The 70,723-nt window shown below is 48.0% G+C and overlaps 1 long non-coding RNA gene and 9 other non-coding genes across 15 annotated transcripts in view; 7 read left to right on the top strand and 3 right to left on the bottom strand.

Annotated features, from left to right (window-relative positions):
- LOC115644038 overlaps positions 1-982 on the top strand; it is a 7,826-nt gene extending 6,844 nt beyond the window's left edge. For all 6 annotated transcript variants that reach the window (XR_003998423.1, XR_003998427.1, XR_003998422.1 and 3 more), the window contains 2 exons: positions 180-268; positions 942-982. This is a non-coding gene — a long non-coding RNA (uncharacterized LOC115644038). The remainder of the gene's footprint in view (positions 1-179; positions 269-941) is intronic.
- Positions 983-23,339: 22,357 nt separating this feature from the next.
- On the bottom strand, positions 23,340-23,421 carry TRNAS-GCU. The gene has a single exon. It is a non-coding gene; the product is annotated as a tRNA-Ser (tRNA).
- Positions 23,422-29,929: 6,508 nt separating this feature from the next.
- On the top strand, positions 29,930-30,012 carry TRNAP-AGG. Its single transcript has one exon. It is a non-coding gene; the product is annotated as a tRNA-Pro (tRNA).
- Positions 30,013-32,687: 2,675 nt separating this feature from the next.
- On the top strand, positions 32,688-32,760 carry TRNAV-AAC. Its single transcript has one exon. It is a non-coding gene; the product is annotated as a tRNA-Val (tRNA).
- A 2,685-nt stretch (positions 32,761-35,445) lies between these two features.
- On the bottom strand, positions 35,446-35,519 carry TRNAT-UGU. Its single transcript has one exon. It is a non-coding gene; the product is annotated as a tRNA-Thr (tRNA).
- Positions 35,520-43,903: 8,384 nt separating this feature from the next.
- TRNAK-UUU lies at positions 43,904-43,976 on the top strand. The gene has a single exon. It is a non-coding gene; the product is annotated as a tRNA-Lys (tRNA).
- A 2,472-nt stretch (positions 43,977-46,448) lies between these two features.
- Positions 46,449-46,521, top strand: TRNAV-AAC. The gene has a single exon. It is a non-coding gene; the product is annotated as a tRNA-Val (tRNA).
- A 12,168-nt stretch (positions 46,522-58,689) lies between these two features.
- TRNAT-AGU lies at positions 58,690-58,763 on the top strand. Its single transcript has one exon. It is a non-coding gene; the product is annotated as a tRNA-Thr (tRNA).
- Positions 58,764-61,814: 3,051 nt separating this feature from the next.
- On the bottom strand, positions 61,815-61,887 carry TRNAV-CAC. Its single transcript has one exon. It is a non-coding gene; the product is annotated as a tRNA-Val (tRNA).
- Positions 61,888-66,944: 5,057 nt separating this feature from the next.
- TRNAC-GCA lies at positions 66,945-67,016 on the top strand. Its single transcript has one exon. It is a non-coding gene; the product is annotated as a tRNA-Cys (tRNA).
- The last annotated feature ends 3,707 nt before the right edge of the window (positions 67,017-70,723 follow it).

The following is a 70,723-nucleotide window of genomic DNA, read 5'->3' as shown; positions in this document are numbered from 1 at the left end:
TCTGTGGGCTTAGCCTGTCAGGAGGGGCCAGGTCTACACTGTACACAGAGATCAAGCCTTTCTCAGCATGGCAGACTCTAGGGTGTCTGTCTGCAGGGAAAGGGCCTGGGGGAATCATGCTGTGAAATGAACTAAAGCCTGTTCTGAAACCTTCACAACTGCCCTTCTCACCCTGCCAGGCTGCGGAATAATGTCCATGTTTCGCTCCAGTTCATCCCGTCCTCTCGTTGGACAGGGGAGAGAAATGGCTGCAGAGGAGCCAGTTCAGGTAGGTATTATCAGGGGGTTGCTGGTGGGTTCCTCCAGGAGGGAGAGGGACAGCAAATACACTGGAGATGGGAAGGTTTGCACAGTCTGGTTTGCAGGAAATGCACAGGGTGGAGAAAGGGAGGAGGACAGGGGTGTGCTAAACCTGCTGGGAGTTATTTAATAAGTGGCCTAGATTCTTGGAACAGACCCATGAGGTTCGGCGGTGGAAATGCTCTAGTTTGTGGAGCAGAAAATAACCCAGCTCCATGGAGCTGGGAAAACTGACCAGACTCCCAGTGCTGGAGCCCGACCTGAGTAACCAGCGGCTGCTGAGAGATATGAAGGGGGCATCCACCAGTGAGGCTTAGGGGAGATTCCCCTCCCTTCACATCCAGCTCTTCAGAATGGGGAGGGTGTTGGGCTTCCTACCAGGGAGCTGTCCCTGGACCCTGCTAGGGGCTCCATCTCCTGAATCAGTTGATGGCTAGTAGGTGTGTGATGGCTCTGCTGGGAGAGAGGAGGGGCTCTCTCTTCGTCCCCTCCCCCTGGTGTTTCCTGGATGCGCTGAGCAGGGTGGGAGTGGGACTCTGACTGCAATCCACCCAGAGTTTCTGTTTGGCTCCTGTCCCACATGTACAGGGGGGCTGTGAGTGGGGCAGCAGGTACTGAGTGTTGGACTCTCGCTCTTTCAGGGGCCGGTGACCTTCGAGGAGGTGGCTGTGTATTTCACCAGGGAAGAGGGGGCTCTGCTGGACCCCACTCAGAGATCCCTCTACAGGGATGTTATGCAGGAGAACTATGAGAATGTGACCTCGCTGGGTAAGGGTTAGTGTCCCCTCAGTTCTTGGAAGGGGAAAAGAAGAGAGATGGTTCATGCCAGCCCCCAATGCCACCTCTACTCTGCCCTGTTTCAGCATCACCCCAATATTCCAGTGACACACACGCTGTCAGAGACCATCCCCTGCTGCAGGACACTTTGGGAACAGAGCACAGGAGCCGTATCGCACAGCGTTAAATATCTCCTGTTTGCTCAAGTAAAACTGAGGGTTAGGTGCAGCATACTCAGCAGAAGCTTCCTACCCCTGACCTCTCAAACCCTGAGCCTTCTCCACCCAGACCTGAATGTGCTTGGAGTGCAATGAGCAGGCTGCTGGAGTCAGAGCTGCTGGTCCAGGTTACTTATCACACAGACTGTCCGTGTGTCCTTGAATGCTGGCTGGGGGGATCCAGAGAAGGAAGCTCAGTGGTGGATTTAGCGTTAGTGGGGTCCTGTGCTCAGCTCCATTTTAGGGGTCCCTCCTTGGGACACAGGCAAGAAAACATTCTTATTTCCCTCCAACCTCCATTTTTCATTCTTTTTTTTTCTTCCTCCTCCTCCTATAAGCAATAGGAAGTAAGCGAAAATAAAGTGAGGTGTATGGATTGTTTTTGTCGTCTAACCGATTTTTCCACAGACCACTTGAAAATCGCTGAGAGTCTTGGTGCATCACTTAATGATCTTTCCATATATTGTTTGTACCATTAGCTAACTATTTTAAAGCGCTGTGGATAAGAGCCCTTTATTAAAAATTAAAAACGTTGGAGTGCAGGGTCTGGCCAGGAGTTAGGGTATGGGAGGGGGTGCAGGGCTGGGGCAGGGGGTTGGGTGTGGAGCATTTACCTGGAGCAGCTCCTGTTTCATGCGAGCAATGTAGGTGGGGATGTGGGGGGCAGGAGTCAGTGTGGGCAGGAGGCTTCTGGGGGGGTGTAGGAGTCAGGGCTGGGGGTGTGAGAGGGGCATGGGGATGGGAGAGGGAAGCGGTTATGGGTGGGTGCAGGAATCAGAGAGGGTAGGGAACTGGGGTGTGTTTGTGAGGGGTGAAGGAATAAGGGCTGGGGGTGTGAGGGGGGTGCAGGAGTTAGTGAGGGCAGGGTGTTCAAGGTGCAGGAGTCTGGGAGGGAGTTAGGGAGCAGGAGCAGGCTGGAGATTGGGATGCAGAGTCTGGCCAGATTTTAGGATGCAGGAGGGGGCTTCGGTTTGGGGCAGGAGGTTGAGGTGTGGAGTGGTTACCTGGGGCAGCTCCCATTTGGTGTGAGGGGTGCAGGTGGCAATGTGGGGGTGCATGTGCAGGAGCTCCCATTTGGTGCTCAGGGTAGAGGGGGTGCAAGAGTCAGAGCATGGGGTGTGAGGGCTCGGTATGTGGGAGGGGGTGCAGGAGTCAGGGCTGGGGGCTGGGAGAGTGGGCTGGGGTACCGGGGGTTGCTCCCAGCCCCCTACCCTGAGTGGCTCAAGCAGGGGTTGGAGGCAGGGGGGTATGTGATAGGGGAGTGCTTTGTAAAGCAGTGAGCAAGTGACCAGGGAGCTTTTCAAACAGGGCTGCTAACAGGGAGTTTCGTGAGGGAGTTTGGAAGGGGAGTGGGAAGGGGGCGAGGTTCTCTTGCCAGTCTTTAAAACATATAAGCTAGAATACAAATTTCTTGATTGAAACAAAAACCCTGTTGTTAACCTAGGTAGCTGTAGGAGATGATGCAGGCAGAAGCCCAGCAGCAGAGTGGGGGCTATCCTGTTTATTGCACTCAATGTAGCATGTATGATTACCTGCCCTGTGGGCGGGTGGCTTACGGGTGCATTCGGTGCAAGGAGCTCCTGGCCCTCAGACACCGCGTGGAGGCTTTGGAAGCCAGGGTGGTGGAACTGGAGATTCTACTGGAGGCAGAGAAGTATGTTGATGACGCTTTCCGGGACACTTGTAGATTTCTCCCACCTCTGGTCAGACAGCCACTGCACTGTTGAGGAGGATGAAAGGCCTAGGGAAGGAGAGCAGTCAATGGGAGCAGAGGGAAACCTTCCCATAATTGGGACCCTCCTTCCAGATGGTGTTAGGGTCACCTCTTGCACTGAGGTTACCTCTCCAGGGAGGGAACTCCAGTCATTAAGCAAAGGCAGCTGTTAGTAATGGGAGATGTGATCATTAGAAATAGGGATAGCTGGATTTGTGATGACCGGGAGAACCGTATGGTGACTTGCCTGCCTGGTGCGAAGGTTGCAGATTTCTCAAGGCATCTAGATAGATTTATGTGTAGTGCTGGGGAGGAGCCAGTGGTCATGGTACATGTAGATATCAATGACATAAGGAAGGGTAGGTGAGACGTCCTGGAGGCCAAATTTAGTCTGCTAGGAAAGAGACTGAAATCCAGGACCTCTATGGTGGCATTCTCAGAAATGCTTCCAGTTCCACGCACAGGGCCAGGTATGCAGGCAGAGCTTCAGAGTCTCAGTGCGTGGATGAGATGATGGTGTAGAGAGGAGGCGTTTAGATTTAATAGGAACTGGGGAAACTTTGGGGATGGGGGAGCCTATACAGGAAGGATGGGCTCCACCTAAACCAAAGTGGAACCGGACTGCTGGCACTTAACATTAAAAAGGTTGCAAAGCAGTTTTTAAACTAAGAGGTGGAGGGAAAGCCAATGGCTGCAGAGGAGCTCATGGATGGGACAGAGACTTGTCTTAGAGAAGAATCTAGTGATAGAGATTTTTCTAGTTTTAGTCAGGAAGAGAGGCTGGAAGAGGATAAAGTAGGGGCCAGATCAGCCGAGAAGCATTTACACACACAAGCATCAGACACATCAGAAAAGGGCAGACAAATAAACAGAGACAAGTTTTTGAAGTGCTTGTACACAAGTGCTAGAAGTCTAAATAAGATGGGTGAATTAGAGTGCCTCGTGTTAAAGGAGCATATTGACATAATAGGCATCAGAGAAACCTGGTGGACTGAGGACAGTCAATGGGACACAATCATTCCAGGGTACAAAATATATTGGAAGGACAGAGCAGGTCATACTTGGGGGGTGGGGAGGGGAGTGGTATTGTATGTTAAAGAAAATGTAAACTCAAATGAAGTAAAAATCTTAAATGAAACTGCATGTTCCATAAAATCTCTATGGATAGTAATTCCATGCTCTGATAAGAATATAACAATAGGGATCTATTATCGACCACCTGTCAAAGACAGTGATAGTGAGGATGAAATGCGAAGGGAGATTAAAGAGGCTATCAAAATAAAGAACTCCATAATAGTGTGGGATTTCAATTATCCCCATATTGACTGCATACATGTAACGTCAGGACAAAATGCAGAGACAGAATTTCTCGATACTTTAAATGACTGCTTCATGGAGCAGCTGGTACAAGAACCTCCAAGGGGAGAAGCAACTCTCGATTTAGTCCTGAGTGGACTGCAGGATCTAGTCCAGAGGTAACTGTAACAGGACTGCTTGGAAATAGTGACCATAATGTAACAGCATTTTAACTTTCCTGTGGTTTTAAGAACAGCTCAACACTGTGGCATTTAATTTCAGGAAGGGGAACTATGCAAAAATGAGGGGGTTAGTTAAACAGAAATTAAAAAGGTACAATGACTAAAGTGAAATCCCTGCAAGCTGCAAGGACGCTTTTCAAAGACACAGTATTAGAGTCTCAACTTAAATGTATCCCCCAAATTAAAAAACACAGCAAATAACTAAAAGAGAGTCACTGTGGCTGAACAACCATGTAAAAAAAACCAGTGAGAGATAAAAAGGCATCTTTTTAAAAGTGGAAGTCAAATCCTAGTGAGGTATATAGGAGAGAGCATAAGCACTGCCAAATTAAGTGTAAAAATGTAATAAGAAAAGCCAAAGAGGAGTTTGAAGAAGGAGCTAGCCGAAAACTCAGAAGGTAATAAAATGTTTTTTAAGTACATTAAAAGCAGGAAGTCTGCTAAACAACCAGTGGGGCCCCTGGACGATTGAAATACAAAAGGAGCCCTTAAAGACTCTAAAGTCATTGTGAATAAACTAAATGCATTCTTTGCTTCAGTCTTCCTGGCTGAGGATGTTGGTGAGATTCCAAAACCTTTTGTGGGTGACAAATCTGAGGAACTGCCACAGATTGAAGTGTCAGTAGAGGAGGTTTTGGAACTAATTGATAAACTTAACTGAAACAAGTCACCAGAACCAGATGGTATTTACCCAAGAGAGCTGAAGGATCTCAAATGTGAAATTTGGGAATTATTAGCTATGATTTGTAACCTGTCCTTTAAATCAGCTTCTGTACCCAATGACTGGAAGATTGCTTATGTAACACCAATATTTAAAAAGGGCTTTAGAGGCGATCCTGGCGGTTAGACCAGTAAGTCTAATATCTGTACCAGGCAAATTAATTGAAACAATAGTAAAGAATAAAATGGTCAGGCACATAGAAGAACAAAAATTGTTCAGCAAAAGTCAACATGGTTTCTGTAAAGGGAAATCATGTCTTACTAATCTGTTACAGTTCTTTGAAAGTGTCAACAAACATGTGGACAAGGGGATCCAGTGGACGTAGTGTACTTAGATTTCCAGAAAGCCTTTGACAAGGTCCCTCACCAAAGGCTCTTACATAAATTATTTTATCATGGGATAAGAGGGAAGATCTTTTCATGGATTGAGAACTAGTTAAAAGAGAGGAAACAAAGGGTAGGAATAAATGGTAAACTTTCGGAATGGAGAGGAGTAACTAGTGGTGTTCCCCAAGGGTCACTCCTTGGACCAATCCTATTCAACTTATTCATAAATGATCTGGAGAAAGGAGTAAAGAGTCAGGTGAGGTGGAGATGCGGTTCTGGTGGGACCCAACTGAGAGTGCCAATTCAGGACAAATCGCTTAAAACAGGGCAGTTACAGCCCAGGGCTGGGATTTTTCCATCTCTAAGGCAAACCAAACCAGCCAGACAAAGAGGACATTGGTTTCACCCCACTGGTTAACCACAAGTCACACAAGCAATTCCCTTAGACACTCCAGTCTTCCAGTATCCCCACCAGTGCACTAGTCCTGGGGATGAATGGTTATGAAAACCAAACAACCCAATTAAAAAAAAAGGTTCTGTCGATCCCAAAGAATCAAGCCCCAGACCCAGGTCAATATACACATCAGGTCTTACCCACAAATGACGCTGTTGCCAATCCTTTAGAATCTAAAATCTAAAGGTTTATTCATAAAAGGAAAAAGATAGAGAGGAGAGCTAGAATTGGTTAAATGGAATCAATTATATGCAGTAATGGCAAAGTTCTTAGTTCAGGCTTGTAGCAGTGATGGAATAAACTGCAGGTTCAAATCAAGTCTCTGGAGTACATCCCCCTCTGGGATGGGTCAGTAAGTCCTTTGTTCAGAGCTTCAATTTGTAGCAAAGTTCCTCCAGAGGTAAGAAGCCGGATTGAAAACAAGATGGAGATGAGGCATCAGACTTCTATAGGCTTTTCCAGGTGTAAGAACGGTTCTTTGTTCTTACTGTGGAAAATTACAGCAAAATGGAGTCTGGAGTCACATGGGGCAAGTCCCTGCATACTTTTCTGAGTTACAAGGCATATCTGCCTTCTCTCAATGGGTCAGTTGAATAGCTGATGGCCGTTAATGGGCCATCAAGCATGCTAGGCAGAGCTAACACCAACTTGTCTGGGATGTCTCCCAGAAGCACAGCATAAGTTTGAAATACATACAGTATAGAGCCAATACTCATAACTTCAACTACAAAATGATACATACATATAGACACCACAATTATAACCAGCAACCCATAACCTGGTCTTGGACACCTTATATGACCCCCTTTACATAAGATTTGGTGCCACTACAGGACCTTGGTTGCAACCATGTTCTATATGGTCCCAAAGTATATCAATAACATCACAATACTAAACTGCTCAAGATAGTTAAGACCAAAGCAAACTGTGAAGAACTTCAAAAAGAGCTCTCAAAACTAAGTGACTGGGCAACAAAATGGCAAATGTGTATAAATGTAAAGTAATGCACATTGGAAAAAATAACCCCAACTATACATACAATATGATGGGGGCAAAATTAGGCTAATCAGGAAAAAGATCTTTTTGTCATTGTGTATAGTTCTCTGAAGACATCCAGCAGTGTGCAACGGAAGTCAAAAAAGCAAACAGGATGTTAGGAATTATTTAAAAAGGGATAGACAGTAATACAGAGAATATCTTATTGCCCTTATATAAATCAGTGGAAATAACTAATTTAGACCCCATCATTCTGTATGTATAGTTGGGATTGTGTTTTCCAATGGGCTGCACTATGTGTTATCCTGACGTCTAGTACTGCTGAGATCCTGCATTCAGTAATATCCCTGCCCTTCCTGTTCCCTTTCTCCACTGAACCCTATGCTTATGTTTCCAGCTTCCCCAGGACTCTCTCTTTGTCTCTGGACCTCTCTGTCAGAAAGAAGCAGTGCCAGGGAGACTGATTTCTGGGACATGCATTTACTTTGTGTGTTTTAGGAGACTTTTTGAAATTGAGTGTCTGTGACATAAAGCACAGTACGATCTGGACTGTTGAACAGCTCTGTCCCCTCAGTTCCCCAAGCTGGGGTGCCTTTTACACTGCTCTACTGTGAGAGCAGCCACTCCTGGGAAGTTCACAGACAGTCTCCAGCATATAACTCACTCCCAGCTACACAGTTTTGAGTGCTGCTAATCAGTGACTCACAAATTACAGTACCTCACAGGAGAACCCCAGAAAATTCTCTGCTCCTAGACTTCCCTCAGAAATGTGCATCTTGCACTGTCCAGCACACTCCTGAACAATGGGAGCTCATATGAAATCTGTCGTTTCATCAGTGGAAAGTGACATGCACCAGCCTTGTTATTCCAAATGGAGTTTCCAACACACTTTAATCCAAACACACTGGTTTGATTAAAAAAAGGAAACAAAATTATTAACTACTGACAAAAAGATTTTAAGTGACTACAAGTAATGAGGCCTAAAAGTCAGAATTGTTTATGAAAGAAAAACAAGATAAAACACAAACTAATGTTTAACTTAACAAACCAAAAGGGGTTTAAAACAAATGTTTCTCTCACCGTCTGCTGAGACAGGCTGGTTTTCCTTTCAGCCAGGACTCCCCCTAACCTGCCCCTGCCGCCCACATTCAGTTCTTCAGGAGTTATCATGAGCAGAGGAAAAGGGGAGAGAGAGAGAGTCCCATGCATTTTCCTCACCTCTTTTTATAATTCAGTCCTTTGTACTAGAAACCACTTCAGTTCCCAGCTGAGTCATGGTGACAGGCTTTCATAGATACGAGCTTGAAGTGTCCCTGTGATGGAAAGTAAATGTCATCTTCACACCTTCCCCCTCCTGGAGAATGGCTGTTTGACCAGCTGTTTGCCTTGCTGTCTCTGAGGAATATAGGATTAGGGATGCAGCTTTTTCAGTAACATCATACTGTAAAATCTCATAACTTTATATACAATGTTGCTACACATTTTAACAGGAGGATATTCAGTAGATTATGTCTTTTCAAATGGTACCTCACAAGCCATACAGTGATAAATGAAGGGGAGGGGAGGTATCTCCCTTTTATAAACAGCCAGCCAGCCAGTTGGCTGTAAAATCCCTGTTGTTGCGAGTTCTCTGCTTGCTTTACCTTTAAAGGATTAACAAGCCAACAGAGTTGTTTTTGTTTTTTAAAAAGTATTGGGCGCCTGACCAAAAGAGCCAATGGAAAAGCTAGAACTTTGTTAAATGGGAAAGTAACTTTCCTTTTGTCTGTTCTCCAGAGGAGACATTGAGTAGTAATGCTGTGTAAGGCTTGAAGCAGGTATGAAAATTCATTTTTCATACCTAGAAGAAATGATTTGGATAGGGAATGTTTGGACAGACACAATCAGTTTTTTTTTTATTTTGGCTTTCGGATCTCCTCTGTGCTGTCTCAGATGCTTTTGTTTGCTTGTAAGCTTTAAGCTGAACCCCCAAGAAAGCTATAAGCAAAAAGCCCAAGTTCCCGATGTATTGTTTTCCTTTTCAATTTTAATAAAAATTTACCTCTTTTAAGAACAGGATTGGATTTTTGGTGTCCTAAGAAGTTTGTGTGTGTTGTTTGATTAGCTGGTAGCCACAGCTAATTTCCTTTGTTTTCTTTCTCAGCTTTTTCCCGGAGGGGAGGTGAAAGGGCTTGAGGGTGCCCCAGAGGGAAGAATTCTCAAGTGCTCCTTCCTGGGTCCAAGGGTTTGGGTTTTTTTTGCATTTGGGTGGTGGCAGCATTTACCAAGCCAATGTCAGAGAAAAGCTGTAACTTTGGGGGTTTAATTCAAGCCTAGAGTGGCACAAATTAATTTGTAGAGTCCTGTCGGGCCCCCCCTTTCTGCACTCGGAGTGATAGAGTGGGGATTCAGCCCTGACACATACTATAAACAAAATTGATCATAATTTTCTAAAAGGGTGAACATAGGGGAACAGACTTGCACAGTGTGTGTTTGTGTGTTCCCAACATATATGTGGGTATTACAGTCCCTCACAAGCAGAGTGTTCGGCATCTTCAAACACCTGAGGAATTCGTCCTGGGAATTCACTAGTTTATTAAGTGACACTATATGGAATTGAGAGACACTTTATATTATTATTATTATTTTATTATAAATACTGTGGCAAATTGCGGGTACTGTTATGCTGGGTCTCACTCTTTCTCTTCTTTGGGGAAGGTTCAGGGTGCCACTGCTTGCCTCTGAATTGGTATTTTAATTACCCCACTAGTGTCCTTGAGGAGGGGAGTGGAGAGGGAGGGACCTGGGCCCACCCTCTTCTCCAGGTCCCAGCCCAGGGACCCTGAGGTTAGTGGTGAACCACTTGAACTAGCGGTTCCTTCCCCTGGGCTACTTCCTGCTCCTGCCCTTCAGCTTGTGGGGGTTTCCTGCCCTCCCTCTGTACAAGCCAAGTTCCCCTTATCTAGGGTCTTGGACTTCTTAGCCCACTGCAGCACTTCTCCAAACTTTCCTCTGCTTCCCTTCAAACTGTTCTCTGCTCCAGTACCAATCCTTTCTGCTCCAACTCCTTCCCTGTCTGATTGGAGCAGGGGTCTTTATCAGGTGGCTGACTGCAGGTGCTCCAATTGGCTTCAGGAGCTCTAGTTAATCTATAGCAAACTTTCTTCCCTCTGCAGGGAATAAGGCTCCCTTCTAACCCTGTCTGCTGCCCTCTGGCCATGCTGTATTACACTGTGTACTGAGAACTCCAAGGCTTTTCCATGCCATGTGCTGTGAAGCTTGTGTTTGGGACACAGGAAGTAGAAGCCACTTGGCAAAGGGAATATAAAGGGCATCTGCATCATCTCCATTTTGTCTTCAATCTCCCTTCCTACCTCTAGAGCAACTTCTCTACAAACTGAAGGCTTGAACAAAGGACTGAATAATGTGGATGTGTACCAGAGAGCCTTTCAAGCCAGAAACTCACCAATACTGCTAAGAACCAGATGTATAGATTTCTGAATGTGTCTGACTGCTTTCCCATTTAACAACTCCCTTTTTCTTTCTTTCTTTTATAATAAACCTTTAGTTTAGATGCTTTCTTGCTTATAAACCTTTAGTTTAGGTGCTAAGGATTGGCTGGCATCGTAGTATTTCGGGTAAGATCCAAACCCATAATGACCTGGTAATGTGGCTGACTCTGGGGTCAGAAGAACACTTTGTTTATGTGAGCAGAGTTTTTAAATAACCTCTCACTGTGCTGGACCTAGGTGCTGATTGGGAATCAGAGAACTAGATTGCAATAAAGGGGGCCATGTGATTTCTTTTTTTAATTTCTCGATAACCAGTGTGGGGGATCAGAAGCACAGTTCGTGACTGATTGGTGAGTTTAACTTCCGTGTTAACCACCAGTTTGGGGAGCCTCTTCTCTCCCTTTTTCAGCTTGCCCTGGTCTTGGCATTTTCAGTGAGGACTAGCCCAGGCACACCAGGTCTCACTAAGTATTAAAGTTAAATTAATAGAATGTTTTTTATGACAAAGTTTGATGAAATCAACAGAACTCCTTTGTCTTTTTTCATCTGAGCAGGTTTTCCAGTTTCCAAACCTGATGTGATCTCCCAGCTGGAACAAGGGGAAGAGCCATGGGTCTCAGACCTGCAGGGTTCAGAGGGAAAACAGACCCTGAAATCTCCCTGCAGAGGTGAGGAAACATTAAACCCACTCTGATGTGAAAGTGCCTGGAGAAAACATCTGGGATGCCCTACAAAGCCCTTGAGAGGTCTCTCAGTTCATTATTGTTGCCAGCAGGGTTCATATCCTCAGGGTAACTATAGCTCATGGCTTCCTGTAGATTCTAGCAGACACAAGGCAGTAGCTTCCTCTCTTCCCCCTGAGAATTTGGATGGGATTTAAAAGCCAAATTGATCTCCTCCTCTCTCCTGTTTTGGGGAAGAGTATGAGGGAGTTCAGTTTGTGATTTTTATTTGACCTCCCTCCAGCACTTAGTTTGTTTTGGCTTTTCACTTTTCATCCCTGTTTGAGGGTTTTGTCTTTTTTACAAGTATCAGAGGGTAGCCGTGTTAGTCTGGATCTGTAAAAGCAGCAAAGAATCCTGTGGCACCTTATAGACTAACAGACGTTTTGGAGCATGAGCTTTCGTGAGTGAATACCCACTTCCTCAGATGCATGTAATGGAAATATCCAGGGGCAGGTATATATATGTGTGCTAGCAAGCAAGCTAGAGATAACGAGGTCAGTTCAATCAGGGAGGATGAGGCCCTGTTCTAGCAGTTGAGGTGTGAAAACCAAGAGAGGAGAAGCTGGTTCTGTAATTGGCAAATCATTCACAGTCTTTGTTCAATCCTGAGCTGATGGTGTCAAATTTGCAGATGAACTGAAGCTCAGCAGTTTCTCTTTGAAGTCTGGTCCTGAAGTTTTTTTGCTTCAGGATGGCCACCTTAAGGTCTGCTATAGTGTGGCCAGGGAGGTTGAAGTGTTCTCCTACAGGTTTTTGTATATTGCCATTCCTAATGTCTGATTTGTGTCCATTTATCCTTTTCCTTAGAGACTGTCCAGTTTGGCCGATGTACATAGCAGAGGGGCATTGCTGGCATATGATGGCGTATATTACATTGGTGGATGTGCAGGTGAATGAACCAGTGATGGTGTGGCTGATCTGGTTAGGTCCTGTGATGGTGTTGCTGGTGTAGATATGTGGGCAGAGTTGGCATCGAGGTTTGTTGCATGGATTGGTTCCTGAGCAAGAGTTATTATGATGTGGTGTGCAGTTACTGGTGAGAATATGTTTCAGGTTGGCAGGCTGTCTGTGGGCAAGGATTGGCCTGCCACCCAAGGCCTGTGAAAGTGTGGGATCATTGTCCAGGATGGGTTGTAGATCCTTGATGATGCGTTGGAGGGGTTTTAGCTGGGGGCTGTATGTGATGGCCAGTGGAGTCCTGTTGGTTTCTCTCTTGAGTTTGTCTTGCAGTAGGAGGCTTCTGGGTACACATCTGGCTCTGTTGATCTGTTTCCTTATTTCCTCGTGCGGGTATTGTAGTTTTGAGAATGCTTGGTGGAGATTTTGTAGGTGTTGGTCTCTGTCTGAGGGGTTAGAGCAGATGCGGTTGTACCTCAGTGCTTGGCTGTAGACAATGGATCATGTGATGTGCCCGGGATGGAAGCTGGAGGCATGAAGGTAGGCATAGCGGTCGGTGGGTTTTCGATATAGGGTGGTGTTAATGTGACCATCACTTATTTGCACCGTGGTGTCAAGAAAGTGAACCTCCCGTGTAGATTGGTCCAGGCTGAGGTTGATGGTGGGGTGGAAGCTGTTGAAATCATGGTGGAATTTTTCCAGAGTCTCCTTCCCATGGGTCCAGATGATGAAGATGTCATCAATGTAGCGTAGATAGAGAAGGGGTGTGAGTGGACGAGAGCTGAGGAAGCGTTGTTCCAGGTCAGCCATGAAGATATTGGCATATTGTGGGGCCATGCGGGTGCCCATAGCAGTGCCACTGATCTGGAGATATATATTGTCATCAAATTTGAAATAGTTGTGTGTAAGTATAAAGGCACAGAGCTCAGCAGCCAGTTGTGCTGTGGCATCATCAGGGATAGTGTTCCTGACAGCTTGTATTCCATCTGTGTGTGGGATGTTTGTGTAGAGAGCCTCTACATCCATGGTGGCTAGGATGGTGTTTTCTGGGAGGTCACCAATGCATTGTAGTTTCCTCATGAAAACAGTGGTGTCACGGAGATAGCTGGGAGTGCTGGTGGCATAGGGTCTGAGTAGAGAGTCCATATATCCAGATAGTCTTTCAGTGAGAGAACTGAAAAAAACAAAAACCCTATTCAACTGCTAAAAGAGGAAAAAAGTGCAATTCATGTTTCTGGTTCACCCAAGGAGCCCACTCCCTTGTCTAGCGAGTGCCACTCAATTGATGGTGAGAATCCCTGTCTCAAAGCAGTTTCACAGTTCCTCATCCACACAATCAGGATGACAACACTGCACATCTCACGCCCCAGCAACAAATAAACTGGGGATACCACAGCTGCCAAAGCAACCATCCCAGACTGCTGTGGCCGTGTGAGGTAGGGTGGGTGTGCCTATGCAAACACAATCAGCCCCTGAAATTCTTTTGCACACTCGACATAATTCACCACCAGATGTCAGGGTAGAATTCATCCTGCTTCTGCTTACATAGGTATCTGTGCCCCCCACTACCCCCTAATCCCACCGGGACCCATCTAGCCTGGATAAAGGTATGTGTGCTCCCCACAAACCTCTAAGCCCCCAAGGGAACCCACAAGCCCAGATGTAGGCATCTGTATGCCCCACAAACCCCCTAAGACCCACAGGAGCCTTCCAGCCTGTAGGTAGGTATCTGTGACCCCCGGAGCCCTACAAAGACCCTCGGGACCCCTAAAGCATGGATGTTTGTATCTGTGACCCCTACAAACCACCTAAGCTACCCAGAGCCCCCTACAATCAGGACGTAGGTATCTGTTCCCCCCCAACACACCGAATCACCTTGGAACCCCTCCAGCCTAGATGTAGGTATCTCTAACCATGAATCCCCTAAGCCACGACGGGACCCCTCTAGCATGGACATAGGTATCTGTGCCCCCACAATCCTCCTAAGACCCCCCAAACCCCTCCAGCCTAGACACAGGTATCTGTGCCCCCCACAACCCCAGTAGACCACGATGGGACCTCTCCAGCCTCAACATAGTTATCTGTGCCCTCACAACTCCTCTAAGCCCCCCGGAATGCCTCCAGCCTAGACACAGGTATTAGTGCCCAACACGAACCCCTTAAGGCCCCCAGGACCCCTCTTGCCTGGATCAAGGTATCTGTACCCCCCACAAACTCCTAAGCCCCTCCAGGATCCCTATAGCCTGGACATAGGTATCTGCACACCCTCACAAAACCACGGATGCTCCCAGCGACCTCTACAGCATGAACGTAGGTATTTGTACCCCAAAATGCCCCAAAGCAATCCCGGGACCCCTACTGCCTCGAAATAGGTATCTGTGCCCCTCCACAACTCCCTAATACCCCCAGAACCTGTCCATCCTGGATGCAGATATTTGTGACCTCCAGGAACCCCCTACGCCCTCCCCAGGACTTATCCAGCATGGACATAGGTATCTCTGCCCCCCACAAGCATTCTAACACACATAGGGCCCCCATCAACCTGGTTGTAGGTGTGTGTATGCCACACAAACCCCCTAAGCTCCCCAGGGCCCCCTCCAACCAGGACGTAGGTATCTGTGCAATCACAACCCCTTAAGTCCCCCAGGGACCCCTTTAGACCATACGTAGGTTTCTGTGCCCCTCAGAAACTCCCTAAACCCCCAGGGACCACTACAGCCTGGATGTATGTATTTGTGCTCACCACAACCCCCTAAGCCATCCCGGGAATTCTCCAGCCCGGATGTAGATATTTGTGTCCCCCATGAAGCCCCTAATCCCCACCAGAATGCCTACAGCCTGGAAGTAGCTATCTGTGCCCCCCACGACCCCTAAGCCCCGCAGGGATCTCTACAGCCTCTACATAGATGTGATGCTCTGTGCATTACTCTGCGTGGCCACGTGGTGTCACTGTTGCTCCAGGCGGGAAATGCTCTGTGCATTACCCTGCGTGGCCACATGGTGTCACTGTTGCACCATGAGAGAAATGCTCTGTGCATTACCCTGCGTGGCCACACGGTGACACTGTTGCTCCATGTGGGAAATGCTCTGTGCATTACCCTGCGTGGCCACACGGTGTCACTGTTGCTCCATGCGGGAAATGCTCTGGGCATTACTGTGATGGAGTAGGGACTGTCTGTGTGGGGGATGGGAGAGCAGGGGGTGACTTTAGGATCGAACACATGCTCAGCCTGTAACCTGAGCTAGGCATGGGGGAGGGGTCAGCACCTTTGCCCAGGAAGCTGGACACAGGAAGGGGCCGGCTGGAGGGAGTTGGGTTAGTTCAGTTTAGGTTTTGGTCTAGGTGGTTGGAATTCAGGGAATCCCCAAATGGGAACTAAGCTTCCTGAACCCCTAGAAGGACTCGATTTGGGGAGTCCTGCTTGTGCCTCCAAGCTCTGCTGTATCCTTCACTCCTGTTGTCCAATAAACCTTCTGTTTTACTGGCTGGCTGAGAGTCACTGTGTGTCCCAGGAAAAAGGGTGCAGGACCGGACTCCCCCACACTCCGTGACAGACGCTAAGCCCCTCTGGGACCCCTGCAGCCTGGACGTAGGTATCTGTGCCCCCGCACAAACCCCCTAAGCCCCCCAGGACATTGGTATCTGTGCCCTATAGGGACTCCATAAGCCTCCCGGGACACTCCAGTGTGCACGTAGGTATAAGTGCCCCTCAGAAACCCCCTAACCCCCCAGGAACCCCTACAGCCTGGATGTAGGTATATGTGTCCCCCCCAACTCCCCCGGGACATCTACAATCTGGACATAGATATCTGTGCCCCTCACGAAACCTCTAACCCCTCCTGGGACTGATACAGCCTGGTCATACGTATCTGTGCCCACCCGAACCCCCAAGACTCCCTGCAACCACTACAGCCTGGATATAGGTATCTTGGGCCACCAAAAATCCCCTAAGACTCCCAGGATGCCTCCAGCCTGGACGTAGGTATCTATGCCCCCCACTAACCCCGTAAGCCCCCCTGGTACCACTACAGCTTGGATGTACGAATATGTGCCCCCACGAACCCCCTAAGCCCCCTGGGACCCCTAGAGCCTGGAGATTGGTATCTGTGTCCCTCCCAAAACTCTCTAAGCCCCCCAGGGACCCCTACAGCCTGGACATAGGTATCTGTGCACCCCAAGGCCCCTAAGATCCCCCAGACCGCTACAGCCTGGATGTAGGTGTGACGGTGCTGCCCGTGGGAGCCATCTGAGATCACTCAATCAGGGTGAACTGCAAACAAAACAGGGCAGACAAATCCCAAACGCTGCTGGTTATTCCAATACTCAGATTTACCAAGCCAGCACAAAACAGCTTCTGTAGTACCTCACTGGTTACTTAGAAGTTTCAACCACGCAGTTCCCTTAAAGTACCCAGCCTCAGGCCTCCGTCCAGACACACCTGTCAGATATGATGATGATTCCTGAAAATCTTACTTCATCATATAAAAGAAAAGATTCTTCCAGTCCCAAAGAATCAGCTACATACCCAGATTCAATTATAACTTAGATCTTACCTAAAATACATGCTATAGCCAATTCTTATTAACTAAGCTAAAATGTATGAGAAAAGAAAAGAGAGAGAGTGTTGATTAAAAGATTAATAGGCATATCGACCTGAATTCAATTCTTGAGGTTCAGATTCATAGTAGAGGTGAGCTTGTAGCTGCCAAAAGTCTTTTAAGAAATAGTCCATAGGTTATAGTCCAATGTCCATATTCAGGGTGGCTCCAGTCAATGACTGGGGATCTCAGTCCTTGTGGCTTAAGGTTTCCCCCTCTTGAAACCCAAAGCAGATTTGAGATGAAGAAGGATCGTGTTACAGGATTTTTATACATTTCCAGGTAGCCTTTCGGTCCTGAGAAAACAATAGGCTTAACTCTTCTTCCAAACATCCTGGCAATTAGTACAGGGTAATTTATTCATTAAACAGTTCAAATATAGGTTACTACAACCTTCAAAGAGACACAGAGACAATAATACTATTTCACTCAAGTATCATCATAAATGTTAATATTCCTTTTTTGCTCTTTGAATTAAAACTGTAGCAATAGACAAGACTTGTTTGCTTACATCACAAGACCTGAGCAAACATCTCCCCTTCTACCTCTAACACTGCAGACTCGCATTTCAAAGCTCTGTTCATTTACATATCTTGCTAACCAGTCCTTAAGGTTCACCCACGGGTCAGGTCAGTCGGTGAGGGGAGTTAATTAACTCTTTCTGGCCCTGTCACCTTTCAATGAGATATTAGATTATACTCACAATGTCACAGTTATGGTGAGTCGACTGCTGCAGTGCCCCGTAGACTCTGCCTGCGTCTCTCACCGAGCTGGAGTACAGCAGTCGAGGGTAGAGCACTCGATGTGTTGCATCTACACTAGACGCGATATATCGACCCCCGCTGGATCGATCGCTGCCCACCGATTCGGCAGGTGGTATAGACATACCCTGAGTATCTGGTGATCGGAGCTGGACCCCGAAGGGGGACACATTGAAGGAACTCAGGGGTTAAGGTGCCTCTATTGTCAACTGTCAGGGCTGCTGTGGCTCAGAGGAGGGTGCTTGACTGCCTGGCAGGCTTAGGCGCCGCGAGCCTGGCAGGCGGGAGAAGTGAAGCGGCCACGGTGTGCTCGGGGTGCTCGTGCTCAGAGCAGGGGTGAGCTGGGGCGAGGGGAACTGCCGCAGGGCAGAGTGGGGGAGTTGCCACAAGAGGGGAGCTCAGGGTGGAGGGGGGGAGCTGCCACAGATGGGGCACCTCAGGGTGGGTGCACAGGGGAGGAGGGCGCAAGGTGGAAGTTTTGCCTAGGGCATGAAACATCCTTGCACCGGCCCTGCCCCATGCCCAGCCTGCAGCCAGCCTCTGTCTCCAGCTAGTCCTGCACCTTCTGCCCTGCCTGCACCAGCCGCATCCTCCCTGCCCTGCCTGCCACCAGCCCCACAGCCAGCCCCTGACACACCCCCTGCCCTGCCTTCAGCCAACTCCTGCCGCACCCCCCTGTGGCCCTTCCCAAAGCCAGCCAGCCCTCACACACCCCCAGCTTGCATCAGCCCTGCACCCCCTGTCTGTAACCAGCCCCTCACCCCCTTCCCTGTCTCCAGCCAACCCCTGATGCACCCCCCTGCCTGAAGCCAGCCATCCCCGCATCCCTTGCCCTGCCTGCAGCCAGACCCTACCTCCAGCTAACCCCATGTCCACTGGTGCCCTGCAGTTCCCAGGGCAGTAACCCTGCACATCTGCTTCAATGAGGGGGGCAGGGAGCAGATGGCACCCACACCTGTGCACACCCTAGGGTGAACAGACAACAAGTGTGAAAAACCGAGACAGGGGGTGGGTTATAGGATCCTAGATAAGAAAAAGACCAAAAATTCGGATGTCCCTATAAAATCGGGACATCTGGTCACCCTAGCACACTCCCAGGACTCCTGAGTTCCATTGCTGGGTTTCCTATTGGTTCCACTGCTGGTTGTTTTCCTTTTCCTGGGGGACTTTGGGCAAGTTGCTCCTCCCTCTAGGGCTCTGTCCCCAGCAGTCAAATGGGGATTTCATACTTTCCCACTATTGGAAAGTGCTGGGAGAATCCCCCAGCAAAAGCTGCTCTGACAGTGCTAAGCAGCATCTGACCATTCAAGGGAGGAGCTCACTGCCCAGGATGAGTGTTTGGCTCTGGGGTTTCACTTCAGCCCAGTCTAGAGAGAGGGGCCCAACCATGGAGTTTGGCTCAAGACGACCAACTCTCCAATTTGTTAAGGGTGTTTTGAATTCCAATCCTGTGCTCCTAAGTGCTTGGTGTCAGTTGCAAATTTTAGAAGCATGCTCTCCACTGCATTTTCCAAATCATTCATGAAAACATTGAATAGTAGCAGACTCTGGACTGATCCCTGCCGGACCCATTAGGTACACCCTCTCTGTTGGACAGCCAAACATGGAGAAGGGCTCCTGGAGTCTAGGCTTTCAATCAGCTCTATACCCACATTACGCTGATTGCAGCTGGACTGCATTTCCCTCATTTGCTTGTGAGAATGTCCTACGGGACTGTATCAAAAGCCTTAGTAACTCCAAGGTAGATCCCATCTACTGTTTACCCACCTCCACCAGGCCTGGAACCTTGCCAAAGAAGGAAAGAGGATCGGTTTGGAATGATTAGTTCTTGACAAATCCATGTTCACTCGTCGTAAGAACCAAAGTATCCTGTAGGTGCTGCTGACAAACTGATTGTTTAAGAATGTATTCCAGTATGTCTCCACCTATGGCAGTCAGGCTAGAAAGTCTGTAAACCCCAGGGGTCTCTTTGTTCCCCTTTTAGAGAAAGGTCCTGTCTTGTTTATGGATAAGAAGATATTCTTTTTCAGGGATCTCAGACAAGAACTGAGGCACAACACTTGATTTGTTAAGGCCACAAAAAGGGAGGCAGGAACCTCTTCTCTCCTGCTGGCAAAGAACCCCAGGTACCTAAAAGAAAGTGACTCACATCCCTGATTGGGCTTTAAAAAAGGCACTGGTTAAAGATTGGCCCCGACTATTTTTGTTTCCACATACTAGACATTTTAGGAAATTTTAGAATTCCTTGGTGCTGAACACTGTGAAACTCCCCTTTCTCCTTCACAGAGGTCTTTAACGCCCCTTCTCTCACTCAGGCTCACAACTGCCCAGAGTTTGAGAACTATCCCTGTTCCCATGGGACGGATGGGGAGGAGCCTGAGGTCCAGAGAAGGGAAGTGACCTCCCCAAGCGCCTACACAGCAAGGCGCTGGCAGAACCAGAAAGAGAAACCACCAGTCCTGACTCCTGTTCTAACAGACAACAAACCACCCCCACCCCCACCCCCAGAGGCAGGGATAGAGCCCAGGAATGGAGATGGTGGAGAAATTTCATTGAAACTTTTTCTGTCAGAAAATCCCATTCAGGCTAATCCAGTTTGTTTCTCGAAATCATAACAAGTGGGATGAAAGTTCTTTGAAAAATATTTTGTTGCAAAACAAAAGCATCTCCTGTTCATCACAGTGTGTTAAATTGTCTCCTTGCGCACAAAGAGGAGACACTTGGATCTCAAACATTAGATAAGATGCTTCAGTCTGAGCTAAGTCGTAGCTGCTCTTAACAATTTCAAAATAAAAACATACAAATCAAATAGACTATTTCAGCTATTCTATTATGTGTTAATCTGCTCTGAGTAAACGTGATAGGACACCTCATATTATGCCCTACTCCTAGTGACACTCTCCAATGGATCCCCATCCTCCACCCACCGTGAGATAGGTAGGAGCGGATCATTATTATTTCTACTTGAAAGAGGGAGAAATAAGGCTGAGAAAGGAAAATTGACTTGTCTGAGGTCACACAGCCAGTCACTGGCAGAGTTGGGAATAGGACCCAAGAGCCCTGATTTTCAAACTAACCATCGGATCTTGAATTTCAGACATTGAATGACCCGATTAAAGTGCTCTCAGATGAGCTCCAGACCAACAACAGTGACAGTAATTATTCAGCAAGTATTTGAAGAGAACTGCAATGTTAAGGAGAATCATGAACAGCTCAGAGACAATTAATGCAGAGAAGCAGCAAAATTCATCAAACATAGAACTGGTTCTGGCTTATATACTTGATCTTTAAAGAGAACAACAAGGACCTGAGTCTCCTCTCTGTCAATAACCCCCTGCTCAGCCAATCATGGTAGAGACTGAGGCTGAGGGTTCTCATCAGAGAGCCCAGAGGATGGCCCATGTCACTGGTGGGGATCACTGCCCGAGCACTAGTTCAGTCCCACATTTTTGGGTAGACCTCCAACAGTGGGAGCTGCAGAGCACTTCCCTGCAACACACACACACACCCCTCCTGGTGTTGGGAGGGGAACAGGTAAAAGGACAAAGGAAGCAAGAGAAGAAGGGGAGGGAGGGATGGAGGAGGAGGTGAAACAAAAAGGAGACTTGCTGAAGCAAAGCCACAGAGGCCTCTGAGGTTTCCCTGGCCCCTCGCCCCTGTCCTGCCTGGCTGATGTCAGCATCTCTGTGTGAGGTCACCACCTCCCCCACCACCTTTGACCAATAGTCTGAGGTCCTGCAAAAGGCCTTTGTGATGTCACTGCCACACCCCTCCCTTGCTGTGCCAATGTCCTGCCCCTGGCCAGGCACTTTGGAGGTTTGAGCTACTCCCTGTGGATCACCCCACTCAAGGAGTGTTCATTCAAGGAAGCAAGCCAGCTAGACAGGAAAACATCAGACGCTGATCCCAATGCTACACTCAGTTTTTCAGAAATTAGTCGACTTTATGGCCAGAAGAGACCATTAGAGAATCTAATCTGATCCCCTGCATATCACAAGCCTCCTATTTGACACAATAGCTACTTATGCGGCAAACCCATTCCAGAAAGGCATCTAGTCTTCATTACATGACATCAATTGATGGAGAATCCACCACTTTCCTTGGTAGCTTGTTCCTGTGGTGAATCATCCTCACTGTTGAATATTTGTGCCTTACTTGTAGTATGAATTTGTCTGTTTTCACCGTCCAGCCATTGGGTCTTGTTATGCCTTTCTCTGCTCGTTTAAAGAGCCCTTTAATACCCAATCTTTTCTCTCCATTAAGGCACTTCAACACTTCAATGAAGTCACATTTCAATCTTCTTTTAATAAGCAAAGCAGGTTGAGCTCTTTCAACAGCTCACTAGAAGGCATTTTTTTCCAGCCCTCAGAACATTTGGTGGCTCTTTGCTGCCCCAGCTCCAATTTCACAACATCTTTTTCAAATGAAGACATCAAATGGAGGCTATTCCAATATCAGTCTCACTGATCCCGTGTCACCTCCTGTGATGTTATTGACATAATCTGTAACTGTATAGAACACCATTGTGACCACTGTTGGTGTCAGTTCTGCTTAATCTGCTTGATGGCCCATTAAGGACCATCAGTTATACAATCGACCCATTGAGAGAAGGCACATATGTCGTATGGGCTTGAGCCCAACCTCTGAGACCCCACGAGGGGTGAGGTTTCCAAACCCAGCCTTCAGTATGAACACAAATATGTTCACCACAGTTTTTATCCCCTCAGCTTTAGCTCAATTGGGCCAAGTCAGATGACCCAGGCCAACCATGCTGCCATCTTTATTCCAGGAGAGATGGACTCTAAGGGTACATCTCCATTACAATGTAAGCCCAGGTGTGGCACGCTGTGCTCAAAGCCGCACCCTGGAGGACCCATATTCACCACTCTCATATAATGATGACATGGTTTGTACAAAGTCTTCCTAGTGAGGTATCATTTCAAAAGTCTTGATCTATTGAACATTAATATCGTGTTGGATTGTGTGTGCTCTCATTGGTTGGGAAGTTATGAAGTTTGCTCTGTGTGTGTTACTGAGATATGTTATGAGATTGGGAAATGCCCACCACAAGCCTTTCAGATGTGACAGTGGAGGAGCCAGACTCACTGCTGGCCCATTAAAGGGATCCACACTCCCAAGGACTATCCCAGGAACCATGTACAATGCAGATTTCTCCGAGATAACGCAGCAACAATGGACACTGCTTGACTCACATCATAGCAAAGGTACTTCCTAGCAAGTTGGAAGAAACTATGAAAGAAGGGTAGAGACATCATGACTTGGCCTCTCTCCCCCACAATTCAACACCTGGAAACACATCTGGAGGAGAAACACTGAACTGAGATAAATCAGAAGAGAATAATAATAATGCATTCAAATCAAAGTCCCCAAACAAACTAGTATTGTTTTTTCAGTAGAAAATTTTCAGTTTGGGGGATTTTCTTTTCTCAGTCAGACTTTGCCAAGGGAAGCAGAGAGAAAATATCTGAGTTGCCTCCTTCAGAACAGCTTGGTCTAGACACTAGCTCTGCTTCACTGTTGTAGCCTTGCTCAGGATGGAGGTATTTTAATTATTTGGGGAGGTCCCAGAGTGTTTGGGGGAGATTATGAGTCTGTTACCTTTTGAGAGAAAAGCTAAGAAATACAGGACTAGAGAATTTTTTTAGAAATGTGGGATTTAGGCATTTTATTTAAAGCAACAGGAGGGAGGTCTAAGTTTCTGAAAAGGCTTTTGTCTGTAAGAAACAACATTGTTTGATCTCTCGTTGTATCAAAGGGGGAGATGGTTGTCTTTTAAAGAAGGTGTAAAGACCAAATACATCTGCTAAGGATGGGATTCAAACCCACATGTACAAGGCACAATGGATTAGCAGTCCATTACCTTAACCACTTGGCCACCTCAGCTGAGCTGCTAAGAAATGGACAGGAGGAGAAATCTAAGGCCGGTGGGGATAGGGACACTAAGGAGTTTTTAAATACTAAGCATAAGCAGGGTCTGAATGAGGTCCCCCCTCACATCTAGTGACGAGCTGGGGAAAGACTTCAGGAACAGACCATGTTTGCATAGACACACCTACTCTGCCTAGCTATGCAGCATGGTGGCGCCGCTTCTCCAAAATGACCAGTTTGAGATGGTGGTGGGTTACAAATCACTTTAAGATTGAGTGGAGTGAAATGTTGTTCTCCTTCCTGTATGAGTGAAGGGCAGCAGAACATACCTAGTCCATCCTGATGGAGGGGTAGGTAGGTGAGGTATAGCTTTTATTGGACTGCAGAGAAGTGATTGAGAACATGTCCCTAAACCAGTGGTCCCCAAACATCTCACACTGTGCCCTCTTATCCATGGCTGTGGCCCCTCGGAAGCCACAGTCCAGAACCGGGGCTGGGAGTGGGGCCGTTGCTTGCTGGGGAGAGGGGTGCGGACAGGAGTGAAGGGGTCGACGCCGGGCTGGGAGCCAGAGTCTCAGGTTGAGGACTGGGGACTGGGGAAGACCTGGGGCTGAGTGTTGCTCCCTCCCTGCCTTTTATAGGGGCTGGCTCGGGCCCTGAGGTGCTGCCATGAATCTTCCTCTGTGTCCCTCTAGAAGTCATGCCCCACATTATGGGGACCTATTAACACTACTCGCTAAGCAGGGGCGAGTGATGCAAAAGCCCAGGGAAAGGGAGAACAAGTGCGGGGACCCCAGCACTGGAACCATGCCCCCCCGTTCTATCTGTGGCTCTGCCTCCTTCCACCTCTTCCACCCATGGCCCCATCCACTGTCACCTCTGTTCCATCCCTTCCCCCACTGGCCCCACCCTGTCACTCCTTTACCCCTGCCCCGCTGCGGCACCGAAACCAGAGAAGCTCTGTGCCCCTGCTGCAGCCCCTGGGCCATAGCAGGGAGTGGGAGCTCCTCCAGCCCTGGGGCCACCATGGGGGAGAATTTTCCAGGGGGACCCAATTTGGCTAGGGACCCTGGTCATGGGCCCCACTGTCCCCTTGGCAACGCAAGGTTTGGGGATGCTGAGCCCCCACGAGCCTCCATTAGGAGCTCAGTGGATCTCGGATGATGTTCCTTCTCACCCCCCCCCCCGCCCCTGCTAGGGAAGGCTGCTGTGTGTTGTCTTTATGGCTGTACTTTTAGGGATGCAGGTTTCTCTGTCCCATTGTTCCAGGGGCCTCCTACTAGATTGCCAGCTGCTTTTCAACTGCAGTGTGGAGACTGTTTGTGTGTGGGGAGAGACAGTGTGTGTGTTGGGGAAGAGTGAGTGTGTTGAGCTAGGTAGGAGCAGATCATTATTATCCCTACTTGAAAGAGGGAGAAACTAAGGCTGAGAAAGGAGAATTGACTTGTCTTAGGTCACACAGCCAGTTAGAGGCAGAGTTGGGAATAGGACCCAAGAGCCCTGATTTTCAAATTAACCATCGGATCTTGAATTTCATACATTGAATGACCTGAATAATGTGCTCTCAGATGAGCTACAGACCAACAACAGTGCACAGTAATTATTCAGCAAGTATTTGAGGAGAACTGCAATGTTAGAGAGAATCATGAACTGCTCAGAGACCATTAATGCAGAGAAGCAGCAAAATTTGTCAAACATAGAACTGGTTCTGACTTATTTCCTTGTTCTTAAAAGAGAACAACATGGACCTGAGTCTCCTCCCTGTCAATAACCCCCTGCTCAGCCAATCAGGGTAGAGACTGAGGAGGGGAGGCTGAGGATTCTTACCAGAGAGCCCAAAAGATGGCCCAGGTGACTGCTGGGGATCACTGCCCAAGCACTATTTCAGTCCCACATTTTTGGGTGGATCTCTCACAGTGGGAGCTGCAGAGCACTCCCCCACAACACACACACACAAACACAAGCACACCTGCTGGTGTTGGGAGGGGAATAGGAAAAAGGAGAAACGAAGCAAGAGAAGAAGAGAAAGGAGGGAAGGATGGATGGAGGAAAAGCTGAAACAAAAAGGACAAACCCTTATGTCCCCACTGATTCTAAGGGACAAAATCCCAGGTGTGCAATAAAATTCTGCCTCCTAAAGCTCGTGTTTTCCATGTCTAGAATTCAACTCTCACCAGATGGATCAGACTGAACAGGTTTCAAACCTCCAGGAGACTCTTACCTTCTAAACAGGGACGGCTGTTTTCTAGTAAAATCACTACAAGGGAAGGAGAAAACTCGAAAGAGGTTCCTCCTGGCGCTCACATCCGTGAACCTGAATGCTCTATCAGTCCTCAAGGAGAGACCTGGAGAAGGAGACTTGCTGAAGCAAAGCCACAGGGGTCTCTGAGGTTTCCCTGGCCCCTCGCCCCTCTCCTGCCTGGATGATGTCAGCATCTCTCTGTGAGGTCACCACCTCCCCACCACCTTTGACCAATAGTGTGAGGTCCTGCAAAAGGCCTTTGTGATGTCACTACCACACCCCTCCCTTGCTGTGCCAATGTCCTGCCCCAGGCCAGGCACTTTGGATGTTTGAGCTACGCCCTGTGGATCACCCCACTCAAGGAGTGTTCATTCTAGGAAGCAAGTCGGCTAGACAAGAAACCATCAGATGCTGCTCCCAATGCTACACTCAGTTTTTTCAGAAATTAATCAACTTTATGGCCAGAAGAGACCATCAGAGCATCTAATCATATAATCATAGAATATGAGGGTTGGAAGGGACCTCAGGAGGTATCTAATCCAATCCACTGCTCAAAGCAGGACCAATCCCCAACTAAATCATCCCAGCCAGGGCTTTGTCAAGCCTGACCTTAAAAACCTCTAAGGAAGGAGATTCCACCACCTCCCTAGGTAACCCATTCCAGTGCTTCACCACCCTCCTAGTGAAAATGTTTTTTCATAATATCCAACCTCAACCTCCCCCACTGCAACTTGAGACCATTACTCCTTGTTCTGTCATCAGGTACCACAGAGAACAGTCTAGATCCATCCTGTTTGGAACCCACTTTCAGGTACTTGAAAGCAGCTATCAAATCCCCCCTCAGTCTTCTCTTCTGCAGACTAAACAAGCCCAGTTCCCTTAGCCTTTCCTCATTAGTCATGCGCTTCAGACCCCTGATCATTTTTGTTGCCCTCTGCTGGACTGTTTCCAATTTTTCCACATCCTTCTTGTAGTGTCGGGCCCCAAACTGGACACAGTACACCAGATGAGGCTTCACCAATGCCGAATAGAGAGGAATGATCACATCCCTCGATCTGCTGGCAATGCCCCTACTTATACAGCCCAGAATGCCGTTAGCCTTCTTGGCAACAAGGGCACACTGTTGACTCATAGCCAGCTTCTCGTCTACTGTAACCCCTAGGTCCTTTTCTGCAGAACTGCTTCCTAGCCATTCAGCCCCTAGTCTGTAACAGTGAATGGGATTCTTCCGTCCTAAGTGCAGGATTCTGCACTTGTCCTTGTTGAACCTCATCAGGTTTCTTTTGGCTCAGTCTTCCAATTTGTCTAGGTCCCTCTGTATCCTATCCCTACCTTCCAGCATATCTACCACTCCTCCCATTTTAGTGTCTTCTGCAAACTTGCTGAAGGGGGAATCCACATCATCCTCCAGATCATTAATGAAGCTATTGAACAAAACCGGCCTCAGGACCGACCCTTGGGGCACTGCGCTTGAAACTGGCTGCCAACTAGACATGGATCCATTGATCACTACCCATTGACCCAGACAATCTAGCCAGCTTTCTATCCACCTTATAGTCCAATCGTCCAGCCCATACTTCTTTAACTTGCTGGCAAGAATACTGTGGGAGACCATATCAAAAGCTTTGCTAAAGTCAAGGAATAACACATCCCCTGCTTTCCCCTCATCCACAGAGCCAGTTATCTCCTCATAGAAAGCAATTAGGTTAGTCAGGCATGACTTGCCCTTGGTGAATCCATGCTGACTGTTCCTGATCACTTTCCTCTCCTCTAAGTGCTTCAGAAGTGATTCCTTGAGGACCTGCTCCATGATTTTTCCAGGTACAGAGGTGAGCTGACTGGTCTGTAGTTCCCTGGATCCTCCTTCTTCCCTTTTTATAGATGGGCACTACAGTAGCCTTTTTCCAGTCATCCTGGACCTCCCCCGATCACCATGAGTTTTCAAAGATAATGGCCAATGGCTCTGCAATCACATCCGCCAACTCCTTTAGCACCCTCGGATGCAGCACATCCAGCCCCATGGACATGTGCTCATCTCCAGTTTTCTAAATAGTCCCGAACCACTTCTTTCTCCACAGGGGCTGGTCACCTTCTCCCCACACTGTGCTGCCCAGTGCAGCAGTCTGGGAGCTGACCTTGTTTGTGAAGACAGAGGCAAAAAAAGCTTTGAGTACATTAGCTTTTTCCGCATCCTCTGTCCACTAAGTTACCTCCCTCATTCAGTAAGGGGCCCACACTTTCCTTGACTTTCTTCATGTTACTAACATACCTGAAGAAACCCTTCTTCTTACTTTTAACATCTCTTGCTAGCTGCAACTCCAAATGTGATTTGGCCTTCCTGATTTCACTCCTGGATGCCTGAGCAATATTTTTATACCCCTCCCTGGTCATTTGTCCAATCTTCCATTTCTTGTAAGCTTCTATTTTGTGTTTAAGATCAGCAAGGATTTCACTGTTAAGCCAAGCTGGTCGCCTGCCATATTTACTATTCTTTCTGCACATCGGGATGGTTTTTTCCTGCAACCTCAATAAGGATTCTTTAATCCTTCAGAGGATTGGAACTGATTTCAGTGAAGGAACATGTTTGCTAGATTTTCATGCATTTGCACAGGAAAACATTGAGTGTTTCCATTCATTTCAGGGATCCCTATTCAGTGGAACTCCTCAACATAACGGAAATGCAATTATTTTTGTTGAAAGGAGAGGTTTATAAGGGGGCACTGGGATTAGAGCCACGGACTACTTGATCTGCAGTCAAACACTCTACCACTGAGCTACACTCCCATGATTGCTGTGGAAGTAAGTCAGTGATCTTAAAGAGTTTGAAGGACAGGCCCTGCCTCAGAGATCTCCTGTTCTCTTCCCAGACCACAGTGCTTTTAAAAATGGGGTTTGATTAAACTTATAGATACATGGAGACACCACAGCTTGCACACCCACCCACATAGCTTCCCCCAGTGATGTAGCTACCACCTCTCGGGGAGATGGATTAACTACATGGATGGGACAGCTCTATCCCCTCTGCTCAGAGCATCTTCATTCTTTATGAATAGGTAGGAAAGAACTTCCTGAATGGACAGTAACCAATTGATCAAATATTGCTGGGTCTGCATTCAATATGGGTAACTGGTCATGCTGGGCTGGATTAGTAGGAGCATTGCCAGCAGATCGAGGGAAGTGATTATTCCCCTCTATTCGGGACTGGTGAGGCCACATCTGGAGCATTGCGTCCAGTTTTTGCCCTCCCACTACAGAAACAAATTGGAAAGAGTCTAGGGGAGGGCAACAAAAATGATTAGGGGGCAGGGGACTTACGATGAGAGGCTGAGGGCAGGGCCACCCAGAGGGGGGGCAAGTGGGGCAATTTGCCCCAGGCCCTGCAGGGCTCCCATGAGAATATAGTATTCTATAGTATTGCAACATTTTTTTTATGGAAGGGGCCCCCAAAATTGTTTTGCCCCAGGCCCCCTGAATCCTCTGCGTGGCCCTGCCCACTCCATTCCCTTGGCTCATTCTCCTCCCTCTGAGGCCCCACCTGTGCTCTGCCCTCACTCCCATTTGGCCACTTCCTACCCCTGCTCTTCCTCTTTGGCTGAGGCCTGCTGGTCCACCTTTTGCTTGCTCCTCTCCTGCCTAAAAGCCTCCTTGTGCCTCTCCACCCCCTACCCCAAGGTCTGCCTGCTGCCCCCACCTCTCTGCCCTTTCCCTGAGATTCACTCTGCCCAAACCTCTCTGCCTCTTCCCCTAAGACCAGCCCCTGCCCTGACCACCACCCACACCTCTTTGCCCCACCCATGAGACCAGCCCTGCCCACCACTTGCACCTCTCTGCCCCTCCCCTGAGGCCCGCCCTGTTCACCTCTTTCCTCGGTCATCTGTTGTGCCTTGAAACATCAAGGATGAAATAAAAAGCCGAGTTTACTCCAGGATGAGGAGAGAAAGGAGCCACCAACCCCCTGACAAAGCTCAGTGCCCCAGAGAAAACCTGCCCCCTGCTATTGCAATCCCTGATGTGCGGGGGATAGGATGGTAAAGGAACTGTCTGAATGATCAAGGCAGGAAATGGACAACAATCTACAGGAACGTCATTGACCACAAACACACTCTCCTCATGCTCCAGCCAGAAGGGAAATGAGCAGGAATTTTTGCAGTTCAGCCATGGACACACTTACACAATGGCACAGCAGTGAGTGTGTTGTGGAAAATGGTCTGAGGGAACAATTGGAATTGATCACTCAGTGAGAACAGAACTGGAGTGTAGTGAGAAACGCATTTCAAGCAAGTAGTTGTGGCTGAGTGGTTAAGGCAATGGACTAGGAATCCATTGGGGTCTTCCCCACGCAGCTTCAAATCCTGTCAACTACGGAGGAAGTTGTGGTCATTTAGTTTCAAGGGAGCTGGGTCTTGTCTCGCTCCCAAGCTATATCTACACTATTGGGTAATGTGGCTTTAAAGTGTTTGAATTAAACACCTGTTGCATGTCCACACTATGCTTCTTGTCTTACCAGAGCACATCCATGCTAGACTCTAGGATGGCCACAGAGAGCAGTGCACTGTCGGTAGCTGTGCAACTGGCTGCAGGTGCTTTGGGAAGGGTTTGCAATGCCTCACGGGCCAGTACAGCATCACATGATGCAGGTTTCTCCATCCCATTGTTCCATGGGAATCCTACTAGATTGCCAGCTGCTTTTCAACTGCAATGTGTTTGGGTGGGGGGGAAGAGTGAGTGTGTGGGCACACTGTCTCTAAGTTAAGACAGCTGCTGCAAGCAACCAGTCCTGGGGGAGGGGGACAGCCCCAACATCAGCCCCTGCTTCCCTCACTGGCTCAGCTCAGCACAGCAGCCTCTGTCACACATGCATGCTGCGGCCTGCTTAGCTCTGTGTCAGGTGTGCTGGAACAGGGGGGTTAGGGGGTCATGGCCCCACCACTCTTTACCGGCTGTTAGGACAAGTGATGGAGGGGGGGAAGGGTGGAGTCTTGGGAGGAAGAGGTGTTCTGTGGGTGTGGCCTCAGGGGGAGGGATGGTGTGAGTGTGGTTCCTTGGGGAAGGGGTGTCATGAGAGCGCCACAGTTCAGACAACGGTGCCCCCGCCCCACTGTAAGGAAGCTCCCACCGCCCCTGCTCTGTGTTCGTAGTGCAGGAAGAGCAGCATCCATGGCAGTGATTTGCTCCCGGGGGCTCCAGCAGAAGGGCTTGGGAGGTGACTTTAAGGTCCCAGGGCTCTGGCAGTGGGGCTCAGGAGGCGATTTAAAGGGCCTGGGGCTCCGGCCACTGCAGGGAGCCCTGGGCCCTTTAAATCACCAGACTGGGAAAGCCAGGCCGGCCTGGCACAGCGTACCCGCTCTTGCCAGTACCCCATACCAGAACGTACCAGCTTACTTTCACCTCTGGAAGGTCCTCACATGGATCAATAACTGGTTAAAAGCTGGGAAACAAAGGGTAGGAATAAATGGTCAGTTTTCAGGATGCAAACTGGTACCTAGTGGTGTCTGTACCGGGACCAGTGCTAGTCAACATATTGATAAACGATCTGCTAAACAGCGAGGTGACAAAATTTGCAGATGATCCAAAACTACAGAGGATAGTTAAGTGCGAAGCAGCCTGTGAGGAGCTAAAAAGAGATTTCACAAAACTAGGTAAAAGGGCAACAAAATGGCAGATGAAATTCAATGCTGATAAATGCAAAGTGATGCACATTGGCAAACATAATCTCAACTCTACATATAAAATGATGGGATGTCAAATAGCTGTTGCCACTCAAGTGAGAGATCTTGGAGTCACTGTGGATAGTTCTCTGCAAACATCCACTCAATGTGCAGCAGTCGGTAAAAAGTAAACAGAATGTTGGGAGTCATTAAGAAAGGATAGATAATAAGAGAGAAAATCTTATTGTCACTGTATAAATCCATGGTGTGCTCACATCTTGAACGCTGCTTGCAGATACGGTCACCGCATCTCAGAAAAGATGTATTGGAATTGGAAAAGGTTCAGACAGGGGTATGGAGTGTCTGCCATATTGGGAAGAGATAAATAAGACTGGGACTTTGCAGCTTGGAGAAAAGATGACTAAGGGGAGATGTGATAGAGGTCTATAAAATCATGACTGGTGTGGAGAAAGTAAATAAGGAAGTATTACTTATTCCTTCTCATAACACAAGAACTGGGGGTCACCAAGTGAAATTAATAGGCAGCACATTTAAAACAAACAAACAGAAGTATTTTTTCACACAATGCACAGTCAACCTGCGGAACTCCTTGCCAGAGGATGTTGTGGAGGCCAAGACTATAACAGGGCTCAAAAAAAGAGCTAAATCGATTCATGGAGGACATGCTCTGAGCCAGGATGGGCAGGGAAGGTGTCCCTAATTTCTGTTTGCTGGGAGCGGGTGACAGGGGATAGATCACTTGATGATTACCTGTTCTGTTCATTCCCTCTGGGGCACCTGGCTTTGGCCGCTATGGGAAGACAGGACACTGGGCGAGATGGACCCAGTCTGACCCAGTCTGGCTGCTCTTACGTCCTTATGCTCCTTTCATACAGATGCCTGGGATTCTGCCTCATAGTGTGTCCCTGAGGTCTCAGCCAAAATGCCCAGACAGGCAAACACTCTGGGCTCCTGAAGCCTCTGCCCCCCACCTAGTGCCTATGGCTCATCCCTGCCCCTTGCTGCTGCTCCTTGCTGTAGAAGGTGAAAGGAGCGGAGGCAGCACAGGAGCCTTCTGGGGATGCAGATCTGAGGCTTTGGGAGAGACACCTTGTCTGAGACATCAGAGCGCTGTAAACCATGCAGCCACCCCCTCAATCAGGGGCCTGTTCCAGCCCTGAGTCTGGGTTACTGCGATCCCTCCCCCAGAGCAGGGTGCCCACAGATTACAGCCTGAAAATAGACATGTGACACTAACTCCTGTTCTCCCTGACAGGGCCTCCCCTAGACCAAGTGGCACCGTAGGCAAGACGTGTCTTCAGTGCCCCCCAATATGTTAAAATTTTGAATATCTTATTTCTGGTAGGGTGAGCAACAGCCAAGTAGAGGGAGTTTTTGTAGTGTAGTGGTTATCACATTTGTCTAACATGCAAAAGGTTCCTGGTTCAAAGCCAGGCAGAAACATACTGGTTTCCTTTTCCCAGATCCCCTTCCTGTTCAGGAAAACGCTCCTCCTTCTCCTATTGGCCTATCCCTGGGATAACTCCAACCCCTGCATGACAGAAGGTGCTGACAGCAGTGGAGAAAGCACCTTGGTGTCAGGCTGGAGAACCTAGAGGAGTTAGGCATGTTACCTTTCAGAGGCTTGTGGCTTGGCCTCCTCTGCCCTTGGAGATTGGCTGGTGGATGCCGGCTCTTCCTGCTGGCCTCCTTTGCGTGACTTGCCAAAAGAGGAAGTGAGGCAGGAATGGGGCAAAAGAGGAAAGTCAAGCTGAGAAAGGCAGGGCAGAAACTAAGCACATCATTGTGGCTAAGTGGGGTTAGTAGAGCACCACCATTCATTCTGCAAAGCCTGGGGAGGTGTGGTTGGCTGCTGGGAGGCAGAATCCTGTGCCTGCCTCTTGGCTTCCCAGGGATGGCTACTTGCAGCCCAGGAGAAGAAGGGGGGTTCTGGGTCAAAGGAAAACAAGCAAAGCTGAGTCCAAGTGGAGAATGGCTGCTCCTTTATGGCCAACCTGGGGGCATGACTGATGGTTTTAGAGGTGGAGGCTGGGCTGGCTGTGAGCAACTGGGATCCAGGAAACCCCCACCTGCCCTTCTGAGGGCCAAACCATGGAGGTGCGGTTGGCTGCTGGGAGATAGACCCCTGTGGCTGGCTGTTGGCATCCCAGGGATGGCTCCTTGCAGCCCAGGAGAAGCGGGGTTCTGGGGGGAAGGAAAATAAGCAATGACGAGGCTGAGTAGGCTCCTTTCTGGCCAAGATGGTGGGCTGTGGTGGGTCTGGGTGTTGCCTGTAAGCCATAAGTGGACTTGGTGCAGTGAAAACTGCTGCTCCATTCTGGCTGACCTGGGGGTGCCATGGACGACTTGGGAGTGGGGGCAGGGCCCTGGCTGTGAGCAAATGGGATCCAGGAAGCCCATCCTGCCCCTCCAGGGGCCGAGTCTTCTTCTTCTCTCCTGCCATGGGGACCCTGGCCTCAAGCCTGCCCAGCATGTGCTGTAGCTCGAGCATTAAGCCTTCCTGTGTGGCCTGTGCTGGAGCTGACCCTGGACCCCTGTGGGGCACTGTTGGGGGAAATCCCGACTGCCGGTCACTTTGGGAGCTGTGCTGCCCGAGGTAAGCACCTCCTCTCCGACCACCTCCTGCACCCTTACCCCTGCCCCAGCACAGAGGCTCTCTGTGTCTTGAACAAGCACTGTCAAGGATTGGCCAAGAACTTCTGCTCTGTTTATGTGAAAGAGACACAAAAAAGGGAGCCCAGCGGACAAGTTTAATTCACAAGCACAAACTGGCCGGCCAAGCCAGGATCTCTCAGTTACTCAGAAGGCTCTTCAGCCAGCTCTTCCCAAAGACCAGTCTCTGGAGGCTTTTGTGACATGATGTACCTCAAAATAGCCCCCTGTAGCTCACATATTCATCATTCATATATGACTGTGATATCTCATACAAACAATTCCATGTCAGTTATCACATGAAAAGTCATGATCTGCTGAAATCGGTTACTCTGTCCAAATATGTATAGCATGAGGGTGTATGAAGTTAGGCATTTTGCTGTATGGTTGTTACTGAAATATGCTATAATTTTGCTAGTGACCCCTGCCAAGGAGGGAGTTCAACAACCATGAATCAGCAGAGGAATTGTAATTAAGGGATTTCCAATTCAATGACAGATGCCCAAACACAACACTGTGGGGACTGCTCAAGTCTATGAGTCAGTTGCACAAGACCACACCAGGAGGATTCCCCAACCTAGTGACTCAGCAGAGCCCACCCGGACACGTCTGGGCAAGTGTCTTCTAGACACTTGAACTAAGGATATAAAATAGGAGACTGTGGCATCATGTTTTTGCCTTTCTCCTCCCCCACCTATGTTGGAAGCAGCAGGAATCCTGAGAAAATGAAGGGGGGAATTCTATGTATTAAGGAGGGTAACATCCAGTGGGGTGAGAAAAATGCTTGACCTAACTACTGCCTAGTGTAATAAGGTGTAAAGTTTAGATTTTGCTGTGGTCATACAGTGCTTAGTGCTCTGCGTTGTGGCCCCAAGAGCCATGGATGCAAGTTGAGTTACGATGACCTTTTCCTTGTCTCCACATTTCTTAGGTGCCTCCTTCCAACACTGCTCAGAAAAAACGACTGGTTTCTTTTGGAAGTATTTGCATTGCAAGGCAGAGGCAGTCTTCTCTGTTTCCTCAGAAGATTGACCAAAAGATGGGAAGAGCAGACACATTTGGCAAGGCACCACTGGGTGCTGCATCCCTAACTCCACTTTACCTGGCAGGTGAGTCAGCCAGCTTAGCCACGATGCCACTCTCTGGGACTTTTCTCCCAACTGCTCCATTTTTTTATCAGTGACTATCTAAAGGAAGGTGACATGACATCTGCGTGTGGACATCCCCAGTGAATCACAAGGACGTGTGGCGCAGGCTCTCGTGTTGCAGCTATTGCAGTCAAAGCAACCACCATGCTAATGCCAGTCACAGCAGCCTTTTCATCAACTCCAGGCTTGTGATTTGATTCTTTCCAATGCTTCTCTACAAAGAAGCCTTTTCCTTAGCAAGCAATGACTTGGATACCAAGGGAGGTCTCTTCTGTTTCCTAGGAAGACACAGGAAAATGTGAGCAGAGGAGACAAAAGCCATACACAAAGGCACCACTGGGAGTTGAACCCAGGATCTCCTGTTTACAAGGCAGGTGCTTTAGCCAGCTAAGCCATGGTGCCTGCCTCAAGAAAGTGTTTGCAACTGTTCCATTTGATGGCCCAGGACAACACCTGCAAATTCTAAAGTACAGACGTTCCACATTTCCCTCAAGACCTGCAGACCTTGAGGTGTCTGGCTCTCCGTGCACAGAAAGCCACAGCTGAGATGACAGAGGGCTTCTAACATGTGCTTCTCCCACCAGCCACTGTGATCATATAGCGGTTAGTGATCTGTGTTTCAGTCGCAGCAACCTCGGCTCAGTTCTCAGTCATGGTAACCTTTCCACCAGCTCTAAACTTCTCATTTGCCATTTTCCAAGTGTGGGGAGGTGTCTGCCCCCAACCAAGCAGGAGAAAGATTAAGGCAGCCTTGCAGAGGCTGCGCAGAACCCGGCCTATCAGGAAAGGGCTTATTGGGAGAGCCAATCAGGAGAAGGCTTGCTGGAGCAGCCCATATATAAAGGGCTGCTCAGCACAGCACGAGAGTCACTGCTTGGAGTTTGAGGAGGGAGGTTTGGCTGGGGCTGGGGAAGGGTGGGCACCATGATCAGAGTAGTGCTGGGTGGGTAAGGGGAGCATGAGTGACCTTCTGGCCGAATTCTGCCAGACTGAGGCCCTAATACAAAGGCGGAGGAAGGTGCTGGGGCTGTGGGGAAGTGGTCCAGGGAAACAGATGCAGGGTTGGACGTTCACGACTTTTGCCTCCGTAGTGGCTGACACAGGTGGCTACACCCTGGACTGCAGCCAGCGACTGAGGCAAGTGTCCGGGTAGAGAACAGCTGCCCCCGGGAAGGGGGGAGAGAACTGAGTGGGGCACAGCCAGAGGGCTGTGTCCATAAGAGGACACTGAAGTCCTGAGAGCGCCATGGGTCCTAATGATAAAACAGATGCAGCCAGATGCCACTAGATGAAGGCGCACCGGTGAACCAGAACTTATTACCAGGATGGCCAGCAAGAGGCACCACAGCAATGAGGCATGCCCCATGGCACCAAGACTTAGCCGCAAGGAAGGCTCTCTCTGTCTTGAACAAGCACTTAGAAGGATTCTGCTGACAGGTCTTTTCTTTTTTTGAAAAGAGATACAAAAAAGGAGCCAACAGACACACTAGGTTCAGCAAGGAAGAACTGGCAGGCCAAGCCAGGCTCTCCTGGTTAGTAGGAAGGCTCTTCAGCCAGCTCTTCCCAAAGATCACTATCTAGAGACCTTTTAACAGCCACTGCAGATGCTGACCACAAAACAGGCAAAGAGATGCCAAAATAGAGTTCTCCACTGCCTGCAGCCATCACGCTACCAGGAGTTCTGTGCACAGAGAGGCCCCTGCTGGGGGGAAGAGGCCTTGTTAGAGACTCTTCTGACACCAGCCGTTCTCAAATAGTGTTTAGTGTTCTGTGTTGTGACTTCAGCATCCACAGATGCCAGTTCAGTTGGGGGACATTTTTCCTGTCTCCACATTTGTCTAGTGCCTCCTTTCAACACTTGTCACCAAAAAGACCTGTTTCTTTTGCAAGCAATGTACAGCTAGGCAAAGGCAGTCTTCTCCATTTCCTCAAAAGATCACCAAGCTGTGAGGAGAGGACACACATTCAGCCAGGCTGGATCCTGAATCTTCTCTTTATTCAGCAGGTGTCCGAGAAAGACAGAAATCTACACCATGTAGAGGTCAAAAATAGGAGTTTATTACACACAGTGCTGGCGGAGTGTCACCTTGCTTATTAGGCTCAGAGACATTGTTAATTAATTAATTACAATAGAATATATAGATTTTTCACAAGCAGGGGAAAGTGACGGGGTAGGCAGTTCCACACCCCGGGATAGGTTTTGCAGCAAGACAAGATAAGCACATTAGCCAATAGTTAACAGATTACATAATGTCTCCACCCATGGTCTCAAGTTAGCAAGTTAACATTTCATTAATACTTTGATAAAATGTTGTTAGTATAAAATATCTATGTTGAATTCTGATTTGGGGTCCATAGGAATGGAGCAACTCCTTTGATTGTCCAACAGGTACATTCCTAGGGGTTAAAGCAAAGAAACAGTGAAAGTATATGGCAATAAAGATTTTCTGTGTGTCTAAAGGCAGGCATTGGTCCCTGGGAAGGGACGTGGAAGGATGACATATCTTATACTGACATGTGACAACTTTTCATAAACTCAAGACTGGATCTCTGGGAAGAACGTCTCCCTACAGAAGAAACAAACACAATAGGAACAGGGATTCTTTGTTCAATCTGCAACTCTGAATAAGACACAATTCTTTAGTTCTTAGCTCCAACACCTGGCAATTTGCTGACCAGGCCTATCTTAGCAAGCAAGGCTTTCTGTTTACCCCAGCTTTCTCTTAGCTTATCACTATTTGCTAGGCCTCTGGTCCTTGACCATACTCTGGACTTTGAGTCTGGAAAAGAGCTGGCACAATCCATGCACCAGGTTGCTACATAAACAGCAAATAGATTTTTAATCCTTCACATGAAGTAATGGCAAAGCTCTTGGTTCAGGCCTGTAGCAGCGATGGAATAAACTGCAGGTTCAAATCAAGTCTCTGGAGTCCATCCACAGCTGGGATGGGGCATTCAGTCCTTTGTACAGAGCTGAAGCTTGTTTGTAGCAAAGTCCCTCCAGAGGTATGAAGCAGGACTGAAGACAAGATGGAGATGAGGCATCAGCCTTTTATAGTCTCTTGCCACGTGGTCTTTGCTTTCTTTGTCCCAAGGACACTCTATCCAGCACGTGGCATAGAAAAACCTTTGAGTTCTGTCCACAGGCAGGTCCCTGCATACCTTGCTGAGTCACAAGGTGTATCTGCCTTCTCTCAATGGGTCGATTGTATAGCTGATGGTCCTTAGTGGGCCATCAAGCAGGCTAGGCAGAACTGACACCAACTTGTCTAGAGTGTTCCCCAGAAGCAGAGCACGAGTTTGAAATATGGACAGCATAGAACCAATATTCATAACGTCAACTACAAAAATGATACACATCTAGAGATAGCATCATTATAATCAGCCAATCAGAACCTCTTCACAGACCCCTTACATGGCAACTTTTCTACAATATTGGCTGCAAATATAGAACAGTGGTCGCAATGGTGATCTATACAGTTACAGATTAAGTCATTAATGTCACAGGAGGTGACATGGTATCAGTGAGACTGATATTGGAATGCTGCCTCCAGTTTTGGTGTCCTCGGTTGAAAAAGATGATGTGAAATTGGAGCTGGGGCAGCAAAAAGCCACCAAATGTTCTGAGGGCTGGAGAAAAATGCCTTCTAGTAAGCTATTGAAAGAGCTCAGTCTGTTTAGCTTATCAAAAGAAGATTGAAAGGTGACTTCACTGAAGTGTTGAAGGGCCTTAATGGAGAGAAAATATTGGGTGTTAGAGGGCTTTTTAATTGAGCAGAGAAAGGCATAACAAGACCCAACGGCTGGAAGGTAAAAAGAGACAAATTCATATTACAACTAAGGCACAAATATTCAACAGCGAGGATGATTCACCACAGGAACAGGCTACCAAGGAAAGTGGTGGATTTGCCATCTCCTGATGTCATTTAATGAAGACTAGATGCCTTTCTGGAATGTGTTTGCCCCCAAAGTAGCTCTTGTGTCATACAGGAGGCCTGCGATATGCAGGGGGTCAGATTAGAAGCTCTAATGGTCTCTTCTGGCCATAAAGTCGACTAATTTCTGAAAAACTGAGTGTAGCATTGGCAGCAGCGTCTGATATTTTCCTGTCTAGCCGGCTTGCTTCCTAGAACGAACGCTCCTTGAGTGGGGTGATCCACAGGGAGTAGCTCAAACCTCCAGAGTGCCTGGCCAGGGGCAGGACATTAGCACAGCGAGGTAGGGGTGTGGCAGTGACATCACAAAGGCCTTTTGCAGCACCTCAGACTATTGGTCAAAGGTGGTGGGGAGGTGGTGACCTCACAGAGAGATGCTGACATCATCCAGGCAGGACAGGGGCGAGGGGCCAGGGAAACCTCAGAGACCCCTGTGGCTTTGCTTCAGCAAGTCTCCTTCTCCAGGTCTCTCTTTGAGGACTGAGAGAGTATTCGGGTTCACGGATGTGAGTGCCAGGAGGAACCTCTTTCGAGTTTTCTCCTTCCCTTGTAGTGATTTTACTAGAAAACAGCCGTCCCTGTTTAGAAGGCAAGAGCCTCCTGGAGGTCTGAAACCTGTTCAGTCTGATCCATCTGGTGAGAGTTGAATTCTAGGCATTGAAAACACGAGCTTAAGGAGGCAGAATTTTATTCCATGCCTGGGATTTTGTCCCTTAGAATCACTGGGGACATTAGGGTTTGTCCTTTTTGTTTCACCTTTCCCTCCATCCATCCCTCCCTCCCTCCCTCCTTTCTCTTCGTCTCTTGCTTCTTTTGTCCTTTCTCCTGTTCCCCTCCCAACACCAGGGTGTGTGTGTATGTGTGTGTGTGTGTGTTGCGGGGCAGTGCTCTGCAGCTCCCACTGTGGGTGGTCCATCCAAAACTGTGGGGCTGAAATAGTGCTCTGACAGTGATCCCCACTGGTGACCTGGCCCACCCTTTTTGCTCTCTGGTGAGAACCCTCAGCCTCCCCTCCTCAGGCTCTACCCTGATTGGCTGAGCAGGGGGTTATTGACAGGGAGGAGACTCAGGTCCTTGTTGTTCTCTTTTAAGATCAAGGAAATAAGTCAGAACCAGTTCTATGTTTGACAAATTTTGCTGCTTCTCTGCATTAATTGTCTCTGAGCAGTTCATGATTCTCTCTAACATTGCAGTTCTCCTCAAATACTTGCTGAATAATTACTGTGCACTGTTGTTGGTCTGGAGCTCATCTGAGAGCACTTTATTCAGGTCATTCAATGTCTGAAATTCAAGTTCCGATGGTTAGTTTGAAAATCAGGGCTCTTGGGTCCTAATCTCAACTCTGCCATTGAATGGCTGTGTGACATAAGACAAGTCAATTCTCCTTTCTCAGCCTTAGCTTCTCCCTCTTTCAAGTAGAGATAATAATGATCTGCTCCTACCTACCTCACAGTGGGTGGAGGATGGGGATCCATTGGAGAGTGTCACTAGGAGTAGGGCATAATATGAGGTGTCCTATCACGTTTACTCAGAGCAGATTAACACATAATAGAATAGCTGAAATAGTCTATTTGATTTGTATGTTTTTATTTTGAAATTGTTAAGAGCAGCAATGACTTAGCTCAGACTGAAGCATCTTATCTAATGTTTGAGATCTAAGTGTCTCCTCTTTGTGTGCGACAAGACAATTTAACACACTGTGATAGACAGGAGATGCTTTTGTTTTGCAACAAAATATTTTTGCAAAGAACTTTTATCCCACTTGTTATGATTTCGAGAAACAAACTGGTTTAGTCTGAATGGGATTTTCTGACAGAAACAGTTTGAATGACATTTCCCCACCATCTCGATTCCTGGGCTCTATCCCTGCCTCTGGGGGGTTTGTTGTCCATTAGAACAGGAGTCGGAACTGGTGGCTTTTCTTTCTGGCTCTGCCACCGCTTAGCTTTTTAGGCGCTTGGGTAAGTCACTTCCATTATCTGGACCTCAGGCTCCTCTCATCTGTCCAATGGGAACAGGGACAGTTCTTGAACTCTGGATGGTTGTGAGCCTGAGTGAGATAAGGGGTGTTAAAGCCCTCTGTGAAGGAGAAAAGGGGACTTCTCAGTGACTGGGGCTCCTCTCTGTATGGCCCCAATGGGGAAGGAAAGAGGTGGTGTGGGGGAGATGACAGGCAGAAGGGGTCAAATGGGGCTAAACCAGAAACGAGGAGATTTTCTTCCTGTTAAAATATCCTGGAGTCTCATGGCTGAAAAGTCACATCTTTAGTTAGGTATGAACCAGCAGTCTTTCAATTACCAGGCAAAGGTGTGAACCACAGAGACTGATAATTGCCTGCTTCCCAGCTTTGCCTAAGAAGCAGGTGCAGTGGTGCTACTGGTTAGTGCAGAAGGGACTAGTGCTGGGGTTATGAGTTCAAGCCTTACCTTAAATACTGGTTTCTATTACCCCTGTAGCTTCCCCAACTTGTTTTGCCAAATTCACACAGAAAGTATCCTCCTAGGAAAAGGAGAATAATTTCTGAAATGTGGAAGCTGGTGCTCAGCTTGGAAATATCCACCCTCTGCTGCCATGAATTCCAGTAGATTGTTCACTGCCAGGGAAAATTGATCTATTAGCTGCCAGGAAAGGTGTCTGGGCACCATACCTCCCTGTGTCTTCCAGCGCACCCCTGGCTCGGTCACGGCTGTAGGAGGATTCTATATGCATGGAGTCTAGCTTTTTTCTAAGCCTTCCTAGCACAGCTGGTAGTATCTCACTCTCCTAATCTGAAGGCTTTGAGTTCAAGCCTCTCAGAAGACAATGGATTTTGCTCCCTGCTTCAAATTTTCTAAAGGAAATCAGAGAAAAGAGACTACAGGATAGTGTTTTCTAGGCACCCTCGCACCCATCTAACACACACACACAGAGAACCTTCTAAGGCATTAACTTTTCCTTCTCTATGGAGTTTGTATTCTCCATAGAGCAAAATATATCAAACATGCAAGTCTAAACCTAATACAATAGGAAACTCAATACTGATAAAATCTCACCCTCAGAGATCTTCCAATAAGCTTCTTTTGCAGACTAGGCTTATTTCTAGTCTGGGCCCAATCTTTTCACCTGGCATAATCCTTGTTCCAGCTCAGGTGGTAGCTAGGGGATTTCTTATGACTGTAGCCACCTTTCTTCTGTTCTACCCACTTACCTAACTTTGGTACAAGGCAGGAATCTTTTGTTTCTCTCCTGGGGAAAAGCCCCAGATTTAAGATGGATTCCTGTACCAGGTGACATGCTCACATGTCCTGTGAGACCCCAAGCCTTCATTCTTCCTGGCCTGACTCACAGATGGTGCAGGACAGAGCCATCTACAGTCAATTGTCCTGGTTAATGGGAGCCATCAAGAGTCCAAACCACTATTAATGGCCCACACTTTGCATCATTACAACAGGACCTCAGAGTTATAGTTCATATTTCTAGTTTCAGATACAAGAATGATCGGTTCATACAAATACGATGAACACACACAGTAGATTATAAACTTTGTAATGCTACCTTACATGCATAAAGCATACTCCAGTTACATTATATTCACACTCATTAGCATATTTTAATAAAATCATATGGAGTGCAACGTCATAGCAGGGAAAGGGTTTTACTGCAGCACCTGGGAGCAGTTGAGTTTCATGTTCAGGCTGTGGTATGAGTTTCTCCAGGTTTCTCGTAAGCACACAGGGCCCTTAGCAGGTGCTCTCGATACAGGAATGGCCCAGACATGATAAAGTGATGGGAATTGCATTTTCCTTTTTAATTTTTGTATTTCCAGTGACATTTCTGTTTGTGATTTCGTTTTGCTTTGTATAACTGTGTTTTCTCCTGGATTTGCTATTTAACTGAAAAAAGAATAAGGCCTCAGGGCACTGGATGGAGGAGCAGGCTGGAGCTAGGACTGCTAAAAGAGCGAAAGTATCAGTTTTCTGTATTGTTTCCTGCCCTCATTTTCTGACTAGTATTTCTTCTGCATGAAATTTGCTCAGTTGGTAGAGCATCAGACTTTTAATCTGAGGGTCCAGGGTTCAAATCACTGGTCAGATAGAAGGACAATCCCTCAAGATTTTCAGAAGGCATCTCTTGAGGACTCTCTTTGACTTCAGTTTTTCCTTTTCAGAACTTGGCCTTTCCTAGGAAGGGCCCTTTACTGCTTGGGACTGAAGGTGCTACTTCCTCACCTGTCTGCTGGCATTGCAGTTTGGAGGAAGAAAAGCATCTGGGCCTGCAACAAAGTGCTGTGTGCTGATTTTTTGAGCAAATGTAGGGCTGGTCAGAAAGGCATGTTCCCACTGGGTATTCCCTGACAGAAAAAATTGTCCCCACAGAGTCTTTCATGCCAGAAGTCAGACATGCTTAGCTGGTCCCATGGTGTAAGGGCTGGTGTTCAGAAGTGTGAATCCTGAAATCAAAGTTCAAACCGTAGTAGAACTTCAGGGTCTTTTAATTGCCAGCTAATTATCCTGGGATTTCCAAAACTTCATTTTGCTCTTTCCAATGACATGGTAGCCTGTCTCTTGCCTGCTAGCTGTTGTGACTCGCACAAGAGGGCATGTTTGATCTGGAAGCGAGGCCCTCCCTTACACTCTGTCTGAATAAAGGTCAATGTACCACTGCATGAGATAGGTCAATTTTATTTTGCTTTGTATAACCGTGTTTTCTCCCGGATCTGATATTTAACTAAAAAAAGAAGAATGTCTGTGGGCCCCTCATGGAGAAGCAAGATGGGCCTAGGGCTGCTAAAGAAGCAAGAGTAGCAAATTTTCTGCCCTCTTTTTCTTGACTAGTTTCTCTTCTGCATCAAACTTGCCTCATTTTCTATGAGCCTGGCTAGCTCAGTTGGTAGAGCGTCAGACTTTTAATTTGAGGGTCCAGGGTTCAAGTCCCTGGTCAGGTGAAGAAGGGACACTTCCCTGTAGGGTACTCCTCCAACAACTGAAAAAGGCATCTCTTCTGGATGTTATTTCACAATAGTCTTTTTCCTCCAGGACTTGGTCTTTCCTAGGAAGGGCCATGTACTGCCTAGGATGGAAGGGGCAACTTCCTCACATGGCCACTGGCCTCTCAGTCTGGATTAAGAAAGGCCTCCGGGAGTTGCAGCAAACTGTTACATGCCAACTTGGTGAGCAAATGTAGGGCTGCACCCGCAGGGTCATCCACACCAGAACTCAGCAGAGAGCTGGGGGTTCCCTATTGGTCCCATGGTGTAAAAGAGCAGCCCTCAGGACTTTGAATCCTGCAATCTAATTTGAAGTCTCAGTAGGACCTGAGGACAATTCCTGTGCGACCTAATCCTGCTGGGTCTTCCAAGGCTCTGTCTTGCTCTCTCAAATGATATGAAAGCCTGCCTTTTGCCCGCTAGCTGTTGTGACTTGAGCACAAGAGGGGATGTTTGATCCAGAAGGCTGGCTGTGCTTGGAGTCCTGTAGGTAGGGATGGGAGCTCCATTTCCTCTGAGTCCTGAAGCTGGGCTGCAGCCTGGCCTAGGAGGCAGCCCTATTGGTTGACCAACTGGCCCAAAGTCACTTGAGCAGTGTTGGTGTTCCCCAGGAATGCTGAAAGGCCTAAGGGAGGGAGGCTTAATACTCCTTCCTATCAGTCAGAGTGGAAGAGGAGGGCTGCAAGAGTGGGCAGGTTGATGAGCTGGGCCTTCTAGCATTTAGTTGGGTACATGGTGAGGAACGCAAACTGGTAGAAGCAGTTGCTGGCCTGTGAGGAATGGCTCAGCCGGTGGCGTAAGTGGACCTTGTAATTACCTACAAAGCTGTGATGCTCAAGACCTATCTTTCGGCTACAGGGAATTTCCTCAGCCATGTATTTCCCCCTGCTCCACGAGTGCTGCTGAGGCTGAACATGATGACCTTCCACTTCTTGTGGGGCAATAGGATGTCCCTACCTAGACAGGAGACGTCTGGCTTTCCTGTTGTATTAGAAGAGAGGTTGTGCCTGGTGGGCTTTGAAGTCTTTTATGGCTTTACTTTTTTGTTTTTACATTTTCAGTGGGTGGCTCTCAAGCAAGAGTTGACTCACCTGATCTTTCTTTCTTCTCCTGCTCTTTCTCAGCAAGGGGAAGAAAAAGAAGCTCTCCTTCAAGCTGGAGTCAGAAGGACAACATAAGGATGACTTCCTGAGTTCCAGCTTCAGTCCGTTGCTCTACCAGCTGACCCATAGAAGGGCTGCCATCACTTTCTCCAGGTTCGCCCATCGGTGTGTTCAGAATGGAGAGGGGTGACTAGTGGTGTTCCCCAATGGTGAGTCCTAGGACCAATCCTATTCAACTTAGTCATAAATGATCTGGAGAAAGGGGTAAACAGTGAGGTGGCAAAGTTTGCAGATGATACTAAACTGCTCAAGATAGTTAAGACCAATGCAGACTGTGAAAGAATTTCAAAGAGACCTCACAAAACTAAGTGATTGAGCAAAAAAATGGCAAATGAGATGTAATGTGGATAAATGTAAAGTAATGCACATTGGGAAAAATAACCCCAACTATACATACAATATGATGGGGGCTAATTTAGTTACGGTTAATCAGGAAAGATATCTTGGAGTCGTCGTGGATAGTTCTCTGAAGATGACCATGCAGTGTTCAGCAGCAGTCAAAAAAGCAAACAGGATGTTAGGAATCATTTAAAAAGGGATAGAGAATAAGACAGAGAATATATTATTGCCCTTATATAAATCCATGGTACACCCGCACCTTGAATACTGCGTATAGATGTGGTCTCCTCATTTCAAAAAAGATATACTGGCACTAGAAAAGGTTCAGAGAAGGGCAACTAAAATGATTAGGGTTTGGAATGGGTCCCATATGAGGAGAGATTAAAGAGACTAGGACTTTTCATTTTGGAAAAGAGGAGACTAAGGGGGGATATGATAAAGGTATATAAAATCATGAATGATGAGGAGAAAGTGAATAAGGAAAAATTATTTACTTGTTCCCATAATATAAGAACTAGGGGCCACCAAATGAAATTAATGCACAGCAGGTTTTAAACAAATAAAAGGAAGTTCTTCTTCACACAGTGCACAGTCAACATGTTGAACTCCTTGCCTGAGGAGGTTGTGAAGGCTAGGACTATAAGAGGGTTTAAAAGAGAACTAGATAAATTAATGGAGGTTAAGTCCATGAATGGCTATTAGCCAGGATGAGTAAGGAATGGTGTCTCTAGCCTCTGTTTGTCAGAGGATGGAGATGGATGGCAGGAGAGAGATCACTTGATCATTGCCTGTTAGGTTCACACCCTCTGGGGCACCTGGCATTGGCCACTGTTGGCAGACAGGACACTGGGCTGGATGGACCTTTGGTCTGACCCAGTATAGCCGTTCTTATACTCTTATGAAGGGAGGGGCAGAACCCTCTGACAGAGTTTCTGTAGTGTAGTGGTTATCACGTTTGCCTAACACGCAAAAAGTCCCTGGTTCAAAACCAGGCAGAAACAAAATTGCTTACTTCTCCCAGCTTCCCTGGCTGTCTAGCAAAGTTCCTACTGCTGGCATGTAGCTGTGATAAACCCAACCCCTGCAGGACAGAGGGTGGGGAAATGAGCTGAATAAGAGTCTTGGCATAAGCAGGAAAAAGCTAGAGGATCTGGGCCAGTCACCTTTTGGAGCCTTGTGGCTTGGTCTCCTCTGCCCTGGGAGGTTGGCTGATGGAGGCCGGCTCTTCCGGCTGGCCTCCTTTGTGTGACTTGCCAAAGGAGGAAGTGAGGCAAGAATGGGGCAAAAGAGGAAAGTCGAGCTGAGGAAGGCAGGGCAGAAGCTAAGCCCCTCAGTGCGGCTAAGTGGGGTTAGTAGAGCGCCACCATTCATTCTGCAAAGTCTGGGGAGGTGCGGTTGGCTGCTGGGAGGTAGGATCCTGTGCCTGCCTCTTGGCTTCCCAGGGATGGCTACTTGCAACCCAGGAGAGGAAGGATGGTTCTGGGTGAAAGGAAGACAAGCAAAGCTCTGGGAGGAAATTTGGTGCAGGGTGCGGGCTTTCTGCTCGGGGGTTGGGGTGCAGGAGGGGTGGCGCTAACCCCTGGCACTGCAACTCCCAAAGTGACCGGTACACACAACCCTGTGACAGCAGCTCCCAGGTCAGCGGGTACAATGAGTCTCCATGTGCAGCTGCCTGCAGGCGTGGCCCCCAGAGCTCCCATTGGCTGCAGTTCCTGGCCAATGGGAGCTGTGGAGTTGGTTCTCGGGGCAGAGGCAGCACATGGAGACACTCCCCCCACCCCAGGGGATGCTGGGACATGCCAGACACTTCTGGGAGAGGTATGGAGGGACAGAGGCAGAGTGGGCAGGGAGCCACCTTAGTGCTGCTGGCACATCTCTGCACACCCGTTGGGGGAGGGGGGGCAGAGGGCCTCCATGCGCTGCCTGGAGTAGGAGCAGAGCACAGAGCTGCCTCCCCTCCCGGGTCTATTACAGGAGTGGGTGAGTGGGCTCTTTTGGCCCGCAAGGTGCAGCAGGTCAGACTAGATGATCACACTGGTCCCTTCTAACCTTAAATGCTCTGAGTCTAAAAGGGAGAGGGAAGTAAGGGGAAAAAAAACCCAAACATTGTAATACCAGGGTGACTCCACCTGCTCACAGTATAGTCCTGCCCCTTTCTTCCTTCACTGGGTGTTTAATGACCTGCAGGACATTGATTCTCTCATTCCATTGATAAACTGATACAATGTGACTGAAATTAAACTAGTTTCCAGCTGAGAAAACAGCACCTCAGTGTGGTGGCTGGGAATTGAACCTAGGTCAACTGCTCAGAAGGCAGTTATGCTCATCACTATACCACCAACACATCTGGTGAAATTACTCCTTATGCTTGCCCAATGAGGCTAGGCCAGAATTGAGGCATTTTCCTGCCTGTTAAAATGTACTGGATTCTCTTCACAAAAAGGCCAAACACCTCTATCTTCACCTGGGTTTGAACCATCAGCCTTTCAATTAGCCACCAACTTTGTTAATCACAGACACAGGTAACTGCCTACTTCCCAAGCTTGTTTATGAAGCATTTTCAGGGATACAACTGGCTAGTGAGGGAGGCGCACTGCTGGGGTTATGAGTTCAGGCCTCACCCAACACACCGGTTTTCATTAGCCACAGAGCTTCCCCCATTGCTTTGTCTCATTCACATGGAAAGTGCCATACGAGGGTGATGAGAGTAAATTCTAAACTCTGAAATGCGGCGGTGGCCCAGAGATTGGGATAAGGGGTTGGAAGAGAAAAAGCTCTAGGAGTATAAAACCAGACAGTCACCAGGGGCAGGTACGGTACAACGCCTCAACAGGGAGCCATGGGGGGGCGGGGTTCACTCCCTCTGTTCGATGTCCTGAGAGGTATTTGAAGATGAAGATAACGCCATGGCTAACAAGTGACTGGCACGTCCTGGGTTCAAGAAAGGAAGGGACTTGGGTTAATAGTTTGAAGATTTGTGTTACCGTCACTGTCTGACCCCCCTTCAGCTCGGAGCAGGTTTGTACGTTGCTGGGTGGAACGCACAGACTCCTGGAGAGCAGGGGCAGCTGTTTCCATGGCAGAGAGCCTGACACTTAGGAGACTTTCTATACTTGCTGTTTTGAAGCAATTCAATAAAATAAGGGTGGAGCTACAATGTCCGGTCCAATATTTCAGCCCCCTGCTGCAAAAACGCTATTTTAGAATCTACACAGGAGGCTTCCAGTGCTAGGACACCTGACCAGAGAGCTCAGTGGGGGTATAACAGCTGCTGACTCTGAGGGTCCTGGGCTAAATCCACTTGCAGGTGAAAGTGTTTTGATTTATTTGATTGATAATGAGCACCAGCTACCAGGGGAGAAGCCCTGTGAGTCACTGCCACTGGGAAAGGGCAGGGGGAGAGGGAGCAAGAGGAGAAAGGCAGAGACATTGGATACGAGGAATTGAGGGGAGAAGAAAGAGAGAACAGAGAGACAATAAATGATTGAAGCAGAACAGGTCTCCCAACTCGATCTTGCTCATCACAGGTGTTCAGAGAGACAGGTAGTTGCAGGTTTTCCAGTGTCAAGTCTGAACTTTGATCCTAACAATGTGAGTTCAAATATCAAGGGGATCTCCACAGACCTGATCTCTTTCCCTTTTAGTATTTTTATTTTGACGTATTTGGCTTAACCGTGATCTTCTCTTTCCCCACCTGTATTGCAATTTGGGGATTATTTTTATTTTGCCTTCCTTTTGTTCATGTCATTATAATTGTAACTGCAAAGGAATCTGCAGGAGCAAAAACTGATTTAGTGCTTTATTTCCCCATCATGCCGGAACATCATACAAACAGCTCACACAGCTGGAATCATAACACGGAAGGCCAGGGGATGGGAGATGCAGGTTTCCAAGTGTTCTGTCTTTCTCAGATGAAAACATTCCAGCCCCTTGTGTGCCTCCATCCTGCATGACCTGCTGGACTTTGACACACTTATTGTCGCATTCTATGGATGTGATTGTAACACAATGTGACTGAAATTAAACCACTTCCAGACGAGGAGACAGAAGACAAAAAACCATTATTACACTGGCTGGGACTCAAACCCAGATCAACTACTTGGACAGTACCTATGCACAACACTATACCACCAATGCATCTAATATGAGTAGCTTTCCTGCAGGCTCTGTGTGCTGGCAAAGGGGGTGATATGTGACCATGGAATTAATGAGCAGGGTGGATGGGCTGGAAGCTGCCTGACAGCAGGGAGCAGAGTTCGGATCCCAGAGTGACTTAAAGGGGGCAAAGGTGAAAACAGAGCTCATTGGGAGCTGGCCCCACCCCAGGAGAGGGGAACTGAAACTCAACTTCACTCATAGAAAAATCTTCCCTGAGAAGGAAGGGGACAGCTTGTTTTAAAGACAAGGTTTATGTTTGTTCCTGCTACATATGGAGGGGCTGCGTAGTGCTGATTCCAGCCCCCCAGACTCTGGGAGGATAAGGAACAAATTCAGGCTGCCAGTTACCTGCAGGAGTGAGATGATTTTTTGACAGTGAGGGATGCCTCGTCCTAAAGGCCTTTGTCTGCCCCCTTCTAGTGACTGTTTGGTACAGGAATGCAGCCACCACTCCTGGGTCTCTGCTGGGGAAATAATGTTTCTGTGCAAAACACCAAAGCTTTTAACAGAAAGGAAGAAAAGGAGATGGCAACACAATGGGACTAGCACATAAGGAATGAAACACAAGATGCTTCTCCCATGTGCATTGACTTTTAACCTTGGTTGCGGTGTTGTTGTATCCATGTTGGTCCCAGGGGTCCTCTGGGGGGCGCCTGACATTGGTCATTTTCAGAAGACTGGACAGTGGGCTAGATGAACTGGTCTGACTCAGTATGGCTGTTCTTATGTTCTAACTGCTGTTTAGGAAAGAGACGACCTTTCAGGCTACACAAAACTGAAGCAGGGTGCTGGGTTAGCTCCAAAGCTTGTCTCTTTCACCAACAGAGGCTGGTCCTCTACAAGCTCTTACCCTCACTCGCCTTGTCTCTCTTGGCCTCTGAAAAGTGTTTTCTCTCCACTCCCTTTGCAGAGAAGTTAAGTTTCCCTTTGGGCAACTATCAGGCAGAAGCAATTGTATTGACCGTGACACTAGAACTGAAGATTTAATATTATAAACAAATGAGTCTAAACCTGAGGTTCTGGTTTCCACATTGGTTTTTCTAACTCAGTTCCCAATTCTCTTCTAGAAAGGCTTCCAGGCTGCCTGCCCAGCCCAGCAAAAGTGGCCAGGAGAAAGTCCACAATCCTGCTCTTTCAGGTAGTGGAAGGCTGCTATCAAATCCCACCTCACTCAGTCAGTCCCTAGTCTGTGGCAGTGCATGGGATTCTTCCGTCCTAAGTGCAGGACTCTGCACTTCTCCTTGTTGAATCTCTTCAGATTTCTTTTGGTCCAATCCTCCAATTTGTCTAGGTCACTCTGGACCCAAACCCTGTCCTCCAGCGCTTGGATTCTTTACATGCTTTCACAGAGCGAAGAGCACATGTTCCATGATTTCATAGGGCAGACTTTTGTGCTATTGGGAGTTTTCCCTGTGCGAATTTGACAGGTGGATCAACATAGAGACACATTGTGACCTTTCTCAGGGTACTGAGGGCTGTGAGTCTCCTTGCTGTCACCTGCCACAAGGAAGAGGGAGTTTTGCATTTGGCAGCTGGATGTTAGTGACCAAACTCACCAGCCTGCTGGAACTCAAGGACTCTCCTCTGAGCTACAGCAGCCACCCTAACCCCTGAGTTCCTTCAGTGTGTCCACCTCTGGGGTCCAGCCCGGATCACCAGATACTTGGTGAAATCCCAGATCCTCTCTTCCTGAAGTATCCCAAGATACTAGTTTTACTGTGGACCATTGCTACTGTATCTCACACAGCACTTGAGTGCAGTTATCGAACAAGCAAAAAAATTATTTAACAACGGATAGAGATTTAAACAAACAAACGTGAGTGATGGAAACCAACTGTTACCAACTAAACAAAGGCAGAAAATGATAGAAGAGAAAGGCCAGCACAAAAAACAGAGAGAGGAACAATAAGATACTAAAAGGACAATGGTTGGAACTCTCCATTTCTCTCAGTCTTTGGATTGATGGGTGCTAGAGCTGTAGCAAGAGTTGAGGAACCAGGGTAAATTAAATCAAATTAACTTTTCAAGATTAGCCATCATTTCCTGTACGACTAACAAAAACAAGACAACTTTCAGTTTTCCAAAATAATTCAGATTATCACACAGTCTCTTACTCTTTAACCAATAACTTCACCTCTAATTTAATTTTAATTGGTAACAAGAACATATTCAAAGATCACAAATGGTTGTCATATGTTAGTTTTCCTTTAATCCCCATTGCCAACAACTGAACCCTGGTTCTTATTGTGGTTTGTCCCAACGTAGGACCCAACCACTTCTGTGAGTTCATATATCTCAGGATCTTCTGCCATACGTGTTGGTAGAAGGGATCTTCTATGTTGGAATGTTTGCATCATGGAGAAAAATACCTCTCTTTTCACACTTTCTAATCTTTCAAAGTAGGAGGAGGTAGAGAAGTAATGTAAATGCATAAAGCACAAGAGAAACCTCTCTGGCCTACAGTAAAGACATTTATCGGGATAACTATATTGCTTAGGGATGTGAAAAATCCACACAGCTGAGCAACGTAGTTACACAGCCCTAACCCCCTGTGTAGATAGTGCTACATGAGTGGGAGAGCTTCTCCTGCCAACAAAGCCACCGCTGCTTGCAGGGGCTGCACTAATCAAGTCCGATAGGAGAAATCTCTCCCATTAGCTTAGAGCATCTGTAATAGCAGTGCTACAGCAGCGCAGCTACATTGGTGCAGCTGTGCCAACATCAGCTTAATTGTGTAGCCACAGCATCAGACACAAAACCATAGTATCAGGACTCAACATGCCTGGATCCGGAAGTCTGAAATTGGAGGCTGACAAATTCGTTGCCTCATTGGTTACCATCATTTCTATAGCCTGAAAGTCCTTATTACCCAGCCAGGCAGCCAGTTTGGGATCCACAGGGAAGGAATGTCCTATGAAGCACTCTCTCTTTGCATCCAAACAGTGAAGGATGACTGTTCTCAGTCTAACCCTGGCATACTTTGGAAGTGTAATCAGGGACACTGAAGTAGGAAGTGGAGTTGCACAAACAATTTTCCTTGGGTCACCATAGCTTCCTTTACTGGGGTGGAAACCAAGAACTGGGTGTGGACTCTTTCAACCTCAGCTCTTTCCAAATCCTTGGTCTTGGACAGGGGACATTTACACTTCTCTGAAGTAGAATACTTTACAAAACCACTTAAAATCTCAGCAGTGTTAATGAGGAATGGCTTCCCGAAACCTGCTCAGCTTTTCTTTAATTCAGTGGCACAGGTCCAGGGAAGGGACTGGATACAGGCCTGGATCAGAATCTTCATTAGTTACCAGAGCTGGAGATTCTATTTAAAAAAAGGCTATTTTTTTGAAGATATTACATTTTCAACACTGGTTTCATTTTATACACATCTTTAGCACCTACAAAGGATAAATTAGACAAAAATTCCATTTCTATTTCCTCAACATTTGTGTCATGAAAGGCTGCATTTCCCATAGTATAGGATTAGCTAGGAGAGATCTTCTGTAGGGTCTAGGTTACAAATGCTTTCGGAACCAATCTGTAACGAGGCGGTGTGGCTCCCCTCCTCCTCAGGGAGGGTCGAGCCCCACAAGATGCCAGAAGGGGCGGGGCCACAGGGCACTGGACCCGCCCCTCAGAGGGTCAGGAGGTGGCCCGGAAGTATAAAAGCCAACCGGCGGCACTCAGTTGAGGCCCAGCCGCCTTCGGGAGCAGACTTGCCAGAGGGTGCTTGCAACTGGGAGGCTGCTGAGGCCCGGGGGGGATGCCCGGACTGGCCGGAACTCCCCCGCGCCTGCTACGACGAGGAGCTGCCAGAGCCTCCCTGCGCCCACTACAAGGAGGGACTGCCGGAGTCGTCCCGTCCCTGCTGTTACCCCGAGGAACCCCTGGAGCAGGCCTGGCCGGACTTGAAATAAGCCTAGTCTGCAAAAGAAGCTTATTGGAAGATCTCTGAGGGTGAGATTTTATCTGTATTGAGTTTCATATTGTATTAGGTTTAGACTTGCATGTTTTTGATATATTTTGCTCTATGGAGAATACAAACTCCATAGAGAAGGAAAAGTTAATGCCTTAGAAGATTCTCTGTGTTTATGTGTGTGTTAGATGGGTGCGAGGGTGTCTAGAAAACACTCTCCTGTAGTCTCTTTTCTCTGATTTCCTTTAGAAAATTTGAAGCAGGGAGCAAAATCCCTTATCTTTTAAGAGGCTTGAACTCAAAGCCTTCAGATTATGAGACTGAGACCTACCAGCTGTGCTAAGAAGGCTGGGAAAAGATTTAGACTCAATGCATATAGAATCCTTCTACAGCCGTGACAGAGCCAGGGGTGCACTGGAAAACGCAGGGGGATATGGTGCTCAGACACCTTTCCTGGCAGCTAATAGATCAGTTTTCCCTGACAGTGAACAATCTACTGGAATTCATGGCAGCAGAGGGTGGATATTTCCAAGCTGAGCACCAGCTTCCACATTTCAGAACTTATTCTCCTTTTCCTAGTAGGGTACTTTCCATGTGAATTGGGCAAAACAAGTCGGGGAAGCTACAGGGGTAATAGAAACCAGTATTTAAGGTAAGGCTTGAACTCATAACCCCAGCAATAGCCCCTTTTGCACTAACCAGTAGCACCACTGCAGATGCTTCTTAGGCAAAGCTGGGAAGCAGGCAATTATCAGTCTCTGTGGTTCACACCTTTGCCTGCTAATTGAAAGACTGCTGATTCAAACCTAACTAAAGAAAGGAGGGAGGGATGGATGGATGGAGGGAAAGGTGAAACAAAAAGGACAAACCCTAATGTCCCCAGTGATTCTAAGGGACAAAATCCCAGGTGTGGAATAAAATTCTGCCTCCTTAAGCTCGTGTTTTCCATGCCTAGAATTCAACTCTCACCAGATGGATCAGACTGAACAGGTTTCAGACCTCCAGGAGGCTCTTGCCTTCTAAAGAAGGACGGCTGTTTTCTAGTAAAATCACTACAAGGGAAGGAGAAAACTCAAAAGAGGTTCCTCCTGGAACTCACATCCGTGAACCCGAATACTCTGTCAGTCCTCAAGGAGAGACCTGGAGAAGGAGACTTGCTGAAGCAAAGCCACAGGGGTCTCTGAGGTTTCCCTGGCCCCTCGCCCCTGTCCTGCCTGGATGATGTCAGCATCTCTCTGTGAGGTCACCCCCTTTGACCAATAGTCTGAGGTGCTGAAAAAGGCCTTTGTGATGTCACTGCCACACCCCTCCCTCGCTGTGCTAATGTCCTGCCCCTGGCCAGGCACTCTGGAGGTTTGAGCTACTCCCTGTAGATCACCCCACTCAAGGAGCGTTCGTTCTAGGAAGCAAGCTGACTAGACAGGAAAATATCAGACGCTGCTCCCAATGCTACACTCAGTTTTTCAGAAATTAGTTGACTTTATGGCCAGAAGAGACCATTAGAGCTTCTAATCTGACCCCCTGCATATCACAGGCCTCCTGTATGACACAAGAGCTACCTTGGGGGCAAACACATTCCAGAAAGGCATCTAGTCTTCATTAAATAACATCAGGAGATGGCAAATCCACCACTTTCCTTGGTAGCCTGTTCCTGTGGTGAATCATCCTCGCTGTTGAATATTTGTGCCTTAGTTGTAATATGAATTTGTCTCTTTTTACCTTCCAGCCGTTGGGTCTTGTTATGCCTTTCTCTGCTCAGTTAAAAAGCCCTCTAACACCCAATATTTTCTCTCCATTAAGGCCCTTCAACATTTCAGTGAAGTCACCTTTCAATCTTCTTTTGATAAGCTAAACAGACTGAGCTCTTTCAATAGCTCATTAGAAGGCATTTTTCTCCAGCTCTCAGAACATTTGGTGGCTCTTTGCTGCCCCAGCTCCAATTTCACCTCATCGTTTTCAACCGAGGACACCAAAACTGGAGGCAGCATTCCAATATCAGTCTCACTGATACCATGTCACCTCCTGTGACATTAATGACTTAATCTGTAACTGTATAGATCACCATTGCGACCACTGTTCTATATTTGCAGCCAATATTGTAGAAAAGTTGCTATGTAAGGGGTCTGTGACTGGCTGATTATAATGATGCTATCTCTAGATGTGTATCATTTTTGTAGTTGACGTTATGAATATTGGTTCTATGCTGTCCATATTTCAAACTCGTGCTCTGCTTCTGGGGAACACTCTAGACAAGTTGGTGTCAGTTCTGCCTAGCCTGCTTGATGGCCCACTAAGGACCATCAGCTATACAATCGACCCATTGAGAGAAGGCAGATACACCTTGTGACTCAGCAAGGTATGCAGGGACCTGCCTGTGGACAGAACTCAAAGGTTTTTCTATGCCACGTGCTGGATAGAGTGTCCTTGGGACAAAGAAAGCAAAGACCACGTGGCAAGAGACTATAAAAGACTGATGCCTCATCTCCATCTTGTCTTCAGTCCTGCTTCATACCTCTGGAGGGACTTTGCTACAAACAAGCTTCAGCTCTGTACAAAGGACTGAATGCCCCATCCCAGCTGTGGATGGATTCCAGAGACTTGATTTGAACCTGCAGTTTATTCCATCGCTGCTACAGGCCTGAACCAAGAGCTTTGCCATTACTTCATGTGAAGGATTAAAAATCTATTTGCTGTTTATGTAGCAACCTGGTGCATGGATTGTGCCAGCTCTTTTCCAGACTCAAAGTCCAGAGTATGGTCAAGGACCAGAGGCCTAGCAAATAGTGATAAGCTAAGAGAAAGCTGGGGTAAACAGAAAGCCTTGCTTGCTAAGATAGGCCTGGTCAGCAAATTGCCAGGTGTTGGAGCTAAGAACTAAAGAATTGTGTCTTATTCAGAGTTGCAGATTGAACAAAGAATCCCTGTTCCTATTGTGTTTGTTTCTTCTGTAGGGAGACGTTCTTCCCACAGATCCAATCTTGAGTTTATGAAAAGTTGTCACATGTCAGTATAAGATATGTCATCCTTCCACGTCCCTTCCCAGGGACCAATGCCTGCCTTTAGACACACAGAAAATCTTTATTGCCATATACTTTCACTGTTTCTTTGCTTTAACCCCTAGGAATGTACCTGTTGGACAATCAAAGGAGTTGCTCCATTCCTATGGACCCCAAATCAGAATTCAACATAGATATTTTATACTAACAACATTTTATCAAAGTATTAATGAAATGTTAACTTGCTAACTTGAGACCATGGGTGGAGACATTATGTAATCTGTTAACTATTGGCTAATGTGCTTATCTTGTCTTGCTGCAAAACCTATCCCGGGGTGTGGAACTGCCTACCCCGTCACTTTCCCCTGCTTGTGGAAAATCTATATATTCTATTGTAATTAATTAATTAACAATGTCTCTGAGCCTAATAAGCAAGGTGACACTCCGCCAGCACTGTGTGTAATAAACTCCTATTTTTGACCTCTACATGGTGTAGATTTGTGTCTTTCTCGGACACCTGCTGAATAAAGAGAAGATTCAGGATCCAGCCTGGCTGAATGTGTGTCCTCTCCTCACAGCTTGGTGATCTTTTGAGGAAATGGAGAAGACTGCCTTTGCCTAGCTGTACATTGCTTGCAAAAGAAACAGGTCTTTTTGGTGACAAGTGTTGAAAGGAGGCACTAGACAAATGTGGAGACAGGAAAAATGTTCCCCAACTGAACTGGCATCTGTGGATGCTGAAGTCACAACACAGAGCACTAAACACTATTTGAGAACGGCTGGTGTCAGAAGAGTCTCTAACAAGGCCTTTTCCCCCCAGCAGGGGCCTCTCTGTGCACAGAACTCCTGGTAGCGTGATGGCTGCAGGCAGTGGAGAACTCTATTTTGGCATCTCTTTGCCTGTTTTGTGGTCAGCATCTGCAGTGGCTGTTAAAAGGTCTCTAGATAGTGATCTTTGGGAAGAGCTGGCTGAAGAGCCTTCCTACTAACCAGGAGAGCCTGGCTTGGCCTGCCAGTTCTTCCTTGCTGAACCTAGTGTGTCTGTTGGCTCCTTTTTTGTATCTCTTTTCAAAAAAAGAAAAGACCTGTCAGCAGAATCCTTCTAAGTGCTTGTTCAAGACAGAGAGAGCCTTCCTTGCGGCTAAGTCTTGGTGTAATAGGGCATGTGGTGCCTCTTGCTGGCCATCCTGGTAATTAGTTCTGGTTCACCGGTGCGCCTTCATCTAGTGGCATCTGGCTGCATCGGTTTTATCATTAGGACCCATGTCGCTCTCAGGACTTCAGTGTCCTCTTATGGACACAGCCCTCTGGCTGTGCCCCACTCAGTTCTCTCCCCCCTTCCCAGGGGCAGCTGTTCTCTACCCAGACACTTGCCTCAGTGGTCGGCTGCAGTCCAGGGTGTAGCCACCTGTGTGAGAGGCTACGGAGGCAAAAGTGGTGAACCTCCAACCCTGCATCTGTTTCCCTGGACCATTTCCCCACAGCCCCAGCACTTTCCTCTGCCTTTGTATTAGGGCCTCAGTCTGGCAGTACTCAGCCAGAAGGTCACTCATGCTCCCCTTACCCACCCAGCACTACTCTGATCATGGTGCCCATCCTGCCCCTGCCAAACCTCCCTCCTCAAACTCCAAGCAGTGACTAACTCTTGCTGTGCTGAGCAGCCCTTTATATATGGGCTGCTCCAGCAAGCCTTCTCCTGATTGGCTCTCCCAATAAGCCCTTTCCTGATAGGCTGGGTTCTGTGCAGCCTCTGCAAGGCTGCCTTAATCTTTCTCCTGCTTGGTTGGGGGCAGACACCTCCCCACACTTGGAAAATGGCAAATGAGAAGTTTAGAGCTGGTGGAAAGGTTACCATGACTGAGAACTGAGCCGAGGTTGCTGCGACTGAAACACAGATCACTAACCGCTATATGATCACAGTGGCTGGTGGGAGAAGCACATGTTAGAAGCCCTCTGTCATCTCAGCTGTGGCTTTCTGTGCACGGAGAGCCAGACACCTCAAGGTCTGCAGATCTTGAGGGAAATGTGGAAAGTCTGTACCTTAGAGTTTGCAGGTGTTGTCCTGGGCCATCAAATGGAACAGTTGCAAAAACTTTCTTGAGGCAGGCACCATGGCTTAGCTGGCTAAAGCACCTGTTTAGTAAACAGGAGATCCTGGGTTCAACTCCCAGTGGTGCCTTGGTGTATGGCTTTTGTCTCCTCTGCTCACATTTTCCTGTGTCTTCCTAGGAAACAGAAGAGACCTCCCTTGGTATCCAAGTCATTGCTTGCTAAGGAAAAGGCTTCTTTGGAGAGAAGCATTGGAAAGAATCAAATCACAAGCCTGGAGTTGATGAAAAGGCTGCTGTGACTGGCATTAGCATGGTGGTTGCTTTGACTGCAATAGCTGCAACACGAGAGCCTGCGCCACACGTCCTTGTGATTCACTGGGGATGTCCACACACAGATGTCATGTCACCTTCCTTTTGATAGTCACTGATGAAAAATGGAGCAGTTGGGAGAAAAGTCCCAGAGAGTGGCACCGTGGCTAAGCTGGCTGACTCACCTGCCAGGTAAAGTGGAGTTAGGGATGCAGCACCCAGTGGTGCCTTGCCAAATGTGTCCGCTCTTCCCATCTTTTGGTCAATCTTCTGAGGAAACAGAGAAGAGTGCTTCTGCCTTGCAATGCAAATGCTTCCAAAAGAAACCGGTCATTTTTTCTGACAAGCGTTGGAAGGAGGCACCTAAGAAATGTGGAGACAAGGAAAAGGTCATCGTAACTCAACTTGCATCCATGGCTCTTGGGGCCACAACGCAGAGCACTAAGCACTGTATGACCACAGCAAAATCTAAACTTTATGCCTTATTACACTAGGCAGTAGTTAGGTCAAGCATTTTTCTCACCCCACTGGATGTTACCCTCCTTAATACATAGAATTCCCCCCTTCATTTTCTCAGGATTCCTGCTGCTTCCAACATAGGTGGGGGAGGACAAAGGCAAAAACATGATGCCACAGTCTCCTATTTTATATCCTTAGTTCAAGTGTCTAGAAGACACTTGCCCAGACGTGTCCGGGTGGGCTCTGCTGAGTCACTAGGTTGGGGAATCCTCCTGGTGTGGTCTTGTGCAACTGACTCATAGACTTGAGCAGTCCCCACAGTGTTGTGTTTGGGCATCTGTCATTGAATTGGAAATCTCTTAATTACAATTCCTCTGCTGATTCATGGTTGTTGAACTCCCTCCTTGGCAGGGGTTACTAGCAAAATTATAGCATATTTCAGTAACAACCATACAGCAAAATGCACAACTTCATACACCCTCGTGCTATACATATTTGGACAGAATAACCGATTTCAGCAGATCATGACTTTTCATGTGATAACTTACATGGAATGGTTTGTATGACATATCACAGTCATATATGAATGATGAATATGTGAGCTACAGGGGGCTATTTTGAGGTACATCATGTCACAAAAGCCTCCAGAGACTGGTCTTTGGGAAGAGCTGGCTGAAGAGCCTTCTGAGTAACTGAGAGATCCTGGCTTGGCCGGCCAGTTTGTGCTTGTGAATTAAACTTGTTCGCTGGGCTCCCTTTTTTGTGTCTCTTTCACATAAACAGAGCAGAAGTTCTTGGCCAATCCTTGACAGTGCTTATTCAAGACACAGAGAGCCTCTGTGCTGGGGCAGGGGTAAGGGTGCAGGAGGTGGTCGGAGGGGGGTGCTTACCTCGGGCAGCACAGCTCCCAAAGTGACCTGCACACACTCCCCTCCTGCAGTGGCTTCTAGGCAGTGGGATCTGGGGGCGGGTCAGCTATGGAGTTTGCACTCAGGGTCGCAGGGATATGCCAGCTGCTTCCAAGAGCAGTGTAGCATGGAGGGAGGGGACAGAGTGGGCAGGGAGCTGCCTTAGCACTGCTGGCACATCTCTGTGCGTTGCTTGGGGAGGCATCAAGTCTCTGTGGGCTGCCTGGAGCGGGGCAGTGCCCGAGGGGGCTCAGGCCACCCCTTTGCCTCCTCTCTCCAGGCTCCTAGCCCATTTTGCTGGCTGACAGGGATTTTAGGGTGCAGCAGCGCAGGGAGCAGGAAGGGCGAACCACAGTGGCTGCCTCCCCTAGAATTATTTGCAGTCGGGATTTCCCCCAACAGTGCCCCACAGGGGTCCAGGGTCAGCTCCAGCACAGGCCACACAGGAAGGCTTAATGCTCGAGCTACAGCACATGCTGGGCAGGCTTGAGGCCAGGGTCCCCATGGCAGGAGAGAAGAATACTCAGCCCCTGGAAGGGCAGGCTGGGCTTCCTGGATCCCATTTGCTTACAGCCAGGGCCCTGTCCCCACTCCCAAGTCGTCCATCGTGCCCCCAGGTCAGCCAGAATGGAGCAGCAGTTTTCACTGCACCAAGTCCACTTATGGCTTACAGGCAAATCCCAGACCCACCACAGCCCACCATCTTGGCCAGAAAGGAGCCTACTCAGCTTCACCATTGCTTCTTTTCCTTCCACCCAGAACCCCGCTTCTCCTGGGCTGCAAGTAGCCATCCCTGGGATGCCAACAGGCAGCCACAGGGGTCTATCTCCCAGCAGCCAACCGCACCTCCATGGGTTTGGCCCTCAGAAGGGCAGGCGGGGATTTCCTGGATCCCAGTTGCTCACAGCCAGCCCAGCCTCCACCTCTAAAACCATCAGTCATGCTGCCAGGTTAGCCATAAAGGAGCAGCCATTCTCCACTTGGACTCAGCTTTGCTAGTTTTCCTTTGACCCAGAACCCCCCTTCTTCTCCTGGGCTGCAAGTAGCCATCCCTGGGAAGCCAAGAGGCAGGCACAGGAGTCTGCCTCCCAGCAGCCAACCACACCTCCCCAGGCTTTGCAGAATGAATGGTGGTGCTCTACTAACCCCACTTAGCCACAATGATGTGCTTAGTTTCTGCCCTGTCTTTCTCAGCTTGACTTTCCCCTCTTTTGCCGCATTCCTGCCTCACTTCCTCCTTTGGCAAGTCATGCAAAGGAGGCCAGCAGGAAGAGCCGGCGTCCACCAGCCAATCTCCAAGGGCAGAGGAGGCCAAGCCACAAGCCTCTGAAAGGTAACATGCCTAACTCCTCTAGCTTCTCCAGCCTGACACCAAGGTGCTTTCTCCACTGCTGTCAGCACCTTCTGTCATGCAGGGGTTGGAGTTATCCCAGGGACAGGCCAATAGGAGAAGGAGGAGCACCTTCCTGATCAGGAAGGGGATCTGGGAAAAGGGAACCAGTATGTTTCTGCCTGGTTTTGAACCAGGGACCTTTTGCATGTGAGGCAAATGTGATAACCACTACACTACAGAAACTCCATCTGCTTGGCTGCTGCTCACCCTGCCACAGACCGATGGACAAACCTAGAGAAAGTGGTGGCAGCCCCTCGATAGGTCAGCTGGCAGAGCAGAGGACTGGAGCCGGCACTCAGGAAGTCGTCCTTACCTCGCCCGTGTGACTCCAGCTTGAGGGAGAGCTTCTTCTTCTTCCGCTTGCTGACAAAGAGCAAGAGAAGAATGAAAGGTCAGGTGGGCCAACTCGGTGCAGAAGCCCATGCTGTCTTTTCCTGCTGCATAGCCTGAAATGAGGGACTCGTGGCAGTTAAAGGCCCTGCTGCACTCTCAGAAAACATCCCACCTGTGCACAAAGCTGGATAGAAGAGCCTGCTAGTCTAGCACACTCCCAACTGAACTGTTTCAGCAGCTGCTAGGTTTCTTTTTGGCTCATTAAACCACATCTTCAGTCGCTGATGGCCAATGAGAGAGCGACATCGCTTGCTATTTTAGCACTTGAAAATGCCATTGGCCAATCTTTGGATCTCTTTAATGCTGCACTTCAGTTCATGGGTGAAAGGTGATAGAAGCGACCTTTCAGCTAAAGGCCTGGGGTTAACATCCTAACGCTGTCTCCTACTGTAACACTATTTAATCCTGGCCAGCCCTGTGCTGGTGACAGTTCCATTTCTAGATGTTAGTACGTGTCAGTTACCGTTAAAATTAAAAAGTTTCTACATGCTTAAAGAAAATGCATTTGTTTTATTTGCTTATATATGGCATGAATAAATACAGGTTTACAGAACCTAGCCTGCAAATTTAGCATCTTATATGACAGAGAAAATCATGCATCGAAATTGTACATCGAAATCATGTACTGAGCTACAAATGCCATGAAAAATAAGATATTCAAAAGATTAACATATGGGGGGGGCACCGAAGACATGTCTTGCCTGGAGTGCCACTTGGTCTAGGGGAGGCCCTGTCTGGGAGAACAAGATTTAGTGTCACATCCCTATTTTCAGGCTGTAATCTGTGGGCACCCTTGTCTGGGGGAGGGATCATGGTAGCCCAGACTCAGGGCTGGAACAGGCCCCTGATTGAGGGGGTGGCTGCATGGTTTACAGCGCTCTGATGTCTCAGACAATGTGTCTCTCCCAAAGCCTCAGATCTGCGTTCCCAGAAGGCTTCTGCGCTGCCTCCGCTCCTTTCACCTTCTACAGCAAGGAGCAGCAGCAAAGGTCAGGGATGAGCCATAGGCACTAGGTGGGGGGCAGAGGCTTCAGGAGCCCAGAGTGTTTGCCTGTCTGGGCATTTTGGCTGAGACCTCAGGGACACATTGTCAGGCAGAATCCCAGGCATCTGTATGAAAGGAGCATAGGGACTTAAGAGCAGCCAGACTGGGTCAGACTGGGTCCATTTTGCCCAGTGTCCTGTCTTCCCATAGCGGCCAAAACCAGGTGCCCCAGAAGGAATGAACAGAACAGGTAATCATCAAGTGATCTATCCCCTGTCACCCGCTCCCAGCAAACAGAGACTAGGGACATCTTCCCTGCACATCCTGGCTCAGAGCATGTCCCCCATGAATCGATTTAGCTCTTTTTTTGAACCCTGTTATAGTCTTGACCTTCACAACATCCTCTGGCAAGCAGTTCCGCAGGTTGACCGTGCATTGTGTGAAAAAATACTTCCTTTTGTTTGTTTTAAACGTGCTGCCCATTAATTTCATTTGGTGACCCCTCGTTCTTGTGTTATGAGAAGGAATAAGTAATAATTCCTTATTTACTTTCTCTACACCAGCCATGATTTTATAGACCCTTATCATATCCCCCCTTAGTCATCTTTTCTCCAAGCCAAAAAGTCCCAGTCTGATTATTCTCTTCCCATATGGCAAACACTCCATACCCGTTTCTGAACCTTTTCCAATTCCAATACATCTTTTCTGATATGAGGCAACCGTATCTGCAAGCAGCATTCAGGAGATGGGCATTCCATGGATTTATACAGTGGCAATAAGATTTTCTCTCTTATTATCTGTCCCTTTCTTAATGATTCCCAACATTCTGTTTGCTTTTTGCTGGTTGCTGCACATTGAGTGAATGTTTGCAGAGAACAATCCACAGTGACTCCAAGATCTCTCACTTGAGTTGCAACAGCTATTTTACATCCCATCGTTTTATATGTAGAGTTGGGATTATGTTTGCCAATGTGCATCACTTTGCATTTATCAACATTGAAATTCATCTGCCATTTTGTTGCCCTTTCATCCAGTTTTGTAAAATCTCTTTTTAGCTCCTCACAGGTTGCTTCGCATTTAACTATCCTCTGTAGTTTGGGATCATCTGGAAATTTTGTCACCTCGCTGTTTAGCAGATCATTTATCAATATGTTGAATAGCCCCGTGCAAACACCACTAGTTACCTGTTTGTATCCTGAAAACTGACCATTTAGTCCTACCCTTTGTTTCCTAGCTTTTAACCAGTTATTGATCCAGGTGAGGATCTTCCAGAGGTGAAGGTAAGCCGGTCCGGTCCGGTATGGGGTACTGGCAAGAGCGGGTACGCTGTGCTAGCCTGGCCCAGCTTCCCCAAGCTGGTGATTTAAAGGGCCCAGGGCTCCCTACAGAGGCCAGAGCCCTGGGCCCTTTAAATCGCTGCCTGAGCCCCCCTGCCGGAGCCCTGGGGTGCAAATCACTGCCGTGGACGCTGCTCTCTCCCGCACCACGAACACAGAGCAGAGGCGGCGGGAGCTTCCTTACAATGTGGGGGGGCACTGTTGTCTGAACTGTGGTGCTGCCATGACACCCCTTCCCCAGGGACCCACATTCACACCACCCCTCCCCCGAGACCACACCCACAGAACACCTCTTCCCCCCAAGACTCCACCCTATCCCCCCCTCCATCATTTGTCCTAACAGCCGAAAAAGAGTGGTGGGGCCATGGCCCTCTAACCCCCTGTTCCAGCACCCCTGACACACAGCTAAGCAGGCAGCTGCATGTGTGTGTGACAAGAGGCTGCTGTGCTGAGCTGAGCCAGTGAGGGAAGCAGGGGCTGATGTTGGGGCTGTCCCCTGCCCCCTGCCTGGTTGCTTGCAGCAGCTGTCTGAAATTAGAGACAGTGTACCCACACACTCCCTCTCCCCACACAAACACAGTCTCTCCCACACACACACTCTCTACCCCACCAAGCACATTGCAGTGGAAAAGCAGCTGGCAAACTAGTAGGATTCCCATGGAACAATGGGATAGAGAAACCTGCATCATGTGATGCTCTACCAGCCCAGGAGGCATTGCAAACCCTTCCCAAAACACCTGTAGCCAGTTGCACAGCTATGCACAGTGCCCTGCTCTCTGTGACCATCCAAGAGTCTAGCCTGGATGTGCTCTGGTAACACAAGGGGCCTAGTGTGGCCATGCAACAGCTGTTTAATTAAAACACTTTAAAGCCACATTACCTAGTAGTATAGACACAGCTTGAAAGCAAGACAAGACCCAGCTCTCTTGAAACTGGAGGACTACAACTTCTTCTGTAGTTGACAGGATTTGAACCTGCACAGGGAGCCCCCAGTGGATTTCTAGCTCATCACCTTAACCACTCAGCCACAACTACTTGCTCAAGATGTGTCTCTCACTACACTCTAGTTCTATTCTCATTGAGTGATCAATTCCAGTTGTTTCCTCAGACCAGCTTCCACAACACACACACTGCTGTGCCATTGTGTAAGTGTGTCCATGGCTGAACTGCAAGAATTCCTGCTCATTTCCCTTCTGGCAGGAGCACGAGGAGAGTGTGTTTGTGGTCAATGATGTTCCTGTAGATTGTTGTCCATTTCCTGCCTTGATCATTCAGACAGTTCCTTTACCATCATATCCCCAGCACATCAGGGATTGCAATAGCAGGGGGCAGGTTTTCTCTGGGGCACTGAGATTTGTCAGGGGGTTGGTGGCTCCTTTCTTTCCTCACCCTGGAGTAAACTCGGCTTTTTATTCCATCCTTGATGTTTCAAGGAATAACAAGAGATGACTGAGGAAAGAGATGGACAGGGCGAGTCTCAGGGGAGGGCCAGAGAGGTGTGGGTGGTGGACAGGGCAGGTCAGGGGAGGGAATAGAGAGGTGCAAGTGGTGGGCAGAGCTGGTCTTAGGGGAGGGGGCAGAGAGGTTTGGGTAGAGTGAGTCTCAGGGGAAGGGCATAGAGGTGGGGGCAGCAGGCAGACCTTGGGGTAGGGGTTGGAGAGGCACAAGGAGGCCTTCAGGGAGGAGAGGAGCAAGCAAAAGGTGGACTAGCAGGCCTCAGCCAAAGAGGAAGAGCAGGAGTGGGAAGTGGCCAAATGAGAGTGAGAGCAGAGCACAGGTGGGGCCTCAGAGGGAGGAGAATGAGTCAAGGGGGTGGAGTGGACAGAGATGCCCAGAGGATTCAGGTTGCCTGAGGCAAAACAATTTTGGGGGCCCCTTCCATAAAAAAAGTTGCAATACTATAGAATGCTATATTCTCATGGGATCCATGCAGGGCCTGGGCTAAATTACCCCACTTGCCCCCCCTCTGGGTGACTGTGCCCTCAGCCTCTCCTCGTAAGTCCCCTGCCCCCTAATCATTTTTGTTGCCCTCCCTAGACTCTCTCCAATTTGTTTCTGTAGTGGGAGGGCAAAAACTGGATGCAATGCTCCAGAAGTGGCCTCATCAGTGCCGAATAGAGGGGAATAATCATTTCCCTCGATCTGTTGGCAATGCTCCTACTAATCCAACCCAGTATGACCAATTACCCATATTGAATGCAGGCCCAGCAATATTTGATCAGTTGGTTCCTGTCCATTCAGGAGGTTCTTTCCTACCTATTCATAAAGAATGAAGATGCTCTAAGCAGAGAGGAGAGAGCTGTCCCGTCCGTGTAGTTAATCCATCTCCCCGAGAGGTGGTAGCTATGTCACTGGGGGAAACTATGTGGTTGGGTGTGCAAGTTGTGGTGTCTCCATGCATCTATAAGTTTAATCAAACCCCATTTTTAAAAGCACTGTGGTCTGGGAAAAGAACAGGAGATCTCTGAGGCAGGGCCTTTCCTTCAAAATCTTTAAGATCACTGACTTACTTCCATAGCAATCATGGGGGTGTAGCTCAGTGGTAGAGTGTTTGACTGCAAATCAAGTGGTTCTTGGTTCAAATTCAAGTACCCCCTTACAAACCTCTTCTGTCAACCAAAAAAAAAAATGCATTTTCAGTATGTTCAGGAGCCCCACTAAATAGGGATCACTAAAATGAATGGCAACACTCAATATTTTCCTCTGCAAATGCATAAAAACCTAGCAAACATGTGACTCCACTGAAATCAGTTCCAATCCTCTAAAGGATTAAAGAATCCTTACTGAGGTTGCAGGAAAAAACCATCCCGATATGCAGAAAGAATAGTAAATATGGCAGGCGACCAGCTTGGCTTAACAGTGAAATCCTTGCTGATCTTAAACGAGAAAAAGAAGCTTACAAGAAGTGAAGATTGGACAAATGACCAGGGAGAAGTATAAAAATATTGCTCAGGCATGCAGGAGTGAAATCAGGAAGGCCTAATCACACTTGGAGTTGCAGCTAGCAAGAGATGTTAAGAGTAAGAAGAAGGGTTTCTTCAGGTATGTTAGTAATATGAAGAAAGTCAAGGAAAGTGTGGGCCCCTTACTGAATGAAGGAGGTAACTTAGAAGACAGAGGATGTGGAAAAAGCTAATGTATTCAATGCTTTTTTTGCCTCTGTCTTCACAAACAAGGTCAGCTCCCAGACTGCTGCATTGGGCAGCACAGCATGGGGAGAAGGTGACCAGCCCTCTGTGGAGAAAGAAGTGGTTTGGGACAATTTAGAAAAACTGGAGACCAGCACAAGTTCATGGGGCTGGATGCGCTGCATCCCAGGGTGCTAAAGGAGTTGGCGGATGTGATTGCAGAGCCATTGGCCATTATCTTTGAAAACTCATGGTGATCGGGGAAGGTCCCGGATGACTTGAAAAAGGCTACTGTAGTGCCCTTCTTTAAAAAAGGGAAGGAGGAGGACGCGGGGAACTACAGGCTAGTCAGTGTTACCTCAGTCCCTGGAAAAATCATGGAGCAGGTTCTCAAGGAATCACTTCTGAAGCACTTAGAGGAGAGGAAAGTGATCAGGAACAGTCAGCATGGATTCACCAAGGGCAAGTCATGCCTGACAAACCTAATTGCCTTGTATGAGGACATAACTGGCTCTGTGGATGAGGGGAAAGCAATTGATGTGTTATTTCTTGACTTTAGCAAAGCTTTTGATATGGTCTCCCATAGTATTCTTGCCAGCAAGTTAAAGAAGTATGGGCAGGATGAATGAACTATAAGGTGGATAGAAAGCTGGCTAGATCATCAGGCTCAACGGGTAGTGGTCAATGGCTCCATGTCTAGTTGGCAGCCGATATCAAGTGGAGTGCCCCAAGGGTAGGTCCTGGGGCCGGTTTTGTTCAATATCTTCATTAATGATCTGGAGGATGGTGTGGACTGCACCCTCAGCAAGTTTGCAGATGACACTAAACTGGGAGGAGTGGTAGATATGCTGGAGGATAGGAATAGGATACAGAGGTACCTAAGACAAATTAGAGTACTGGGCCAAGAGAAACCTGATGAGGTTCAACAAGTACAAGTGCAGAGTCTTGCACTTAGGATGGAAGAATCCCATTCACTGTTACAGACTAGGGACCGAATGGCTAGGCAGCAGTTCTGCAGAAAAGGACCTAGGGGTTACAGTGGATGAGAAGCTGGCTATGAGTCAACAGTGTGCCCTTGTTGCCAAGAAGGCTAACGGCATTCTGGGCTGTATAAGTATGGGCATTGCCAGCAGATCGAGGGATGTGATTATTCCCCTGTATTCGACATTGGTGAGGCCTCATCTGGTGTACTGTGTCCAGTTTTAGGCCCCACACTACAAGAAGGATGCGGAAAAATTGGGAAGAGTCCAGTGGAGGGCAACAAAAATGATTAGGGGGCTGGAGCACATGACTAATGAGGAAAGGCTGAGGGAACTGGGCTTGTTTAGTCTGCAGAAGAGAAGACTGAGGGGGGATTTGATAGCTGCTTTCAACTACCTGAAAGGGGTTTCCAAAGAGGATGGATCCAGACTGTTCTCTGTGGTACCTGATGACAGAACAAGGAGTAAAGACCTCAAGTTGCAATGGGGGAGGTTTAGGTTGAATATTAGGAAAAAACTTTTTCACTAGGAGGGTGGTGAAGCACTGGAATGGGTTACATAGGGAGGTGGTGGAATCTCCTTCTTTAGAGGTTTTTAAGGTCAGGCTTGACAAAGCCCTGGCTGGTATGATTTAGTTGGGGATTGGTCCTGCTTTGAGCAGTGGATTGGACTAGATAGCTCCTGAGGTCCCCTCCAACCCTGATATTCTATGATTATATGATTAGATGCACTAATGGTCTCTTCTGGCCATAAAGTGGACTAATTTATGAAAAACTGAGTGTAGCATTGGGAGCAGCATCTGATGTTTTCCTGTCTAGCCGGCTTGCTGCCTAGAACGAACGCTCCTTGAGTGGGGTGATCCACAGGGAGTAGTTCAAACCTCCAGAGTGCCTGGCCAGGGGCAGGACAGTAGCACAGCGAGGGAGGGGTGTGGCAGTGACATCACAAAGGTCTTTTCGCAGGACCCCAGACTATTGGTCAAAGGTGGTGGGGAGGTGGTGACCTCACAGAGAGATGGTGGCCTCACTGACATCAGCCAGGCAGGACAGGGGCAAGGGACCAGGGAGACCCCTGTGGCTTTGCTTCAGCAAGTCTCCTTCTCCAGGTCTCTGAGGACTGAGAGTATTCGGGTTCATGGCCATGAGTGCCAGGAGGAACCTCTTTAGAGTTTTCTCTTTCCCCTGTAGTGATTTTACTAGAGACCAGCCGTCCCTGTTTAGAAGGTAAGAGCCTCCTGGAGGTTTGAAACCTGTTCAGTCTGATCCATCTGGTGACAGTTGAATTCTAGGCATGGAAAACACGAGCTTAAGGAGGCAGAATTTTATTGCGCACCTGGGATTTTGTCCCTTAGAATCGCTGAGGACATTAGGGTTTGTCCTTTTTGTTTCACCTTTTCCTCCCTCCCTCCCTCCTTTCTCTTCATCTCTTGCTTCTTTTCTCCTTTCTCCTGTTCCCTTCCCAACAACAAGAGGTGTGTGTGTGTGTGTGCGTGTTGTGGGGGAGTGCTCTGCAGCTTCCACTGTGGGAGGTCCACCCAAAAATGTGGGGCTGAAATAGTGCTCAGGCAGTGATCCCCACCAGTGACCTGGGCCATCCTTTGGGCTCCCTGGTGAGAACCCTCAGCCTCCCGTCCTTAGTCTCTACCCTGATTGGCTGAGCAGGAGGTTATTGACAGGGAGGAGACTCAGATCCTTGTTGTTCTCTTTTAAGACCAAGGAAAAAAGTCAGAACCAGTTCTATGTTTGATGAATTTTGCTGCTTCTCTGCATTAATTGTCTCTGAGCAGTTCATGATTCTAACATTGCAGTTCTCAAATATTTGCTAAATAATTCTGTGCACTGTTGTTGGTCTGGAGTTCATCTGAGAGCACTTTATTCAGGTCATTCAATGTCTGAAATTCAAGATCCGAGGGTTAGTTTGAAAATCAGGGCTCTTGGATCCTATTCCCAACTCTGCCACTGACAGGCTGGGTGACCTAAGACAAGTCAATTCTCCTTTCTCAACCTTAGCTTCTCCCTCTTTCAAGTAGAGATAATAATGATCCGCTCCTACCTACCTCATGGTGGGTGGAGGATGGGGATCCATCGGAGAGTGTCACTAGGAGTAGGGCATAATATGAGGTGTCCTATCACGTTTACTCAGAGCAGATTAACACATAATAGAATAGCTGAAATAGTCTATTTGATCTGTATTTTT

Source organism: Gopherus evgoodei, unplaced genomic scaffold (genome assembly GCF_007399415.2).
Source record: "Gopherus evgoodei ecotype Sinaloan lineage unplaced genomic scaffold, rGopEvg1_v1.p scaffold_85_arrow_ctg1, whole genome shotgun sequence".
NCBI classification, from domain to species: Eukaryota; Metazoa; Chordata; order Testudines; family Testudinidae; genus Gopherus; species Gopherus evgoodei.
This window is presented reverse-complemented; position numbering and strand designations above follow the sequence as displayed.